This window comes from Theobroma cacao, chromosome 1, assembly GCF_053813885.1.
Source record: "Theobroma cacao isolate CCN51 chromosome 1, ASM5381388v1, whole genome shotgun sequence".
Lineage (NCBI taxonomy): Eukaryota > Viridiplantae > Streptophyta > Magnoliopsida > Malvales > Malvaceae > Theobroma > Theobroma cacao.
Genome location: NC_142639.1, coordinates 31,133,280 through 31,205,368, shown reverse-complemented (window position 1 = coordinate 31,205,368; position 72,089 = coordinate 31,133,280). Strand labels below are relative to the sequence as shown.

Sequence of the window (72,089 nt, the reverse complement as noted above, 5' to 3'; positions counted from 1 at the left end):
GTTTTTCATTGTTCAATACAAAGCATTTACAGCCAAAACTCCTAAGGTGAGAAATATTTGGTTTCCTACCTTTATGAAGTTCATATGGAGTCTTTGAAATCAAGGGTCTTATTGAGACTCTATAAAGAATATAAGCTGTTGTATTTATTGCCTCAGCCCAAAGATATTTAGGTAGGTTGTTCTCACATAGCATGGTTTTAACCATTTCTTTCAAGGTTTCGTTTTTCCTTTCTACAATTCTCTTTTGCTGAGCTGTTCTAGGTGCAGAAAAATTGTGATCCAACCCCTCTCATTGCAAAACTTTTCAAACTCATCATTTTCAAATTCTACTCCATGATCACTCTTTATGCTAACTATAGCTAGTCTTTTTTCATTTTCTACTTTCTTACAATGACTTAAGAATGCTTGTAGAGCATCATTCTTATGAGCAAGAAAATACACCCAAGTATGTTTAGAATAGTCATCAACTATTACAAAGCTATAAGATTTTCCTCTTAAGCTAGTTGTGCTTATTAGACTAAAAAGATCAATGTGTAACAATTCAAGAGGTCTATATGTTGACACAAACTTCTTAGACTTGAAGGATGTCCTAACTTATTTTTCTAGTTGGCAAGCATCACATATCTTATCATTTTCAAATTTTAACTCAGGCAGTCCAGCAACAAGATTTTTCTTAATTAATTTTGACATAGTATGCATGCTCACATGTCTTAATCTCCTAGGCCATAGCCAACTATCATTTTCAGCATTTGCAACAAGATATACTTCACTATTTGCTTCAAGATCTTCAAGAAAAATTACATACATATTTTTCAATCTATTTCCTATAAATGAGATTTTATTTGTACTCATATCTATCACTTCACACTTAGTTGAATCAAAGGACACTATAAATCCTTTATCACATAATTGACTAATACTTAGTAAATTATGCTTTAAGTCTTTAACCAACAACACATGACTAATTTGAGTTTGGGAATTCTTACCAACCGTACCTATACCATGGATTCTTCTTTTTGAATCATCTCCAAAGGATACGGTTCCTCCCCTTCTCTTATCTAGATAAGCAAACAGCATTTCATGTCTTGTCATGTGCCATGAACAGCCACTGTCCAAGTACCAAGGCTGTTTCTTCTTGAGTTGAGCTTTTGAACATGTCTCTTTTAAGTCCAGCTCAACCTACAAAATAGAATTTCAGTTTTTCTTTATAGGTACCCATACTTTGATGGGTCCTTGAGTGTTAGTTGCAATAAAAGATCCCTTAGGAACCCATATTTTCTTAACTTTCTGCACTTTTCTTTTCTTAAAACAGTCATATGATAAATAACCATGTTTACCACAATTATAACATTTAGGTAATACTTTAGCTGAATTTTTATTGTGGTATGCATCTCCTTTTAAAGATTCATTTTTTAAACATTTAAGAGCTGTATTTTCATCAAGAGTTATTTGCAAAGCTTCAGACTTGTTTTTCAGCTCTTGTTTTAAAACCTCAAAGTCTGTTTTTGAGTGTTCTAACTAAATTTGCAAAATATTTCTTTGCTCAAAAACAAAAGTGAATTCTTGTTTGATTTGTTCCAAATCATTTTCAAGTAATGCAGCCTTTTTCTTTAATGATTTGTATTTTGAAAAAAAAAAATTCAAATTCATCATACAGGCACTCATACTCATCTTGTAAATCATCATAAGAATTAATGTAGGGGGATGAGGATACCTCTGTTCCATCCTCTTGTGCCATTAAACAGATATTTACTTTTTCTTTAGATTTTTCACCATCAGTTTCAGAGCCTGAAGTGTCACTATCCGACCATGCAGCAGCCACCATTGCTTTCTTGGATTTCTTATTTTTCTTGTGAGTTTAAACTTTCAGTAATGGACATTCAGACTTGAAGTGACCAGGTTACTTGCACTCGTAGCAGATGAGCTCTTCCTTTTTGTTAGAGTCAAATTTGGTTCTGTTTTTCCATGAGGCACTTTGGTCTTTCCTGAAACCTCTTCTATTAGCCTTCGATTTCTTCTGCTCATTAGCTTTCTAAATTTTCTTGCAACTAGAGCTAATTCTTCATCATCATCACAAGAAAGCTCTTCTAACTCTTCTTCAATGATGCTGGCTTTGAGTGCAATACTCTTTTTCTTTCTTTTGCTTCCTTTCAATCTTCTTCTTCTTCTTCCTTAAGCTCCAGCTCATGAGTAAGAAGAGATCTACAAATCGCATCAAGTGTGATGATGTTCAGATCTTTAGCTTCTCTAATGGTAGTCAATTTTGGCTACCAAGATTTTGGTATGCTTCTAAGTAGTCTCTTTACTAATTCATGTTCAAGGATAGGCTTGCCTAGCTGACTCAATTTATATGTGATGTTTGTAAACCTATCAAACATGCTGGTTATGTCTTCACTAGGCTCCATTTTGAATATTTCATAACTATGTGTTAAGAGAGCAATTTTGGACTCCTTGATATTCTAAGTTTCTCCCACATTTGTTTAGCTGTTGTACAGCTTGAGACTTTGTTAAATTCAATGGGGGTCAAGGCACAATGTAATGTGTTGATGGCCTTAAAATTTATTTGAACTTTCTTAGTTTCAGCCTCAGTCTATTCAGACCTTGGCTTGGGCATCAACTCATTTGTCACTACATTCACGATTGAGGGCATAAAGGGTCCATCAATTATGACGTCCCACATTTCATAATCTATAGCCCTAATATAAATTGACATTCTAATGCTCCAGTAAAGGTAATTAGAGCCATCAAACATAGGTGGTCTGTTTGCTGATTGTCTCTCAGCCACTACTGATTTTTGTTAATCCATTTGGATCCTTCCAAAGAATGTTAAGCCTTAATAACAGGGAACTAGCTCTAATACCAATTGTTGGTCCTTATAATATATGCTAGAGGGGGGTGAATAACACAATTTGGCCCTTAACAATATTAGAAACTAATTTCCAAAACTTAAGAAAATAAAAACAGAGTATAAAATACACAGCAATTTAAAGTGGTTCAGTCCAAGACCTACATCCACTACCTTGATTATCCAACCAAGGATTTTCTCACAAATTCACTAAACACAAGTGAAATTCACAAGCTTTCACCAAGCTTTACAATGGCTTTTACCAAGCTAAGCCAAAACCTTTTATACTAGTTTTTCACGGGCTAAACTAAAACCCAAAGTGGTTTTCCAATGCTCAACCACAACCTACAACAATCAAGCTATCCCAAGCTTGCATAACCCCTTAGAGTGACTTTTTCACTCTAAATACAAGAAATGTAGTAAAAGAAGGTACCTATGATCACTGGTTGATCTGATTGGTACAAGATTGAGAGCAAAATACAAATGCAAAGAGTAGGCATTTAAGTGCAGACAAGTGCAGTGAAGTTTTTCTAGTTTTTCTACTTTCTATAGCTCAAATCTTAGTCAAGGCTTCAAAAAACTTCTTTCTAATTGTTGGAAGACCCTTTTATACTTGGAGATGCAACTCTGATGGCAGTTTGGCAGTTTATATCCATTGAAAACAGTTGAGGATGAGTTTTAGACGTTAATCTATCTTGTAGTGCTCTGGTTCAAATTATAGATAGAGAGCTCTTAGTCGACTGACTTGGTCAACTAAGTTGATTCTGTTTCTGATTTGTAAATCTTGGCAGAGAGCACTTAGTCGACTAACTTGGTCGACTAAATTTGTTTTGTTTCTCAAACTCTTCACCTCGCCATTTCTCCAATTTGAAATTTTGTCAACCAATGTTCTTCCTTGTTTCACCAACAAGCTTCTTCCTTGTTATTCAATTACATCTTGTTGATTTTATCCCTTTTTTTCTTTCAAAAATACTCTTTGAAGAGTTAATAAATTAATTTCATATATTAATTTCCTGCACACTCAAATGAAGGTATTAGACACAAATAAATGAAAATATTTTATTATCATCAAAAGCTAATGGAGCCAACACAAACAACAAAAACGGCCATTTGTTTTCCAAAGAAAACAATTTTCGGTCAAATTATCTTATAGTATGACAATAAATAAAAGTCAAGAATAAACTCTTGGTATTGTTGGTTTGTATTTACCAAAACTTGTCTTCACACATGGTCAATTGTACGTAGCTTTGTCTAAAGTTGAATCACGACAAAGTTTGAACATCTTAATTTTGAATTAAGACAAAGAACAATTAAATAAAACAAAAAATGTAGTGTATAAAGAAATCTTCCAAAATTTACATTAAGGTTGACTTTCTTTTCTCTTACTTAATAAAATTGTACATTCTCAATTAGTATCCATTTGCTTACAGATCCTTTTCTCTCTTGCTTACAGTTTTCTTTAGTGAATGTTAACTTATAAATTTTTTGTCTACATAATAAGTACATTCTGAGTTGAAGAAATGGCTTCAAGCAAATGTCAATCTTAAAGTTGCTGCATCAATCTAGATAAGTTATGGAGGTATATAACACATCATCCCTCTACTCTTGCCTCTTGATCTCATCTTTAAGTTACTTTTACAATCCAGAATCAAAGTTCAATAGGTTGTCCCTTAAAACCTTCATGTTCTAAAGGTATATGATAATATATGTTATTAGCATCTATAATGTAATTAGTTTGAATGAGTTGATCAAATTAAAATGAATACTAAAAGGAAAGAAATATACTTGTATAAAATTTATAAGTCAATGAACCTTCCAAAATTAGAAACGTTGTCTTATAGCTGACATTTCATGCAATAGTGTTCAGACACTAAAGAGAAGCTTCTACAATGTAAAATATACCCTTAATATTATTTAATCAATTATTGATTATTGATGTAATTGATCATTTCATTTGTTTTCTACCTACATTTGCTTTTCCATTGTAGTGTAAAGCTTTTTCTATATGTTGTAAAAGGGTCCTCATGTGCATCATGTTAAGCTTGATGGTATATCTTCCAAGTAATAATTGTATTTGTCAAAGGTATATTATTTCATTTCCATTTGATTTTTAGAATAATTTATATTTCTTTGGATTACAAAGGAAAGAATATTCCATGATCATCTTGTTGCCCTCTATAAAACTGATGCAAACATTATGGTTAAGTATATTGGAACACCTTCAAAAAGGAAAACTTTTAAAGTAGTAGCATTGCTTCTTCTTTATCACTTATTTGAACAAAACTGAAATTGTGTGATGTAAATGATGTTTAACATTTTGTAATATATTCTACAGCAGCAACTTGCAGGTATTACATTAATTTATAAACATGACTATAAGATCCAAACCCATGTGGTGGGCCACGTGTTAGCTTTGGTTAACTAAGGAATTAGGTTTTTGAACCTGGGCCAATTACACCTTGGTAATATATGATAGCTCTTTTGCTATTCCTCCTGACTATAGTCTCCGGTCTGGAGTTAGGTATTGAATCTCAGGTATTTCATTTTCGTAAAAACACTTAGACATTGTTGCATTGAACTATAGAAGATGGAGGAAGTTATATTTTTTACATTTTTCTGGCTATACCATCTTTCTCACTCTAATATCAAATATTAATAGTGTGTAATCTCCTTGAAAGATAAATTGACTTCTTCCAAAGATTGTGAAATACTTTACAGATCCAAATGCTATTAAACCACTATATATTGAACTCTTATACCCATTTGCGGTGTTAACATTGCCCCTACCATATGATGATAACAAACATGAGAAATTGGGTAATAAGCAATTTTTGACTTAACTTAGCAAATGGATTCTCCATAAAATAGGTCATCTTAAGGTAAATCATAATATGTAAGATGAAACTTCTTTTATTGTTCATTACCCTAAGATTTATTACAAATTGTGTGTAGAATTAAAAAATGAATACAATTCACAAAGTTTGGCAAGAAATGGATTGTAAGAAAAGATACCAACTAACAATGTTCAATAACTTCAGACAAATCAAATATATAAAAAAAAAACAACAAGATTGATAGTTGATTTGTATACCTAAGAAACAAAAATTATGAAATGTCATCATTAAATGTTTCAAAATTCTTTGGTTTACTTTTATTTATTTCAATAATAAATACTTGAAAACAAAAATTTTTAACTTTTAATACCTGTAGGATAGATTCATTTAATATTTATTAATTATAATTTAATATTATTTTTTTCTACATCTTTTTATTTTGCATGAACATGAATCTATAGTATTTTGACATCTCTTTTATACATGAATGTCTAAACTCCAATAAATATCCATCCAATTTATTGAACAAAATAAAAAAGTCGAGAATGTCTACTCATTTCTCAATATACATAACGCACAGTCATCATTAAATAAACAAATCCACTAAATTTGACAACCTTTAACCATTCATTTTATATATAAAAGACAAATACTACTAAATGTTGGTCCCGATAATATGTGCTAGAGGGGAGTTGAATAGCACAAATCGGCTCTTGACAAAATGAAGAACTCATTTTCAGAACAAAGAAAATAAAAATAGAGTATACAATGCACAACAATTTATAGTGGTTCGATCCAAGACCTACATCCACTACCTTCATTGTTCAATCAAGGATTTTTCAAACCAAATCACTAAAAACAACGGAATTCACAAGCTTTCACAAGCTTTCACTAAGCTTTTACAATGGCTTTTCGTAGGCTCAACCACAACCTTTAGCAATGGTTTTTCACGGGATTAACCAAAACTCAAAGTGGTTTTTCAAAGGCTCAACCACAACCTTTTATACTAGTTTTTCACTAGCTAAACTAAAACCCAAAGTGGTTTTTCCAAGGCTCAACCACAACCTACAACAATCAAGCTATCTCAAGCTTGAATAACCCCTTAGAGTGACTCTCTTACTCCACGAATACAAGATAAGTAGTAAAAGAAGGTACCTATAATCACTGGTTGATCTGAGTGGTACAAGATTGAGTGCTAAATACAAATGCAAAGAGTAGGAGTTTAGGTGCAAGCAAGTGCAGTGAAGCTTTTCTGGTTTTTTAACTTTCTATAGCTCAAATCTCATTCAAAGCTTCTAAAAAACTTGTTTCTAATTATTGGAAGACCCTTTTTATACTTGAAGATGCAACTCTGATGGCAGTTTGACAGTTTATGGTTGTTGGAAACAGTTGAGGATGAGTTCTAGCAGTTAATCTGTCTTGTACTGCTCTAGTTCAAATTGCAGATAGAGAGCTCTTAGTCAACTGACTTAGTCGACTAAGTTGGTTCTATTTCAGGTTTCAAATTCTGGCAGAGAGCAGTTAGTCGACTAACTTGGTCAACCAAGTTGGTTTTGTTTCTTAAACTCTTCAGCTTGCCATTCCTTCAATTTTGAAACTTGGTCAACCAACATTCTTTCTTGTTTCACTAATAAGCTTCCTCCTTGTTAGATAGTTGCATCTTGTTATTTTTATCCCTCTTTTTCTTTTGATATACTCTTTGAAGAGTAAATTAATTAATTTCATGTATTAATTTTCCTACACACTTAAGTAAAGGTATTAGACACAAATAAATGGGAATGTTTTATTATCATCAAAAACTAATGGAGCCAACAATTCACCCATTTTTTATGATGACAAAACATTCCTTAATTAACAGCATAGTGCCTTTTTACTCTTTTTAATTTTCTGCAAAAAATGAGGATTGTTCCCCCTACGTATATGCTCCCCCTTAATATGTGCATATTTTGCTTACTTTTATTCTAGAAAATTTTATTCTTGTCATATAGAGAGAATGACATTGTACACTTAGATTATATATGTGTATATACATGTGCAGAAATCTAGAATGATTTACAGTAATGAATGTTGATAGATTTTCATAAAGAATTCAGCAAAGTTCTGTCAACAGCATGCAGTCATTAGATTTTATCTATTCCCTTCATGATTCAAATGAAATTCTATGCACAACATCTATATCTGTTTATTTATAAACAGAAGTTATTCTCAATGTCATATTGAAAATCATTTATCAGCTTGTAAATCAATATCAGCATAGCATCAGCAGATTTTGTTCATGATAGTAAAAATATCAAGATAGCAAAATATCAACAAACTTCAATTTGTAGCAGTTAAATAACATAGACATTTTAGCATTCACTTTTCACACACAACCATATAAACAACAGAATTAAACTTAAGTGTTCAAGTGCCACCATGGCACAAATAGCAGTTAACTAAAAAGTATTTCGTAATTGCCCCTGGATAATTTTGCTTCCTATCTCCTATTTTTCTAAGTTCTTGCTCTTGATTTTGTTTTCTTTTCTTTCCTAGGTTCTTTGTTCCTCCACCCTAACATTTTGTTTTTAATTTTTACACCCATTCTCTGGTTCTTGCACCCATTCTACTCCCCCTTTTTGTCAACATCAAAGAAAGGGGCTTCTATTCATCTGATGTGTCAGAGGGTGAGGATTCAGTGTCATAGAAAGGGTTTAGAGGAAAATGAGAGGGCTCTCGAAAAAGTGATGACTTTCTAGGAGAAGGTTTTGGTGAGGACTTGTCAGAGACAGGGATTAAACTTTGAGGAGAAGAGGTTGAAACTAGTCTGAATCTCACTGCCAACCTAGAAGACTTTCTTCTTTTGAGAAAAACTATCTTGGTTGACATAGTCTTCTTGCCTTTGGTTGGTGGTTTTACCTCAATTGGTGGTACTGCAGTGGCTTTGGCTTTTCCTGCTTTTGCCTTTACTCTGGTAGCTGATGCAAGTTTCTTTCCTTTTCCTACATCTTCACCATCCTTTTGAGTTTCTATCCTAGCAGTGTCTTTTTCAGCTTGTCCCTTCTTAACCATTTGGTGGAAGATATCTATAATAGAAACTTTCTTTGAATTTGGAGGAGAGGTCTACTGTTTCTCTGTCTCTAGACCAACTACTTCTGTCCCTTGTTCTAAATCATTTTTGCTTTGAGGTTTAGGAGAGGATGTCTTGGCTGGCTGATCAACCCCTTGAAAAGAGTCCTTAGTTTGCAAAACAGGACTGGTAGACTTGTAGGTGGAACCTTCAGCTTGAAAGCCAAAACTTTCAACATAAGGGGTAGATATTTCTACTGGCTCAACTGAACCTTCAGCACCTTGCTGTGCTGGGCAGTGCTAGATGTTGCAGAGTTGTCTGTAGCCACAAGTTCAGGTGGAATGTTTTCCTTCTCCCTCAACTTGTTTTCCAACTCAGTGATTTTCTTTTCAATTTTTTGTATCTTTTCTCCTTGGTTAGTCAGTTTTCCATCAATTCTCATGAGCAAATTAAAAATTACTTCATTTGAGAATCTGGAAGGGGCTTCTTCAGGTTGAGCAGGTAGGCTGTGTGCTTTTCTTGTACCAGTCTTGGGGGTTTTATTGAATCTTTCCCCATCGAGTATATACCCCATTTTAACCCAGCTCCCATAATAAATAGCTTAATCTTTGGTTTTTACTAGGTCCATATCATACCTCTTTGCCCATATTCCCTTTTTCTGCATAAGGGATGTAATTACATTCCCATACGGTAGATTAACCTTATCAAGTCTGCAAGCACTTCTCATTTTTTCAATCATATATCTTCCCAGATTCAGAGGTACCTCGTTGAAGGCATGCTCCATCAGCTAGAGGTCCTTGAGGCTAATGTAGCTAAGGCTTCCACTTCTACCTTGAATGTTGGCTGTTGTAAAATAGTGTAAATCCTAATCTAAGGATTGATTATCAAACCTGAATTTCTTTTTGAAGAATATTTTTCTTTCCTTCTGGTAATGATCTCCCACAATGAGGATGGATCATATTTTTCAAGGAGCTCATACTCTCCTTTTTTGCATTCTATTTCCAGCAGGTTTCCTAAATCTTTAGCAGTCATAAAAAATTTTTTTCCATTCAGATAAACATTCAAACCATCTTCATCATAGTCATCAGAATCTATTAATTCCTTTTCTTTCAAAGCAATACCAGAATAGAATTCTTTAACCAAACTTCGACTATAAGACCTATTCTTAAAGGTGTTGTAACCTTTTAGTTTCAGTTCATCAAAGTACTTAGATAAACTACTCTGGATTTCTATATTTTCCTCAAAACTCTTCCAATCAATAAATTTTCCACAAGAGATTGGTGCATTCTCGATATTTTTGAACCTATATTCATGCAACTTATTCCTAAACTTTGAAGAAAAAGAACTGGTACCTTTGTAGAGTGAGGGTTCTGTTTCTTTCTTCTTATCAGTTTTCTGCTTCTTTTCTCTTGGTTTTTCAAATATTTCTTTGACTGAAGCAGGCATAATTTTCTGTTTCTTCTTCAGACTTTCTGTTACTGTTCCTTCCTCTATTGGCCTTTTCCATTCTTCTTTTCCGATATCTCTTTACTCTGAGATGTTTTAGCCATTTTGGTTCCAAAAATTTCTGAGGGTTTGAGTTGGTTTCAGAGGCAAACAGAAAGATTTAGGTTTTTGTTTTTAGAGCAAAGGGTTCTAAGGGAGAGAGAAGGAGAGGTAATCATCAGTTACTACTCAGAAAAACTACTCACCTTCCCTTTAGCACTGCCCTACTTTTATTTCTTCATAATTTTAAAATTCCCTCTAAATTTTGGTTATTTTCCTTTGGCAATTTTTCTTCATTCTTTTTACACCTGGTAAACCCAATTTTTACCACATTTTACTCCTCTTTCTCTAAACTCACTGAGTCTTATTATTTAATGCTGTCAGACCACTCTTAGTTGACTAAGATTTCCTTAGTCGACTGAATGCATTCTGTTTTCTATGTGAGAGCCAAAGGTTTTCCTATAATTCCTTCGCACTAATCATCCCTAAATTTCTTCTAATCTCACAAAATCTATCTTCACTCAGAGGTTTGGTAAAAATGTCTGCTAATTGATGTAAAGTATTAACAAATTCTATCTTAATATCATTTTTCACTACATGGTCTCTAATAAAATGGTGACTAATTTCAATGTGTTTTGTCCTAGAGTGCTGCACAAGGTTTTTTGATATATTGATTGCACTCGTGTTATCACAATATACTAGTACATTATGCATAATTATTCCATAGTCTTTTAATTATTGCTTGATCCAAAGGATTTATGCACAGCAACTACCTAATGATACATATTCAACCTCTGCCGCAGATAGTGCCATTGAGTTTTACTTTTTGTTGGACCAAGACACAAGCATCCTTCCTAAAAATTCGCATGTTCCACTAGTGCTTTTCCTATCTGTTCTGCTGCCAACAAAGTCAACATCTGAATAATCAACTAAGCTAAAGGCTGAGTCTCTAGAGTACCATATTCCTAACCTTTGAGTGTCTATTAGGTATCTAAAAATTCTCTTAACAACTGTTAGGTGTGATTCTTTAGGTTGTGATTGAAATCTTGCACACAAGCACACACTAAACTGAATATCTGGTCTACTTGCTATTAAGTAGAGAAGAGAGCCGATCATACCTCTATGGAGCTTTTGATCTACATCCTTACCTTTTTCATCTAAGTCAAGTTTGGTGGATGTACTCATTGGTGTGGAAATTGGTTTCAGCTTCAGCATATCGAATTTCTTGAGCATATCTTGAGTATATCTTTCTTGGTTGATGAAGATTCTTTCCTCACTTTGTTTAATTTGAAGACCAAGAAAGTACTTCAACTCTCCCATCATGCTCATCTCAAATTCACCCTGCATTTCCTTATCAAAGTTCTTGCATAAAGCCTCATTAGTTGCACCAAATACAATGTCATCCACATATATTTGCACAACAATTAAACCATTTAGATATCTTTTTATGAAGAATGCAGTATTGATGCTGCCTCTATCATACCTTTTTTTAACTAGAAATTTTGAAAGCCTTTCATACTAAGCTCTAGAAGCTTGTTTCAATCCATACAAGGCTTTATGAAGTTTGAAAACATGATCAGATTTTTCAAAGTCTTCAAAACCAAGTGGTTGTTCTACATATACTTCCTCTTGAATTAATCCATTTAAAAATGCACTTTTTACATCCATTTGGAACAGTTTAAAATTCATGAAACATGCAAAAGCTAGCAACAACCTTATGGCTTCAATCCCAGCAACGGGAGCAAAGGTTTCATCATAATTTATTGCTTCCTCTTGGTTGTATCCTTTTGCTACTAGCCTAACTTTATTTCTAACTACATTTCCTTGCTCATCTACCTTATTTCTAAATACCCATTTTGTACCAACAATAGGGTGATTTAAAAGTCTAAGTACTAATGACCATACACAATTCCTTGTGAATTGATCAAGTTCTTCTTACATGGCCATTGTCCAACTTTCCTCTTTTTCAGCTTCTTCAAAGTTTTTAGGTTCAATTTGAGATATAAAAGCTGAAAACTCACAAGTTTCTCTTGTTGCTTTTCTAGTTCTAACTCTTTGTGAAATGTCACCTATTATTTGGTCTTGTGGGTGGTCTCTTACAAATCTCCAACTCCTTGGAAGATCATCATGCTAATTTTTTGCTCTTTGCAGATTTTCTAAAGGTGGAGTTTCATTTTCTCTTCTAGGTGAGCTTTCTTCATTATGTTTGTTGTTTTCTAAACTCATTTCCTCCATTTGTGTTTCTAGGACTTCTACATCATCATCATCATCATGAACTTCTTTTTGTAAAGCATTTGACTCATCAAAAACTACATGAATTGATTCTTCAACGGTGAAGGTCCTTTTGTTAAAAACTCTATAGGCCTTTGAGTTTAATGCATATCCTAAAAAATTACTTCATCACTCTTTACATCAAACTTCCCTAGGGGCTGTTTTCCATTGTTCAATACAAAGCACTTGCAACCAAAACTCCTAAGGTGAGAAATATTTGGTTTCCTACCTTTATAAAGTTCATATGGAGTCTTTGAAATCAAGGGTCTTATTGAGACTCTATTAAGAATATAAGCCTATGTATTTACTGCCTCAACCCAAAGATATTTAGGTAGGTTGTTCTCACATAGCATGGTCCTAGCCATTTCTTTTAAGGTTCGATTTTTCCTTTCTACAACTCCATTTTGCTGGGGTGTTCTAGGTGTAGAAAAATTATGATCCAATCTCTTTTCATTGCAAAACTTTTCAACTCATCATTTTCAAATTCTCTTCCATGATCACTCCTTATACTAACTATAGCTAGTCCTTTTTCATTTTTTACTTTCTTACAACGACTTAAGAATGCTTGTAGAGCATCATTCTTATGAGCAAGAAAATACACCCAAGTATATCTAGAATAGTTATCAACTATTACAAAGCCATAAGATTTTTCTCATAAGCTAGTTGTGCTTATTGGACCAAATAGATCAATGTGTAGCAATTCAAGAGGTCTAGATGTTGACACTATCTTCTTGGTCTTAAAGGATGTTCTAACTTGTTTTCCTAGTTGACAAGCATCACATATTTTGTCATTTTCAAATTGTAAATCCGACAACCCAACTACTAAATTCTTTCTAATCAATTTTGACATAGTATGCAAACTTACATGTCCTAATCTTTTATGCCACAACCAGCTATCATTTTCAGCATTTGCAACAAGACATACCTCACTATTTACTTCAAGATATTCAAGAAAAACTACATACATATTTTTCAATCTTTTTCCTATAAATGAGATTTTATTTGTACTCATATCTATTACTCCACACTTAGTTGAATCAAAACATACTTTAAATCTTTTATCACATAATTGACTAATACTTAGTAAATTATGCTTTAAGCCTTTAACCAACAACACATGACTAATTTGAGTTTGGGCATTCTTACCAACCGTACCTATACCATGGATTCTTCCTTTTGAATCATCTCCAAAGGATACTGTTCCTCCATTTCTCTTATCCAGCTGAGCAAACCGTATTTCATGTCTTGTCATGTGCCATGAACAGCCACTGTCCATGTACCAAGGCTGTTTCTTCTTGAGTTGAGCTCTTGAACATGTCTCCTTTAAGTCCAGCTCAACCTACAAAACAAAATTTCAGTTTTTCTTTATAGGTACCCATACTTTGATGGGTCCTTGAGTGTTAGTTGCAACAAAAAATCCTTTAGGAATCCAGATTTTCTTAACTTTCTGCACTTTTCTTTTCTTAAAATAATCATATGATAAATGACCATGTTTACCACAATCATAACATCTAGGTAATGCCTTAGCTGAATTTTTATTATTGTATACATCTCTTTTTGAAGATTCATTTTTCAAACATTTAAGAGTTGTGTTTTCATCAAGAATTATTTGCAAAGCTTCAGACTTGTTTTCCAGCTCTTGTTTTAAAACCTCAAAGTCTATTTTTTAGTGTTCTAACTTAACTTGCAAAATATTTCTTTGCTCAAAAACAGAAGTAAATTCTTGTTTGATTTGTTCCAAATCATTTTCAAGTGATGAAGCCTTTTTCTTTAATGATTTGTATTTTGAAAAAAGTTTTTCAAATTCATCATAAAGGCACTCATACTCATCTTGTAAATCATCAGAAGAATTAATGCAGGGGGATGAGGATACCTCTGTTTCATCCTCTTGTGCCATTAAACAGATGTTTGCTCTTTCCTCAGATTTTTCATCATCAGTTTCAGAGCTTGATGTGTCACTGTCCAACCATGCAACTGCCACCATTGCTTTCTTAGATTTCTTATTTTTCTTGGGAGTTTCATCTTTCAGCAATGGACACTCGGACTTGAAGTGACTAGGTTTCGTGCACTCGTAGTAGATGAGCTCTTTCTTTTTGTTGGAGTTAATTTTGTTTCTATTTTTCCATGAGGCACCTTGGTCTTTCTTGAAACCTCTTCTAGCTAGCCTTCGATTTCTTCTACTCATTAGCTTTCTAAATTTTTTTGCAACCAAAGCTAATTCTTCATCATCATCAAAGGAAAGCTCTTCCAACTCTTCTTTAAAGATGCTGGCTTTAAGTGCAATACTCTTTTTCTTTTCCTTTACTTCCCTTCGGTCTTCTTCTTCTTCTTCCTTAAGCTCCAGCTCATGAGTAAGAAGAGAACCACAAATTTCATCAAGTGTGATGATGTTCAGATCTTTAGCCTATCTAATGGCAGTCACTTTAGGCTTCCAGTTTTTTAGTAGACTCCTAAGCAGTCTTTTTGCTAATTCATGTTCAGGAATAAGCTTGCCTAACTGACTTAATTTATTTGTGATGTTTGTAAATCTATCAAACATGTTGGTGATGTCTTCACCAGGCTCCATTTTGAACATTTCATAATTATGTGTTAAGAGGGCAATTTTGGACTCCTTGACTTGAGAAGTCCCTTCATGAATTATTCTAAGTTTCTCCCACACTTGTTTAGCTGTTGTACAGCTTGAGACTTTGTTAAATTCAGTGGGGGTCAAGGCACAATGTAATGTGTTGATGGCCTTAAAATTTATTTAAACTTTCTTAGTTTCAGCCTCAGTCCATTCAGACCTTGGCTTGGGCATCAACTCATTTGTCACTACATTCACGGTTGAGGGCACAAAGGGTCCATCAGTTATGACGTCCCAGATTTCATAGTCTATCGCTCTAATGTAAATTGACATTCTAGTGCTCCAATAAGGGTAATTAGAGCCATCAAATAGAGATGGTCTGTTTGTTGATAGTCCCTCAGCCACTACTGACTTTTGGAGAGCCATATGGATCCTCCCTAAGGATGGTAAGCCTTAATAACAAGAAATTAGCTCTTATACCAATTGTTGGTCCTGATAATATGTGTTGACGGGGGGTGAATAGCACATATTATTGGGACCAACACTAAAAATTAGTAACCATTTTATATTGATAGGATCTTTACATTATACTATTACCCTACGTTCTACAACTATTTATCTTAATTTGCCAATAATACAGGTTATATACTCTCTAATTTCTTAGTATTTTACTATACATCTAACAATCTTTGTATAATCAACTTATTGTAAAAATAATTTACATCATGCTTTCAAAATTTAACTTCTGTGCATTACATCATTTGTTCTGATTGTATTTATATTATGCACTAGTAGATTAATCTCATTAACGTCTATTACAATAAGTAGAAACAGACCAACAATATGACTTAGAATTGTACAAACCACCAAAACTAGTGAAAGTGAGGGTCATACGAATCTGGTAGAAAACAAAACTAGATAATCCACAAACACTTCTAAGCTTTGATTTCATAGTTACTGATATCAAGGTAACTTATTAAAAATCAAAACCTTTACTTAAATGTTTCTGACTAAATACTTTTTAAAAAATACTAAAATACAACTTTATTGTATTCATCTTTGATATGCAAACGTAATACAAGTAACGATTAAAAGTTTCAATGCACAACAATTCAAATCTATACTGGAAAAAGGCTCTCTATACTTGATTGACAAATTTCAAGTCTTAAAAAGAAAAAACAACTACAATGCTTTGCCTAGTGATTTGGTGATCGTATATTCAAAAGCAACAGAAGTGAAGCAAGTTCATGAAGATGGAATTGCATATCCTACGCATCATTTTAACTTTATAGAGTACACCATACTTCATAATAGGATACACCAGAAGAACGTCTTGACAAGTATTAAAAGAAAATATCCTACATAATCAAACTGCATTTAATCATTTAACTTCTAACTTTTATACTATATTGTTTCAATGCTAAAAATTGTAGATGTCATTTAAGTGTTAACAATAATAACTTATGTAAATAAAGTCCATTTAAATCACAGAAGCACTTTTGTTCTTAAAAGGGACATCTATCCACAAAATCTCAAGTAATTACTATGATGAATATATAGTTCATATTTACATCAATATTTTTACAGGTAGAGATAGATATTTTAATATAAATACATTGCTTAACATACCATATTTCTTTTGTTAAAAACTTTTCACAATAACAATACAATCAAAGTTGTGTTGTATAGAGAGTTGGCATTGGAAATAATGAAGACAAAATATGTCGAAACAGGCCAAATACTATTCTTGCTAGTGTTGGATTGATGATCAAGACCTACATGCGTAAGTTGATCATTGTAAGTGTTTTTAACAGTAACAACAACTATCTACCATAAAAAACCATAATTATTTAACTAATTACATTTTGTAGGATCATTGTACGCATCTTCCTATTTTGCAACCAAAGTTTATATTGATCTTGTTATTCCTCAAGTAAAAGAACTAAAGGCTAGGTAATGTCGTACAAACTAAACAATTACATTATCTAATTTAAAATAACCTTAAAAGCATCCTACTTATCGCTAACAAAAAAAAATTACAAGTACCAACATGAACCAATTGAAGCCCAACTACAAAAAATGGAAAAGAGAAATCTCCTACAAATTACTCAACCAACTTCAATCCAAAAAGCAACAGTTGAAGACCAACTGGCAATAAAACCAAGGGAAACAATGGTAAAAATCTAACTACCTATACTACTATATTTTTAGCAACAAAGATTACTTTACTTATAATCATTTATGAAAAAAATACAACTCTTAACTAGAAAAACATGAATTCCTAACTATGACATCAAATTAAATCAATTCATCATACTATCAAAATTAACAATAACATTTACATCCTCTTATAGAATAAAAAGTTTGAGGTCACAACAACGATAGTCAATATAGAAGCACCAAATGAATGGTACTACAATGCATGCAACAAATGTGCAAAAGGATTGAAATATTTATCTGAAAAATTTTGGTGCAAAACCCATGATGAAAAAGTACTAATACTGATGTAAGAAAACTAAAATTTCATCATCAAATTTACAACAAAATATTATTCTACAATATAGCAATAATGATATTTTTGTCCATTTCTAATAGGATGATTTTGGAGCTAATAATACAAGATACAAGTGGTGAAATTCAACTACTGGTTTTTGGTCAGCGAGTAGAAAATTTGATTAGAGCAACCATAGCAAAGCTTGCTGCCATCAAGGAAATTAACAAAATGGTTCTTCTAGCTTTTGTCAAAGCCTTGATAAACATAAAGAGAACATTCAAGGTAGGATTGACAGCAAAAACTATTGATCAAAAATTATTAAAATTCAAGGTTCTTGATTGCAACACTATCAAAGAAACTTTGCCTGACCATTGGGAAGTAGAAAAAGGTACAACCATAAATACTACTCTTGCCTTAACAACTAAAAACCCACAACTCGTAATTGAAAAGTTTGAAATTGAAGTGTTGCCATCACTAATATATTTACAATTCACAAAGGAATTAAGCCTAGAAGAATCATCAGCGAAAAAATAAAAAATCATATATGTTAATTAAATTACTTTACAAATCTTTTATTAATTCAATTTAAAAGCCTATAAAAAATTAGACGTTAAACAAATTTTATCTTTTTATGTGTACAACATGTCCAACGGAAGAAGCACAATAACAGAAACTAAAGAAATGGGAAGAAATGTGTATGGCAACATAAACAGAAAACTATCACTGCAGTTAGACATATCTAATAGTCGTGTAACAGTTTGATCATTTTGTTTGACCAAAATAAGAGCCTCTTTCTTGAGCATTCAATATGCTTATGGGGTTCTCTTTCGATTATTTTATTAGCTCTTTTACTGAAGGAAATGTTGCTGTTATATATACTTAGGGGTAGCTTAATAACCTCAAAGGCTTAAAGTTAAATATTTATTGAAATTAAGAAAAAGATTTTATTAAAAATTTTCACTAAATTTCTAGTTCAATAAATCAACTATTATATAAAATAGAGACAATATAATAATATAATATAAACTCTAAATTAAAGTAAAAAAGTTTGCAAAGATTAGGATAAAAGTACCTAATTGTTGAATGTTTATTGTAAATAGCAAATGAGGCTCACGACTTTATGACAATAATAGTATATCAGACTTCCTATGTATTGTTTAGAGGAAAATTAAAGTTAAAAGAAGAAAGAGCAAATGAGAAAAGAAAAATTCAAAAGTGGATATTATAAATTGAAAAAGAAAATAATTGATTTTATATGTAAATAATAACTATCGGAGAAAATTAAATACGTTAATTGATTGAAAATAGAAGAAATAGTTGAAAAAAAAAAAGCTGTTAGAGATCATTAAATATATATTAATGTTAGTTGATTGAAAATAACAAAAATAATTGAAAATTAATAGTATTGTAGGAATTGAGAAGTGATAAAAAATTTAGATATATTAAGCACATAATTAGAGAAGTGAGAGAATATGTTATTTTATTAATTATCTTGACTTTTATATAATAAATATATATTTATTAGGTCTAACAATGTCATGACCCGGTATTCCCCTAAAGCCCGTGACAACCGCCGCGGTGTCCCGATAGATACTCTTTACCCGGAATGCCAACCGGAACCTCGCAAGGCTTTAATATCAGTTTTCTCACCTCTCTTCCGAGCAACAATTGCTAATATCATATTTTAAAAGATTATAAGCTATTTCCAAGCCAAAACAATAAAAAAAAAATAATTTTTGTCTCCCGGGGGTATTTTGGTTATTTTTCCTCGAAAATTTTGAAACCAGAAAAAAATATAGTATGCGAGTACAAAAACACATAATTCATAATCAAAAATAAGTTTAAACGTCCAAAACCTTCATTTAAAATGAAATTATAATTATTTGGATATAATAATAAAGAATAAAAATATTTAATAAAATATTCTATTTTCTTATAAAACAATATTTTTAGAGTTATACGTAAATAATTTTTATAGCATAAAAACAAAATAAATTCATACATACTATAATACAGTAAGTTAGAGTATTTTATTTAATTTACAATAACCAGTGGGCCCCTGAATAACCAAAAGTAAGGAGGACTATGAACCTACAATTTGGAGGATGCAAATCCAATGGTAGCCTCGATGAAACCAGCTATCTACAGCCTATTCGGAGCCTGAAATGGGTGGAAAGGAGGGTGGTGAGATCATATAATCCCAGTGAGTAAACAAACATCATTCCAAATATCTAAAGTCGAGTAAAAGGAAACGATTAAAATATTCTATCTAAATATGTATTTCATAACATAAACATTCATTTCATTTAAATAGTCAACATGGCTTATGAGTATCTTAAAAGCTTGGCTCCTGCCAAAATAATTCTCGGGAATACCTTGGCCAAGGCATTTAACCGAGTCCGTCAAGGTTGTTAAAAATTTATGTACGCATAAATCATGTTTTTATTTTGAAAACAAAGCCGTTCCTTGGCGTTAGCGGAGTTCATCATCACGAGGTGGTTCGACGTGACATGAACTCTAACCATACCTCAAGAGATACCCTACGCGCCTCTCCGACCGAGGTACATATGTAATCGGATTCTGTGCCCCTCTAATAGGTTGGTCCACAGAACCCGCCCACTGCAGCAAGCTAAACCCACCATACAATAAAATTTTGACAGCATGACATGACTAATATTATACTACCCAGCTTGTAAATGTAAAACAAAACAATTCATACAGTTCACAAACCACAATTCCAGCCAGTCATGCCAACACATTATCATAAGCCATCAATTAGAACCATAAATTTACAACACATCAAGTGGTCTCCAGTTACTCTATTTTCAAAGCCATCATTCAATTTCAAGACAATTTATAAGATCTTTTCATTTAAACACATTTTGTTTATAAAACCTAAAAATTTACCATTTAAACTCATTTTCCATAAAATTCACAAAATCGAATAAAACGACCACTTTAGATAATTAAAATGATGATAAGGTTACTCACTATTTCGAGAGTCAAATTTCTAGAGTACTCTGACTACCGATCCTCAAGTACAATTTATTTGCCTTTAGCGGAGGATTCACCACCTAGACATGATGCAAAATCAAGCAATTTACCACATTGGTGCTAAACCGTTATAAAACTATATGGATGCATGAAATGGCATGCAAATTATTCGGATTATCGTCTAAACGCAGTGTTCTACACAAATTCAATTGTGTACCTAAATAAAAAGATATTGGCCCAATTCGATCTATCACCCGATTAATTGGCCAATATGTCCGATTCAACTCCAATTAACTCCATTTTTCTTTCAATTCTCCAAACCATCAAACACAAGTCAAATAGTATAAAATTTAGCAAAATTATCTTCACATTTTTTCTTGGCAATTTCGGCCATGGTAGGTGCATCAACACTATGATTTTTCCTACTCGATTTTCTCACCATAATTCATCATTTCCTCATCAATTCACTTGAAATAAAAATCAAAATCATCATCAATATTCCACATGGAGAATTCGGCCAATGATGGGTAATGGGAGAAAATGAATTTTTCTTGTTGGTTTTTCATGCTACACATCACTAACTAACTAAAAACACTAAAATACTTTGAAATCTAGCCAAATCAAGCATCAAAACTCCTCCCCCCATGTTCGGCCAACAAGAGACCCATCATGAAACCATGTGATTCAACCATGGAAAATGCTAAAGAATGCATGGGAAAGGTAGATCTCAAGCTTTATTGAAAAAATCTTACCTTTTTCACTTGTTTCCTTGAATTTTCACACTTTTCCTTTGAATTTTTCCATCTAGGGTTCTTGTTCTTTCTTTTCTTCCTTTGTTCTTCTTTGGCCGGCCTTAAGAATGAGAAATAGGCTGATTTTGTGCTGATTTTAAAGCTAAATAATAAATGGATATAAACTTGACACATGTCACCATTCCATTGGTCTATATGTTATACTTACCCATTAAGCAATCTCTCTCCACCACTTAAATTTCTTCAATTATCTATGATAATATTGGGTAAAATTCATGTGCTGGACAAGTGTTGGGTGGTGTAAAATTACAATTTTGCCCTTGGGGTGGCAAAATGACTATTTTACCCCTATGCTTGAAAAAATGTCAGAATTAAAATTTTTCACTTCTTAAACTCAAATTATATTCTAAATAGTCAATCTTAATCAAAAACTTCTTCCAACATTCACATCTTAACCTCAAGTGGCAAAATGACCATTTTGCCCTTGGATCATGAAAATTCCAATTTGACTCCAAATCGATCTTTGAACTCCGAATCACCATTTTAAGTCATTCTAGGACTTTAAAATTTTCAATTTCATCTTAAAATCTCTCTTTGATCTAAATCGAGACTTAATTCAACTTAGTTGCATATATAGGTACACTATCGACTTTTGTCGATTTTTCGAGGCTTTCAAAGTATGCAATCACTCTGTCAATCATATGAATGTCATGGCAAGTATTTTATAAGGTCAGGCTTGACAAAGAGAATATATAGATATTTTATTAAATATTTTAATTTTTTATATATTCTTAATATAATTAATTATATTAATATTATAAAATTAAAGGCCTATAAAACTTTGGGGCCTAAAGCCACCACTTTGGTGGCTTTACCCTTGAGCCAACACTATATACTATTGACATAAATATGGTAGTTTCTTTCCTCATATAAGTATAAACAAGAAATATGATTTTACTTAAAATTTGTGAGTCAAGGCATATCTTACAAGCAACATACAAACAATGAAAACTTGCAAATGACAAAAATTGATCATTTTGTTTGAATAATATAATTTTAATGGAAAAAGAAATTACTAGATGTTTGAGAAGGTTATTGTCTTCTTTGAATAAATATTGTTTTATAACCATATATGTAGGTGCAGGTTTTTTATGATTGAAACTAGAGCAAAAAATATCTTTAATTAATACTAGTTTATCTTTTCCTCTATCAGCAAAAACCAAGCATCCATGCAGTTGACTAATATAATATATTCATGCAATTGACTAACAAAATATAGCACAACAACAGAAATAAAAAAAAATGGGAACAAATGTATATGGCAAAAGGAAGAGCAAACTTCCAAATCACAAATGTTATTCATTTTGTCTGAACAATATATTTTTAATGGAAAAAGAATTACTACAGTACTGTTTTAAAATCATATATTTAGGAGTAGCTTTTTAGTGATTGAAATAAAACCAAATAACTATCTTCAATTAATATCAGTTTATCTTTTTCTCTATATAGCAAAAATCATACATTTATGCAGTTAAATAATACAATATAACTTTTCCTACAAACTCTTTTTAAGATATCAAATTGAAGTCCACTACAACATAATCTATATATTTCCCAGGTAAAAAGACCTATTCAGTCCTTGTACTCTTCAATTTTGTTCAATTTAGTCCTTATATTAAAAATCGAAGCAATTTAGTCCCTTGATTTTGGGAATTGCGTCAATTTAGTCCCTCCCCTTAATGGCATCCAATTTTATCGTTAAAAGATGACGTCAGCACTAATGTGTCACATTTTTATGACATGGTATCGAGTGATGACATGGTGATACCACATGACACTATACGATGACGTGACAGTGTTGACGTGGCACTAACATGTTGACATGTCAAAGCCACATAACAGATCAAAAAAATTAAAAAAAAAAGTTCTATTACATCATAGGGATTAAATTGAACAAAAATATATAGCATAGGGACTAAATTGATCAAAATTGAGATGTTGAGAGACTAAATTGAAAAAAAATTGAAAATACAAATCTTTAAGTAGATTATTAATATGCTTATTAATAAGCTAAATATTTAAGTGTAAAATATTTATGGTGTTAAAAATATATAAAAATATTTTCTTACTTGATTATTTGATTTTAGAATATGTAAATTAATTTATCTTTTTCACAAAAATTAAGTTTGAATTCTCCTTTTATAAAAAAAAATTATGAAAAAATTTCATACCTAAAGTCAAATTTAGATGAATAACTTGCATTACGTTAAAATAAAATAATATAAAGTAACTAAATATGTTGATTTAGTTACACCTTTTACAATTTACAAATACACATTTTTTTAAAATTATTCAACTCTTACCCAATTTACCTTTGATTTAAATTTACTCAAATTAGCAAAATATGTTTATTTAGTTACAACTTTCACAATTTACAAATACACATTGGTATGAAATTATTCAACTCTTACCCAATTTACCTTTTATTTAAATTTATGTAAAATTTCTTATAAAAGGATTTTATTTAAATTTAAATACCATAATTAAATTCTGCTAAATTTAAATTTAAATCATTAATTTGGATTTATAAAAATTTTATTAATAAAATAAAATGGTACAAATATTTACAATTATATTTAACTTCATCAACTATAAATACAGTCTTTAATCTAGGAAATTTCAACTTAAAAAATATAACTTAAAATATTAAACAAAATAAAAATATGAAAATAGATAAATAATTAGAATGGTGGAGCTCAGATTCTATGGTTGTAATAAGAGGTTAGTCATGTTTAAATTAATCAAGTCAGAACGAGAAATTATTTATATAATCATCGCTAACTCTATATATTAGTTCTTCATTTTTTTAAAAGGAAAAACTAAATTAACATATTTTGCTAATTTGACTTTAACTCAAGTTAAAAACTAAGTTAAATAAATTTTAAATTCTTATAATATTATAAATAGAAGAAAAAAGAATTTATTTAGTCATTTTATATTATTTTATTTTAACATAATACAAGTTATTCATCTAAATTTGACTTCAAGTATGAAATTTTTTTAAAATATTTTTTATAGAAGAAGAATGCAAACTTAATTTTTGTAAAAAAGATAAATTAATTTACATATTCTAGAATCAAATAATCAAGAAAATATTTATTTATATTTTTAACATCATAAATCTTTTACACTTAAATATTTAGCTTATTAATAAGCATACAACAACCTACTTAAAGATTTATATTTGTCAAATATTTTTTTCAATTTAGTCCTTTAACATCTCAATTTTGTTCAATTTAATCCCTGTATTATATATTTTTGTTCAATTTAATGCCTGTATTATATATTTTTGTTCAATTTAGTCCATATGACATAGCAAAGTTTAGTCTATGTACTCAAAATCGAAGCAATTTAGTCTCTTAATTTTGAAAATTACGTTAATTTAGTCCTTTTCCCTAACGACATCTAATTTTATCGTTAAAGAATGATGTCAATAATGACATCAGTACTGCCACATCATCGTATAGTACCACATGGTATTGTCACGTCATCATTTGATGCCACGTGACATGCCATGTCATTAAAAATGTGATAGATCAGCATTGACGTCATCTTTTAACAGTAAAATTAAATGTCATTAAGAGAAGAGATTAAATTAATGTAATTTTTAAAATTAAAAAATTAAATTGTTTCAATTTTGACTGTAAAGACTAAATCGAACAAAATTAAAAAAATATATGAACTAAATAAATCTTTTTACCATATTTCCTGTGATCTATACAGTAACGTAGCTCCGGGCACCACTCAGTAATTAAGAAGCTAGGGTAAGGGCAGGGTAGAGTTTGGAGAGGGTTTTAACGATTAAAATTGGAGGGAAGGGGCTTAGGGACATGAAAACTTTTTTAGAAGTGGTAATTTCTCTAGTTTTGTTCTTTCATCTTCTCTCGTCCGACTCGACGATAGTCTCTCCATTTATCTGTATATCTCCACTTCTCCCTGCCTTTCCTTCCAGCAAACATCGAATAAAATGGCGTTATGGATGGAAAGAGGCTCAGAACCCAAAACAGAAAGCGAGATCGCTGACCTAGAAGCCATTTCTGCCCTCAAAGAATCAGCTGCTCTTGAACTAAAGGTTTTTCTTTTTTGGTTCCTTCTCTTTATCCTTTTAAAATTCTTTATTTCAGAAAACTCTTTTAACTTTCACCTTATTCTTTTGTTGAAAATTCATTCTTTGAAAATTGGGTCTTTCAGGAGAAAGGAAACGAGTTTGTCAAAAAGGGGAAAAAGCATTACCAAGAAGCCATCGACTGTTACAGCAGAGCTATCAACCAGAAAGTTCTAAACGACCAAGACACCTCCGTTTTGTTCTCAAATAAAGCTCATGTAAATTTACTCCTTGGGAATTACCGCCGTGCCGTCACCGAGGCTCAGGATGCCATTAAGCTCTCCCCTGCAAACGTTAAGGTACTACATTCAGTTAATGCTGTTTCTTATGCTTCAGAAAATGGACTTTTTTTTTATAGATATATATATAAGGATTTGTTCATTCTTGGAATATCTTTGTTTAGGCGTATTATCGAGCTGCCAAAGCGTGTCTGTCGTTAAATTTGTTATCGGAGGCGAAATCTTATTGTGAAAGTGGAATAGGAAAAGACCCAAGTAATGAGGAGTTAAAGAAACTGGCAAAGCAGATTGATTTGAAGAAGATGGTACAGGAGCAGCGTGAAGCTCAAGTTTCTAAGGCCCTTGTACAGGCTAAGGTTTTATAATTGGACTCCCAACAGCTCCTTTTCTTAATTAAAATAAAAAAAAGGAAGTGCCTCGGGTCTTATTTGCTTTTTGCTTGATTAGGACCTTGTTTCTGCTATTGAAGGTAGAAGTTTGAAGATTGGGAAGGCAATGTACAGAGAACTTACTGGATTAAGGAAGCCGGAATTGGATAAAAATGGAATTCTTCATTGGCCTGTTTTGCTACTCTATGCAGAGGTTATGTCCAGTGATTTTATAGAGGATTTCTGTGAAACTGAAATGTTTTCAGCTCATCTTGATATCATATCCTTTTTGTTTTCTCTTTTAAATATCAAAATGCTTATTGGTTTCACCATATATTTTGTAATATTTTCAGTTTTCTGTGCCTTATCTAAAGTCCTTAACTCTCAAACATGTTTTCAGAAAGTTGTCCCCCTTTACCGTGGGATAAAGAAAACCATTATACCCGTGAAGCTATTGAACTTTACTATGAGGTATGCCCCTATTGATAATGAATTAATGATTATGATGCACTCAAGTCTCAAGTTATTGAATTGGACAAATTCCAGCATAGCATGCTTGGCATTGATATCTTACCATGTGTGTTATTAGCACATATATGGTAGTTTAGAAAACCAACAGGTTGCCTACTTGTAGCAACTTTCTTTGTAAGAGAGATAGTATCATGAAGCTTTCTTAATATACAGCTACTAGTCCATGTTAAAATGATATGCTTGTAATGACAGTATGCTAAAGGAGCTTTAAAATCACTGTCATTTGCTGGAGGCTAAAGACATTGAAGCTGTTTTCGTAGCTAAGCAGTCTTTGATGCTCATTTTCGTCATCCTTGACTATGTCAGGCTGGTTCTGGTGTGCATCTGTCTAAGACCAAAATTATCCATCATCTTCTAGAAGGAACTGCAGCTTCTAATGTGGAAAGTGTTGGAGAGGAAGAAAAGGATGCAGTTGATTGTTCTACGTATGGTGATTCTGCAGGTGGTATGTTTTCTAATCTACCTTTCACATCAATATTTTCTTTGTTAGTCACTATATGTTTGAGACTGGGAGTGCTTTTCTGTTGCTAGAGTTAAATTACTGAAGCATAGGGCCAATATTTTTCTTTTTGAAATTATGTTAAAAGTTACCTTGCTGTAATTTACTTCTAGTTAGCAGCCTCTTATTAGCATTACCTTTTTATGCAACTATTGGTGCAGTTTCTCTTTCAATCCAAAGACTAAAAGCTTTTTATCCAGGTTTTTTCCCTCTATTTTCTTAAAATCCTATTACTTACCTGGAGGATTGACAATTATACAAGAGAAAAGCTCTTTGGTTATCATACATATTAGCATATATTTATGTTGATGAGTTAGTTTCTTTTTTTTCCTTTTTATAGCGATTTTTTCAAAGATGATTTGTTGAGAAAGGTTTAATAGTTTAGTATAAAAGAGTGGCATCTCTTTGACTATACCGTCAGTGCCAGTTTGGTACAGGTAGAGTGATACACTTCGTTTGCTTGTATGTATAATTTATGTTGCATTCTTTAGCTCAATGCAAAAATATGTGCCTTTCTTCTTTGAAATATGACCATGCAAATACTTGGTTGTATATCATTGCACTTGTTTTCTCTGGACCTGGATTGGTAATTTTAAATACCCATGCTTTCAACCAGCTGTGCTTACAAAGATGAATATGCTCAATATATTAATTCCTATTAAAAGGAATCAACCTCGTTTCCTCATTAATTTTGGTTACACTTCACAATGCCATGTTATTTTTATCTGAATTTCCTATGATTAATGTTCCAGGTTCATCCAAATGGGTCAAAGTAAATGAAAAAGGAACACTTCATGATGTGTTGAAAGAACCAAACTTCATTATCCCAATGATACCAGGTGTGTCTTTATATTCTCAAGAAAGCATTCCATGCATAATTTATCGAGCAACTATGCATAACCTTTCTGTGACTAAGTACAACATGCACGTTTCCTGTCACTAGTGGGAGGTATTTCCATTTAATTTCATTTTTAAATCCTTATCTTGTGTTATTTCCTTGGTGCAGTCTTTTATGTTGTTTCAAAAAGATCCTGCTTTTATAAGGACTTCAGAGCTGGAAAATGGGCACCTCCAATGTAAATGGATTGTACATGTTAGACAACTAGTGTGTGGTTTGGTTGTTATTGTACCTTGACCGAGTCAAGGCAAGCAGTTTTTATGTACTCCAAAATTATGTACTCCAAGACAGCTAGTGTCTGCTCATGATGTTCAATGCAAAAGGTGTTGCTTGAACTCAAAAAATTATGAAGCAGCTTTGAGTTTGCAAAGCCATTTAAGTTTGTAGAATTTTTTTCCAGGGTTTTTCATGCACTTTCATAGTTGTTATACTAAAACACAAACCGGAAGAAACTACAAGGAGTTTCTTTTACAGCTTTAACTTGAATGGTGAAGTCTATTTACTTTCGCAGTTGTGAAATCTCTGCGACTTTTAAGTTGAACTACGGAAATTGCATCAGTGGTTTACCTATTAAGCATATGAAGGGCATTGACACCTGCCTTTGGAGCTTAAATTGTGACTCTATGCGGAAAGGGTGTGGTTTTATAGCTTGAGCACAATCTTCAATTATTGCTAAGGTTATTCAATGGATAGATACCAAAATACCAAATTCGTCAGAGTCGGTAGCCCGAATAGTGTGTTAAACTTCATCTATTTGTTGATTATGCAGGGGTCTTGTACCCCTGCCTTGTGTATAACCCGAGGCAGTTCGTTCCTGTCAAAGCTAAAGCCAAAAATAAGGTGAACAAAAACGACACCAAGTTTGCTGGAAAACAAAGGTGAGGTTATAATCTACTAGACTTGGCATGAATCTCAACATGACAGAAGGAGGAAAAAAGAAACTCTTCATTTGCAATTTACTTTTCATTGAAATGCCTAACAAAGCTCTGAACGCTCTTACTCTAGTTACCTTTGTTCTTCCATGAAAGATGAAAGAGGAGGGACACTTTGTTCATTTTTAAAGAAGTTTTCAAAATCAACCATAGTCTTTACATGTATCAATCTATTGAAGTTATTCTTAAAATATTTAAGACTCCAAATGCTGGCTTGTGCATAACTTGTGTAGCCGATGTTATTAGTTCTAATATCTAAATCTCTGTAGTTAAAATATGCTTCTCTTGGAGATTTTGAAATGTAAATGGCCATATTACTGTAAAGTCTCCTTATCCAACTTATGTATTTATGAGATTCTGCATTTTCTTCTTTTGACCAACCCACAAGGTACGAGGCTTGGTACAAGTTACCAGATCTATGCGGATAAGGAAGTTGAGTGTCTGGAATTACATCCATTTTCCCTCCTAATGCTACCATCATCATAAGAGCGAATTCGGCCTCTTCCTCCAAAAACTTTGACCATATCCCCTCAAATCCACTTTCAGGAATTGGTTCCTTCGCGTTGTTCGATTTTCCTTTGAAAATTGATTTCGGAAGAGCATTGTCAAGCAAAATATCCAAACGTTTTCTTGAAACTCCACCAAAGTAGAGAACTGACTCAACCCAACTCATGTAATGCAGTCTTCTTTTACTAATCCCAGCTCAGGAAACCTATCTTGTATCAATGGAATTAGCTCATCAATCCCACCAACATGCAACGCTTTGAAAGGAGCTTGAATTGTTTTCTTCCCTACCTGACTGGAATTTACCTTTGTAATCGTGGCATCCGTGAATATATCATCAGGAAGCTTAATGGCCCAAAATAAATCCTCAGCCATGGATTTTCGGTCCAGAATTCTTCCAGTATCATCAATTAAGTGACCATCAATAATATGATCAGCAGCAAGTCCATATTTCCGTATCAATATGCCATAACCTCGCCCACTAAAATGCCCACCAGAACCCACGGTGTGGCATCTACTGGCTGGGAAGGCAAGTGTTTTACTTTTTTTTCAGCAATTCTCTCATATAGTTCACCGATAATTGCACCAGATTCAACCCATGCTACTCATTTTTTTATTAACATCAACCAATTGAAAATTAACCAAATCAATAATAACAAATGAAATTTGAAAAATATTAAAAAAGGTTCAAAATTATGACTAGCACTTCGAATTTTAATTTGAAAGTTATATTTTTTTAAACAATAAATTGTTGCTTGGATATGGGATATTTGCAGTGGTGTTACAACGACAGACGGTTTAGGGATAGCTGGAGTGGAGAACCTAAAATTTTGAATAGAAACATCCAAAATAGATAAATATGAGGAATTATTTTGTGTGTAAATGACCTTAGACATAGAAGCAGAGTCTGCTGAATGAAGAGAAAAGCAATGAAGGAAATCATCATGAGAATGAGCTAAAGTTTGGTCGCATAATGTGAAGAGTACAACTAAAAGAAAAGGAAGCATTGAGAAGTGAGGAGACTTCATTTCTTAAGCTGGTTGTTTGCACAGGAATGTGTAAAGGGTAACCTTGTTTATAGCAGCCACGGGAATGCTTGGTCAGGTCAGGATACAAAAATAAGGTGTAGCAATTTGCTTAGCAGCGAGCATCTTTTTTGACCATTCAGCACTCAAAAAGTTGAGCACAATTTTTTTTTTTTTTTTGAAAAGCTCAATTATTTGTTTTTATGGATTTATCTTTCACCACAGCGTCGATTGATGCATGTTCTAAATCATAATAAAGTTTTGTCGGTTGGTCCGGACGTAAGATCGCACTTCTACTGACCTGTCTTTATAGACCCTACTCATCTACAAGTATGTCATGTCAAATCATTTTAAGCCATTGAAATCTACACATATCCCAGAAAATATCAAACTAGTTACCGATTTGCATATTACTTTTAGCAGTTGAATAATTTTATAATAATATTTCATTCATAGAATAATAAAGTAATTACTTGCAAGCTACCTGCGTTATCTCTGTGAGATTTATGATTAATACAAGTATCATAATTATCAATTAATTCTTAAATGAAAAGAATAATATAAACGCACATAATTAAAAAAATTTCATTATCCATCAACTATAATTTATAAATTCACATAGTATCCAATTTCAATATCAAAATTAAGATAAGATCTTAGGAATGATATCAAATTTTAAGAGAAAATAATATCATTTTCATACTTAAAAAGATAAGTTGCATAAATTTAGAATCCATAATTCTTAATTAAACATAATCATCCAAAATATTAAATATCAACAAACAACACCATTCATTGAATGATAAAAAAGTATAGTAAAAAAAAAAAAGAACCAACATGAAACCATGAGGAACAAAAGAACAACAGAAAAAAAAAGTCAAAAAAGGTGAACAAAGATAGGAAACAAACTAAAGTAAAGAAGAGAAAGAAGAAGACCAAAACGGAATAAAACAATAGGTAAGGAAGCTAAACAAATGAGATGGAAAAGAAATGTCATAGAATATTAGTCGAGTTGAAACGACCATAAAAATAATTGAATTAAGCAAATGACCTAAAATATCCTCCAAATAAAAAGCACATTTACAATCAAAAGATAATAAAGACCTTAAAAATGTAAAAAAAAAAAAACACTGACCAAATCATGAAAAAATCTCTAGCATGGCAGCATGCCCTCAAATAAAAATAAAATTGGTAAAATTATGGAAAAATATCTAACATGAAAGCTGAGTACAGCAATTGAGAATCATTAACATTGAGCCAAATAACAGGCCCCACGAGCCAACAAATATTGCTTAAAAACAGCTCATGGCATAAGCCAACTGCTCGGGCGGGCCAAGATTAACCCGATGAAGACCCGCATGAAATGAAAATAAATACAACCACTCCAATTGTACGCCATATGTCATGTAATTGACAAATTCATATGACATTCAATTGAAGCCCTTAGGAAAAAGTTTTAGTGTCCGTTTAGTTTATCTTATTTTTAACTTATTTATTGTTTAAAAATAGAAATTGGGTCAAACAGAATTTCATAAAAAAATTTACAAAAAAAATAATTTTTTTAAAAAAATAAAATTTAAAAAAAAACTCCAATTAGGAGCTTTCTCTTTAATTTTTTTTTTTAAAAAAAACACATCAGCTTATCAGGAGAGTTATTTTTTTTCAAAAAAATCCTCTCAAAAAATACTCTCTCTCTCCCTATTGATCTCCCTCCCCTCTCTCCCTTTCTACAAATCAGGGTTTTTTTTTTGTTCTTACAAAAATTAAGAATAACGAAAACCAAAAAATCATAACTGCATTAAGGTATTAATTTTTTTTCAAATTTTTTTTTTATTTTTTTATTTTTTTTAGTTTTGGAAACTTTTTTTTTATTTGATATTTTTTAATTTATTATTTGATATGACAATTATGTGATATTCATTTGTTATTAACTTTTTTTTGGTGTATATAATATTTACTTATTATGATTGAAATAATTCAAATAGGTCCATAATTGTTGAAATAAATTAAATAAAAATTAACTTCCAAACCCTGGATAATATATTTTTTTCATTCCTTTCTGTAACGAAGTTGATACTGTAAAATATGATCATATAACTTCATCCAAATCTCTAATCTCTTTCAAATTATTTTATATTTATTCTTTTTTATTTTAGTTCTAAACCAGGTTTTGATATTTCATAAAAAATTATTACAGAATCAATATCCAGAAAATAGATTATTATGATTAAATTGTTTTCAATTATTCTCTATAGTAAAAGATATAAAAAGGATAAATTTTAGTATATCAATGATTTAGGTTGAATGTAATTGGCATTGGGACATTGTCCTTGTAAGTTTCCACTATGTGACATCAAACCAATCTAATCAAATGATGTGATTAGCTTTTTTCTCCAAGCTCCTCAGTCCTTGGAATCTCAAGGGTCCAAATTCCCTGCCCCAATGGCCTCTGGTCTTGTTAACACATTTTAGAATGTTAAAATATCCATGGTCTCATTTATAATTACAACGGTGAGTAATTAATTCTTTCTAACGTTACTTTCATGGCTTGATCAAGAAGTTCTGATGGCATTGCTGAAGGCATCATGCTACTGATTTTTCCTAATTGATTTCTTGACAAAGCAAATGATGACTTGAAAGAATTTACACCCTTACGAAGTAATATAAGACAGTAGCAGATAGCTACTAGTCTCTCAATAAATGTAGAAGCTAACCTATAATAGGTACTCAATTATACAGATCTAAGTTGTGTCCATTAGAGGAGCAACCCTTTTGTAACAGCTACATAGCCTATCTGTAACTTGTCAGTATTGAGAACCAACCTATAAAACTTCAATCGCCAGTGTTATTTTCTAATTCAAACCCAATGTGGTATTATAGGTGAGGAATTTGACAAATATGATCGTAATTTTAATTATTTTTTTGAAAGTCAAGAAGAAAGAAGTAACAATGAAGAAATATATTCATATATTTTTAGAAGAGTATTAGATGATAGTTACATGGGTAGAGTTCGTAATCAAATAGTTATTACATTGATGGAAAATAGAAATTGTTAATTTATGAGTTATTTATAAATTATGTGTTACTTGTGAATTATTTGTGAAACTTTTTGTTTATGATTTATTATTAATTATAAATTTTATGTTATATAAAAATACTTTTTATATTTTCAAAAATTTATTTTAAATAGATAAAAAATAAAGTTAATTTTATATATTTTCAACAAAGAAATTCTTATAAAAAGTTATTTATTAAATACCCTTTATGGTAATTTTGATCGAAATTAAAATTTATATAAATTGTTTTGCCAACCAGTTTATCTATAAAAAAGAGTTTATAAAATGTAAATTTACCAAACAGTTTTAACTTAATTTTAAAAGATATTATTTTTCATAAGAGATTTATAATAGCTTTAAAATTAAAAAAAAATCAGGTCAAACATGCTCTTAATATAGAGTTATAGATTAACCACAAGTACAAATAAATGTTGCTATTGATGTTAACAACATTTTGTGAAAAATAAGATTAATTGTAAATAATGTTGATGCCCATTTCTTTTATTTAGAATTTAAATTTAAAAATTATTAATAAATTTAAATAAAATTTTAATCAAGAAAAAAAAATTGCTTCGAAAAGATTGAAAAATAAAATAAGAAATTGGGCATAAAATTTGAACAGGAAGTGCTGAAATTGCATTTTGCAAGTGAACATGAAGTTTATACAAAGTTAACAAAAATTATTAAATGTTGTTTAAGTGTTCATATCGTTCATGCAACATTTTGTGCACTATTTTTTTTTTTTTGCATTTGTAGACCATTTTGTCCAAAAAATTGTACTTGTAATTGGTGGGAGGAATACACAATATATGATCCTTGATGCTTGAGACACTGATACGTAATAATTTTTTAATCTAGATAAGAGAATAAGTAAAATTCGTCAGAAATCAAATGTTAAAAATATTATTTCCCACTAAGAGTTCTGTCCAAATTCTCAAAATCATCAATATTCATAACATTTTGAAGATCGTCTTTTGATAAGCATTACTCATTGCATTTAAACATTTGGATAAAAAACTAACAAAATAACATTTATCAAAACATTCAATAAGAAAAATTAAGCTAAATCCCTGCAGTTAGAGCAATAGAAATATCATAAGAACGCACTTTCACAGTTTCACTATAACGGTCAAAACACGATCAGATGAACCTCATAAGCCCAACACACTCGTCTCGCCCTTAAAATGTTTTAAATAAATAAAAAAAAACACATATCTAAGTGATTTGAAATTTTAAAAGATGATTTGTTTTAATTTAAACTTTTAGCATATTCTTTAATAATATAAAATTTTAAATAAAAAATATATATTTTATATTAATTTATTAATTAAAAATTAAAAAATATTTATCATGTTAAAATTAAAAAGGAATTCCATTTTTTAGTTATTTTATTTAAAATTTTAAGATTGAAACTCAAAATATAATTTTTCATGTTTTAATTCAAAATAATAATAATAATAATTTTTTTAATAATTAATTAAAATTAAGTTTATAAAAAATGTAATGATTGTATCACACTATACGTAATTGTAAGATATGTATCACGTATTGTAAAATATGTATCACGTATCATACGATATATTTTTAATATTTGATTAAAAAAGATATAATTATAAATATGTGTCGTTTTTTATTAATATCATCTTATATCGTACGATATGTATTACGTATTATATAATAATACGTCGACAATCAAATTTTTTTTAAAAAAAATACTACTAGACTCGGCCAGCTAAAACCAAATCCGACCCTCTCATGGTCGGAAACGACCTTAAATAAACTATATTTGACCAGATTTACAATCAAAATTTTTTTAAAAAATGGATTTCTTTTTGACCAAATTTCTCTCTCTTAATTAGACTTTTCTTTCAAACTTTCCTTTGTCGCTGCTCACCCTGTTTCCCTGATTCCATCCCTATTCTTATACGCCACTTTCTTACTATCAATTTTTTCGCATAACATTATTACTGGCAGACACTCCCGCGAGATCGAGGATAGAAGATTTTCGAGGTATTATTTTAATACTAACATTTTTCCTGTCTTAGGCTTTAATTCAAGTGATAACATTAAGAGGATTATTATCCTAATATTAAATTAATATGCAAAGGGACAGTTGTTTTATTTTTTTTGAAAGGCAGGTAAAGGGACAGCTATTAAACCATGTTAGTCCTTTCTTTTCAATTTTTTTAGTTTTAGGGTAGAACCGGTGTTAGTCGTGATCCATAGTATAACAAGTGCAAATGCCAACTGAATCTAATATTTTTTGGCTCACATTTAATGAGCTCCACCTTCTTTGCATCAATTCATTTGGGTAGGATTGTTAAAGCTTGATACTACTTTATTAAAGTCATATTAATATAGTATATCTCATCATGCTTCTGCGTCGCTTTAAATTAGCCAGGTCAACCAACTTGTATATGCTTTACCATTTTTAGTGAAGCAAAATCACTTCCTTTTATTTTTATGATGATTCAGTATCTCCTATTTTTAGTATTTCATTATTATTACTTGATTGCATTGTAATACAGTATATATAAAAGGTTAAGATTTAATTTGGTTGATATTTTACTATTTATTTCTTAGGTTTCTTTTTTTTTTTTTTGTAAAAAATGAATGAAAGAACCACAAAGACTTAAACTTTAAAAAAGCATGTGATATACCCATTTATTTAACTTATTCTCTTACCTTTCATTACATCTAAAGGAGCTGCTAGACCTTTATTTTAAACCAAACAAATCCTTAATCTTAATAAAAAACTAACTCCACCAAAGCCAAATTTCAATTGATAATTTTTGTCCCCTTTAACTTATGACGCGGCTTGATGGCCATGTGACAGTTCATACAAGTCATCCCATTTTCTTCTGCCTCTTCCTCTCTCTGTCTCTTCCCCCCTTTCCCCTCTCTCTCTAGGATCTACCCAGAATCTGGCCATCATTGTCGCCTGTTGTCAGCACAGAGCACCGTTCACCTATGGTTGTCCACCCAACGCCAATTGATTTTCACCAAATCTCCAACAAAGTTTAAGATAAGTGTAGAGAAAGTGAGGCAACAGTGCAAAATGTAGAATCGGGTGTAAAGAGCATAGTAAGAGAGAAAGTACTTAGAAGAGTTTAGAGAGGAATCTATTTAGTTTTCAGTATCCTTGACGAATTGTCACACTCACAGCTCTATTTATAAATTAGGAATAAGTCATTACTCAAGAGCAATATGCATAAACTAGGGAGTAATTGTTGAGAGCAATATGCATGTAATCAGAGAAACATGTTACCCCATTATGTATAGTGGAGTTATGGGTTTTCTAGATATTCAGGTCACTAATGACATAGTGGGCTTCATGACAAAATGTGTCACTTCCCAAAGAAAAGGCAAAAGCTCGTGCTTTTGAAAAAGATTATAAAGAAAATCTTTTAATTACTTTTTAATATGAACCATTAAGTTAAATTTTTAAAAAATTTCAAAGGTGTAAATTAATTCATAAACCTTACCACCAAGGGCGGCGTTAGAGTATTTTCAAAAAGAAAGCCAAATAGAAAGAAATGTTAAACAATTAAAGAGAACTTTATATATAATTCAATTATAACTTATTTAAAAAATTAAATAAAATTCAAAAGATATTAGACATAAAAAAATACACATTAATAGTAATAATGGTATTATTTCTATATATAATTGAATAAAACTATAAAAAGAGTTTCTCTCACTCTTTACGTATAAGAATGGAAGAGAAAATAATTTTTCAAATTAAAATAAATTACCTCTTTACTGTTGGTTTCGAGTAAATGTGCTAGAGGGGGGGTGAATAGAACAATTTGACTTTTTCAAAAATTGGCTCTAAGTGGGAACAAATGCAAGTGAAAAAAAGGAATGAAAATAAGAACAAAAACAGAGTAGACAACATAACAAAATTTAGAGTGGTTCAGTCAACGATCTACATCCATTACCTTGATTGTTCAACCAAGGATTTTCAAATCAATCCACTAAGAACGGTGAAATTTACAAGCTTTCACCAAACTTTTACAATGGCTTTTACCAAACTTAGCCAAAACCTTTCACAATAATTTTTATCGAGATCAATTAAAACCCAACACCTAACTTTTCAAGGCTAAGTTAGAACCTATGCTCAATCAAGCAATCCTATCTTGAATCAGTCACTTAGAGTGATCTGTTCACTCTAAGAATGCAAGGAGAAAAGTGATAAGAGTGTACCTATGATCACAAGGTTGATCTAAGTGGTACAAAGTGAAGCGCAGATCACAATTACAAAGATAGGAGTTGAGTGCAGTAAATGAGCAGGGAGTGTTGGCTGGTTTTTTGAGCTCTTTTTGTACTTGGAAGCCTTCAATGTCCTTTTCTAGCCGTTGGAAGTCCTTTCTTAGACAGTTTTTGACCGTTGGAAACAGTTTGGTAGCAGTTTTGGCCGTTAATCTGTCTTCTAGTGCACAATTCAAATTTTCTAGCAGAATGCTCTTAGTCGAGTAACTTATGTCTTAGTCGACTAAGTTGTCTCTGTTTTTTGTTTCCAGTTTCTGGCAGTGAGCACTTAGTCGACTAACTTACTTCTTGGTTGACTAAGTCAGTTTTGTTTTGAAGTCCAGATTTTTGGCAGTAGCTTCTTAGTCAACTAACCCACTTCTTGGTCGATTAAGTCTTTTTTGTTTCTCAATATTCTTGAGCCCGTCAACTTTTGATTTGAATTTTAGCTGACTAAGCCTTCATTATTCAACTAAGGTGCTTCTATTTTGTTGATTAGTTGTGGCTTCTTATTCATATGCCTTTTTGATATGTCTCATGAAATAATTTATTTATCATTAGCATATAATTCTTGTCCTGCACACTCAAGTAAAAATATTATACATAAATGAATGTGAATGTTTTATTATCATCAAAAACTAATGGAGCCAACAATCTCTCCCTTTTTGATGTTGACAAAACATTCCTTGATTAACTGTACAATGTCCATTTAATCTTTTTAGTTTTGCATAGAAATGAGGATTTCTCCCCCTAAGTGTGTGCTTCCCCTAAGTGTGTGCATATTTTACTTATTCATTTCATACATACAATAACATTCTACATTCAGAATATATATATATATGCAGATATATAGAGTAACTGACAATGGGTGACTGTTGACAGATTATCATCAATGTTTCAGTAGTATCTGTCAAAAGTGTATTGTTACCAGATTTTATGTATGCCATTAATTATTCAACAAATATAGTATAATTAGCATCCATATACATCCACAACCATTTTCCATTCACATTATCATATTAAAGATCATGACAGCCCAATATCAGCACCAAAGTAATAGCAGAAACTCAGTGGTAGCAACTTCAATAACAAATTTAAATATTCAACCATTAACTTGTAAACATCCAAAAACATAAACAGCAATGTCTATAAGCATTCAAAAACATCTATCAGCAAAGTCAAATTTAATTGTTCAACTATCAAGGCAAAAACAGTAGAAAAATAAAAATAACAATCAATATTCCTAAATTACCCTTAATTACCCCTAGTTCTCCCTTAGACTCTGTACCCTAATTATACCCTAATTCTCCCTCTTTTTGTCATCATCAAATCTTAAAGATGATTAAGCATCTTCTGAAGAGGATGAGGGAGAGGATTCATCAGTAAAATACTATACATTAAGGGGTTCAAGAGATGGTTCTGGAGGTGATTTCTATGGTGAGGGTTCAGGGGATGATTTATTAGGAATTTTAAAAGGATATTGAGGAGAAGAGATGGTTGATGGTCTAGCCTTTTCAGCTATTCTGGAGGATTTGCATCTTTTGAGGAATTTGGTCTTGGTTGCCATTGTCTTCATGCCTTTACTAGATGGTTTAGACTTGGCTTGTGAAGCAGCAACAACTTTTTCTTTTCCTTTACCCCCTTGCTCTTCTGTTGTGGGAGCTGGTTCAATGGATGCTGACTTTTGTGCTTGTGCTTTAGCTACTTCCTTTTCTACTTGCTCTTCCCTAACCATCTGATGGAAAATGTCCATAATTGATACTTCCTCAGAATGAGGAGGAGAAAGCTACTCTTTTTGAGGTTTTGGAGGAGATGGTGGATTTTTATCTAGTGAGCCAAGTACCTTAGTTCCTTGTTCTGATTCAACTTTTTTTTGTGGTTCAGGTGAGGAGGTTTTCTTTGGTTGATCTACTTCAGGTTCATGACCCTCAACCTGGAAGGTAGAGCCTTCAGCATCTTGTCCTACTGGTGCAGGGCTTGGAGTGATAGAGGTGTCTGCAGCTACAGGTTCAGTAGGCATTTTTCCTTTTTCCTTCAACACCTTTTCTAGTTCTGCCAATTTCTCTTCAATTTTCAGCATTCTTACTCCTTGGTTAGTCAGCTTTCCATCCATCCTCATGAGTAGGTTGAAAAGTATGTCATTAAAGAACTGTGAGGGAGCTGTTTCTAGTTGAGCAGGGAGTGAACACTCTTTTCCAAAAGTGGCCTTGGGGGGTTTAACATATTTCTCTCTATCAAGCTTATACCCCATTTTAGGCAAACTCCCAAGGTAAATAGCTTGATCCCTTTCACTAAATCCATTTGATACCTTAAGCTCCATATTCCCTTTTTCTGAACCAAGTAAGTAATGACATTTCCATAAGGCAAATTTATTTTGTCACTTTTATAGGCTCCTCTTGTCACAGCCCAATTTTTGGGCCATGACCGGCGGAAGGACCAATGGGTTCAGCCCACCAAGCCCAAGCAAGCCTACTTACATGATCTTATATGTTAATCCATATTCCTTTAGAATCCAAAATTCATAATGCTCAATTACAATTCCTTTGAAAACAACTCATAAAACCCAGTCATGTATTCATAATGGCATCATCAACCATTATATACATACATATAATTTGACAAGTGAATCTCAGCATTTCACAACAAGTAGTCATATACACGTAATTAGAACTCGACCGTTAACGGAGTGATTCTGGGCACGATTGATAACACTTAGTGTCACGCTAAACCTACTGAGCAATGTATAGGGTGGAGCACCTCTTCCTAGGATCCAATCACCTTTAACTTAAGAAACCTAAAACATGAATTTTAAAAACATGAGTATAAACTCAATGAGTGAACATAGGAAGGGAACAAGCAACGTTAAGGAAGGTTTAGAAAGCATGATGCACTTAAGTTCAAAACAATGCAATTTAATTTATCTCTATTTAAAAACTCCTCATTCAAACCCTTGGTCATTTAGTTACTTGATGACAAAATACTCATGAACAACAACGAAGTTGAGAAGTGAAAACTTTAGTAGATTTCAAGCAAGTCAAGCATAATAGATTGACTCTCACAGCAACGAAAAGGCATTCTCGTTGCAACGAAATTCTGGCTAGATAAAAATCTAAGGGGCTTTCACTACCACTAAAAAAATCCACTCATGCCACATTGCACATTAAATTGAACACATTGACAATACTCAAGTTTTCAACAGTCAATGCAATCACATTTTAAATCCAAACATTTTTATATAGTAAATATGTATATATATAAGCACTTACACCACCATCACATCACCTGGCTGATGTGCATCATTACCGACATGTGCACTGCCCACTCCACACATGCACGGTTGGGCTCCACTCATAGGGGACTACCCTTGCTACAAGCAGCCCTTTCCTTCTTCAGCGACAACTCCACTTGTGAGGGACAACCCTCTTTACAAGCAGCCCTTTCCTCTTTCAGTGGTGGCAACAAACGGTACCTATCAGAGTACTTGTAGGGGACAACCCTCTCTACAAGCCCTTGGGCGGAAAGTCACGCTTTGCCATTGTTCACATGCGAGAGTTCCCAGGGATCGGGTTAAACCCTTTGCTCTGATACCAACATTGTCACTCAACTAGCATGTGCACTGCCCACTCCGTACATGCATGGTTACATCAATTATACAAAATTACTTAACAATATATATATATATATATATATATATATCATATATCTTTATATACATATCAGCGTCATATAAAAGTACATAGATTCATCACAATCATGTTTCACATCACAAAAATATTTCACTAAAGGCTTGTTCCCATGCATTTTGAAGAAAAGATAATTTAAACAGTTCAAGTGGTTCGCTCAAACGTATGTACATCTACCCAAAACATTTTAGTGCAGGTTCATTCACCGATATTTGTTGAATCTTTACTCGACTCCAACCTCCACTAATGGTCCAAATGGAATTGTGGGGCCTCGTTGGGACCTATCATCACAACAACATCACAACCAATCCGATTTGCATAATTATAGTTCTAAAAGCTATCCACTAAATCATGTTCTGCTAGTTATTTTTAACTAGCTTTCATCTACCATTAAGTGACTATATATTTTCACTATTCTAGTCACACTACAATGAATAACCCACCTCAACTACACAACACTCACCGATCTAGCCACTAGCCATTCTCAACAACTAAAAAGAAATCAACTCTATTTCATTACTCACCTTGGTAGCTTTACAATTGAATTTCTTTTTCAAAAGCTTTCAAACTATCATGAAAATCTCACTTTCTCTTTCTAGAACGTCCAGCTAGTGAGATAGTGCAATAAGAAAAGGTTTTTGAGGGTTTTATGGTGAAAAAATAGAAGAGCACAAAGAACTCTGTGAAAGGGTACACAAAAACATGAAAAATCGAGGTTAATTCAAGGAAATATATGGAAATTCAAGGCAAGCTTCCATGGGGGGAGGGGGGTGAGAGAACGTGGGAGAGGAAGGAGAAGAAGAAGAAGTGCTGGAAATTTGAAAAAAATCCTAGAAACTTGGATTTTTATGGCTTAAGTTTATCCATTTCTAGCAAAATTACCAAAATACCCTTAACTATGTCATTTTGTTTTTCCATTGCCTTTATACAATCTTTTTACTTCTTTGACATTGAGACAAGGTCCATAAGGGTCTAAAAATGCTCAGGTTCATGAAAACTTAAAAATTTTAACTCGAGATGCAAAATGACCGTTTTACCCTTTTTGTTTCCTTCCATTTTAATTTAGTCCTCCCAACATTCATTTAACTCCAATTTCCTTCTATTACTTTCTTTTACACATGTACAAACAAAGTATGAAGTTTGTACTCCAATGCAGTGTCCCCATAATATTTAAAATATTTATTTACCCGCGTTATCTTTACTTAATAAAGACAAACGACCCCATTAACGTCATTTTTCTCCAAAATTCTCTCATTCTTCTTCTCCCCTACTTAGATTGACCATATACTCCTTCTTCATGAAAAATTTTGACACTGAATAAAATATTAATATTTTAATATTATTTTATTAATAAAATATTATTTTATTCTAAAAATTTCCTCTTGTCTCCTCTTGTCCCCTTGGTACCCAAAATACCTTATTAGGCCTCAATTGACTTCTGAATCACTTTTTATCTCACAAATTTTTCTTCGATAAAAATATCATTATTTTATTATTATTTCCTTGTGTGCGGAATATTTTATCTCAAACTATTTCTTTCATATTTCATCATTTCTAAACATCATAATTAACCTCAATTGGCATCCAGTAAGTTTTTATTAGTCACTATATCAAAGTACGGGGTATTATAGTCTCCTCCACTTAAATAGAATTCATCCTCGAATTCTCTTTAACATCGGGTTGTTAACCTCACTCAATGATCATATTCCATTTACTTCTTCATAAGGAATTTTGATTTATGCGCCTCATTATCTTCAATTTGACTAGAACACTTTACGAGGTCAGGGTACGTAACTTATATCTATTATCACCCTTGAGTAAAAACCATGGTACCCTTCTCAATTATTCTTTCTTATCACTAAGATCCCAAGTATGCCTTTAATTCCGTCACTAACCTCAAACATATCTTTATTTCGATTCTTGTCAAACCTCTAATCATTCATTCACCTCGTTTACCTCCAATTCGACTAGAATGCCTCACTTATGTCTGTTATCATCATTTAGAATCAAATCGATGGTAGCCTTCACGATCATTATCTCTTATTTTAAGATGTTGAGTACGCCTTTATCACTATCATTAAATTTGAACCATAACTCTATTTCAATCATACTGATTTCAATCACATATTATACTTACTATGTATACCAATCACCATCTTATTACTTTATTCCTTATCAAACTTCTCAACATTCATTCATCCTATCCTCATACACCATTATATGACTTATGGCATCATAAAATGCCCTATTTATTCCTATACATATTTCCAACATTCTGGGGAGTTGAATCTTTCAATCGTTCTGTCACGACCCAATTTTTCGGGCCATGACCGACGCATGAGCTCAATGAGCGTAGCTCACTAAGCCTAAGAAAGCCTATCCATTTACCTTTGCTTAACAAATTTATCATATCATGCATACACACACACACACCTTTTCCCGGGGTGTAAACATAGCCAAAACATAATGGCATTATCGATAATAATATACATGCATTATACCAGTCATGTATTTAGCAATTTACATTGCATACACATATTTACATTGTTAGATTGTATTCATAATACAAAAGGACCCATGACTTCCAACGGAGACATTTACAATAAAAGGGATTACTATCGAATGCCAGACACATACCCAGGAGATGTACTACGGGGACTCCTCAATCTAGGGTTCAACAGTCACCTAATCTGAAAACATGAATTTTTATAAAACGTGAGTACAATACTTAGTGAGTGAACAAGAAGGGAACAAGCAATCCAACCAGAAAATTTGACAATCATGATGCATCGGTTGAAAATAAAGCCATTTTCATCTAACTACTATTCCAAACCCTTTTTCCCTTACCTAGAAATTTATTACGCATTCAAGGATTAAACATCATTGAATTTACACCGATCCTTCTAGCAAAGTAGTAAAATTGACGGTTATTTACAAATCGTCACACAATAAGGGTTTCACAACCCGTACGATTCATACATGCATATGTATCACGTACAGTTTCATTCACCAATTGTTCTATCAAGCAAGATAGCAAAATTAACGGTTTATCACAAACTGTCACAAACAAGGGTTTCACATACCACACAATCAAACATATATACACAAAGATATGAGCAATTATATACACCGCCAAGTCTTCACTATTCTTGATGGTACAAAGAAATAACTATCGGAGTACTTGGTAAGGGGTATCACCCAGTATCCCTCTTTGCACACCTCTGAATTTTTAAGAAATTGTGGGCGTTACGTATCGCAGTCCCCACAACCTTTATCATTAAACCGGCATTGCACTTCCCACTCCGCACATGCACGGTCGTAATTATCACATCCTTTGTCATTCAACTGGCATTGCATTTCCCACTTCGCACATGCACGGTCATAATTATCACATCCTTTGTCATTCAACTGGCATTGCACTTCCCACTCCGCACATGCACGGTTGTAATTATCACATCCTTTGTCATTCAACTGGCATTGCACTTCCCACTCCACACATGCACGGTTGCATCAATTTCACCATAATTTATTCATAATGCATATCAACATAATACAAGGGTACACAGATTCAGTACACTGAATTTCACAAAATTTCTCAATAATACATGTAGGCATCATACAGATATACACAGATGCATCGTAATCATATTTAACATCACTGAAATATTTTCACTAAGGGCTTATTCCCAAAATTCATTTTTAAATGGGAATTAGATATAATCCTTCACGCATTTCATTTCAACTTAATTAGAATTCCCAAATAAATTTTGAATTGCAAATTCACTCACAAGTGTCGAAAATTCAGATTCCGAGTGCACTCGGACTAATAGTCCTCAAGCGCAATTCCTTTGCCTTTTTCGGACGTCTCACTACCTTGTCAAATAACAAAGTTGAGGAATTTACTATATTGTCCCTAAATTGATATAAACTAATTTAAATTACTAATGCTTGATATGTAAATGCAAAAATACGTCTGATTACCGCTTAATCGCACTATCGATTAAATTCGACCGATCACCCGATTAATTGGTGATTGTGTCCAAATCACCTCCAAATTAATCCATTTCTCCTCTAATACCTTAATTTACCACATACCATTTAAATAAAGCCAAATTCAACATTAGAACCCTCACAGTTCCTTATAGAAAAATTCGGTCATTTGGTGCATTAGAACAGAATTTTTTTCTACATAACCGTTTCACCTTAATTCATCATTTTCCAAGCCATTTTCCTTGAAATAAAAACAATCCCCCATTGATATTCAGCCCTCATGGTTCGACCAACAAGGAACCCTAGAGAAATTGAATATTTCTTTTGTATTTTTGTTCATAACCATGCTTAACTATCTCTAAACACTAACATAGTCTAAAATCAAATTATTCCAACAAAAATTCCTCTTCCATACCCATTTTTCAGAATTGAATTCATCATAATAACTCAATATTCAACCATGGAAATCAAGAACAAAAGCATGGGTAAGCTAGGTATCAAGGAGAATTAAAGAAATTCTAACTTACCTAGCTTGTTTCCTTGATTTTTTCACTTTTTTTTTGAATTTTCACCTAGGTTTTCTTGTTTTTCCCTTTGTTCTTCCTTTGTTCTTGTTGCTGGTTGCCTAGGCAGAATATGGTGAGAGAATTGGGGATTTAATGGGCTGATTTCTATAGAAAATATAAAATAATCAAGCATGCCACGTGTCACATGCTTATTAACCCAAATTTTTAACTTTTTGACTTTTTCTTCTTAATTTTTCACCACAAATATTCTGATATTTATCCAATCCTACCACAATTAAAATCCCTTGGTCTTGATAAGTGCTGGGAAAAAAAATTTACCGATTTGCCCCTAGGATGGAAAAATTATGATTTTACCCCTATACTCTGAAATGTACCGAAATCACATTATTTCTACTTTTCAACCTCAAATAACACTAATATTGATCAATATTAACCAAATGGGGCAAAAATCGTTTTATAAAAATTCTCATTTAGTCATTTAGTGGCCAAATTACCATTTTGCCCTTGTGCTCCAAAAATACCGAGAATCACAAATTTTCACTGCTAAACATCATTTTATACTCCAATAATCATAATTATATTTCATATAATTATTCTTGGTCAAATGTGATCAAATCTTAGCTAGAAATCTCAATTTTATCATCAAATGGTAAAATGATCGTTTTGTCCTTAATCGGTCAATTTTCCTAATGGACTCCGAACTGGACCTTGAACTCCGAATCACTATTCTAAGCCATTTTGTGGGTTTCAATATTTTCAAATTCCTCTTATAAACTTCTATTTGAACTATTTCAAGGCTCGATTTAACTTAGTTGTACCACTCGATACAATATCGTCTTTTAATCGAGCTTGACAAGGTCTCACACGTTCCCTCATACTTCATGTCTCTTTTTTTTTTTCCATATTTATACAACTTAAATCTTCGTAATCATATCAGTCCATCTTGCATGGCTTAATCACCCCATAGATTACATTTTCTTGATATCATTTCCTTGGATATTTCTCCAAAGTTTCTTATATCAATATAGTTATACTTTTGATGGGATTTCTTATCATTGTATTATCCATACAACTCATCAAATATATCGAGTTCAAATCTCGAATCTCTAAGGACAGTGCTTCATTTTAGTTGGCCATGTCATCAATCCCACACATACACATGTACACGCAATTCTAATGTCAATATTCTTCATTGTGTGTAGGGATCTTTGTGTTCAAGTGTTTTTGGACTAAGTTTCCCTTTATTTTTTCTCCTCCATAACCAAGATTCGCTATAATAATTCTCATATTTAATCTATAAACATTAGGGTATAATCAATTTCATATTACCCTTTTTATATGTTTAAATCACTATTCCACTTGCGTTTACCACAAGTTATCTCTTACATAATACATACAAATTCTAGTTATGCCTACACAAAACTTCACATCATTTACATGCTTATACTCCCTTCTTATCATTTCCAATTATTTACTTAAGTTTCATTGTACTACATATCCTTGCACCATAATGTCATTAGTCACATTTCACTTACTAATTATCATTTTCATTATCTTGCAATCCAGTATGTGTATATGCTTTATAACCTCATTGATCCTTTAAAGACTCATTTTTTACTTGATCATTGCATCTTATGCAATACCACAATCCCTCCAAGTTACCCCTGTTTCTCAATTATCTTTCATGCCTCTAACATGTATATTATATCCTTTTTGCAATTCGTGACTAATTAGTCACTTAAGACTTAGACTTATTCAATCATGCATAGCTTATGCGTTTCTGAATTCCAATTCCCATAATACATTAGGAGGTTTTCATTATCCGACTTCACTATCGAGATTACCTTTAACCATTCTTTATACTGATATAACATCATTCTCCCTTAGTCAATTCACAATTTGTACTTGGAATTGCAAGACTGGAAACAAGGTTCTCCTCAAGTACTTTTCAATGTCAATACGAATATCACTTTCAGTTTACAGCTTCCTCTTTATAACCATATAACTTAATGCTTGCTTTCACAAAATCCCTAGTAGAACTCCTCTTGAGTATTTCCTTGGGGATACCTATCTTAAACTTATGTCTCACCACATGTGATCACTTAACCCGTGACTTAGCCATTAAGCTCCTCAGCAAGGTTTTAAAAATCCCACATTTTATACTTACCTTGTACGATTGGTAATTCCTTTTCAAAGATGTTTGAGCATTCCTGCAACACTTAGTCTCTTATTTGCTCCTTGACATCCCAAGCATATCGTTTTATAAATATGCAATTATTCTTAAAGATATATAAATACATACTCATCCATTCAATCCCCAATTCATCTTCATAGGTTTCTAGTGTGCCATACGATTGGCCTTGTGTTGTTACTAACCCTTTTCATTTAGCTAAGTCAAGACAAGAATTGCAAATTCTCATAACGATGTTCTGGATAAACCCATTTGGTATACCACCCTTGTAATCCTTCATTCACACTTCCATCACTTGGTATTGACATCCCTTACCCATCTTTCATATATTCATCTAACTCTTCAATCCCTTTTTCCTTAGCCTTTAATAAGGCTTAATCCCTCGTCTCCCTTATTTCTTAGGATTTGACTTTAGTCAACATATTATCCATCCTAATATTTCACATGGTGTTTTATCTCAATGTAGCCATCTCAAGAATCTTTCAACTTCTCTTTCAATTATATGTCCATATACAAGGCAATAAAGAAACTTTTCAATTCATTCATGTAAACATTCTCTGGAACATTTAAAACTCTCATCTTGCTCATGCATCCTAGACATGAGGTATCCCTAGCGCTGCGTCGCTGGACAGTCAGTGCTGCAACGTCGCGACTACTGGACATGGAACAGTTTGAACACTGCAATGCTAAAGAGTTAGTGTTGTAGCGCTGTGGCTACTGGAAATTTCTTCCACGAATAAGGTCTTCCATCTTTAAAGTTACTACAGGGATCATGCTCAACCATTTGGCTCTCTTCTAGGCCTATCCCACAATTCTCATGACCAGGTGTATCTTCTCTTTTGTTTATCATATGCACCAAGTCGAGTCGATATTTTCAAACTCATTTTATCCTTTAACATTTTTCTTCAACTAATAAGACTCACTTTAGGACAATTTTTCCATATTATGCATCAAACTCTCAAAATATAATACCGCACACAAAATTATTCATCATTTATGACATTCCATAATTCCTTAACATTCACAATTAATTGTCTTTCTTATCTTGTAACCCAAATAGTTTTGTTGACTTTCAGTATAAATGGCTATGAAAATAATTCACCTTTCTCCTCGCTTTATTCTCACAATCCTTATTAAATAAAAAATTCATCTTTCCCAAACTCCATAATTTAACTCTATTGGGCTATATTTGTGCCTAATTATTACCTCATATGTCATGGCATCATTTTGCAATCCTCTCCATGCTTAAATTACAATCGTCGACTTAATCACATCATCCATTCCAAATGTCACCTATAGCCTCATTGAATTCTCCCATATCCTTCGGAATTGTAACTACAACTGGGATTTCAATTTCCACATTTCCATGATTAACCGGTAATCATTTATCAGGTTTCGTAGTTGTTCGTACCATTAATAACTTTCTACATCGATCCTTAATAATTATCTAAGGCAACCAATCACGCCACTAAGGTGAATATCCTTCCTTAGCAATTATATTGCTAGTCTACCTCTGTCATACCGAAAGATTCCCATACACATCCTTTCATTTAAACAGCTACTTTATAATCCGTTTGAGTCATACAAAATAAAAGCCAACTCTTAACTCCTTTGTACAGATAACTACTACTATTTCCCTTACACCATACCTGCCTAGACTTAAAGTGATATGAACTTCAATGAAGGTATTAAGTGTCTTTAGGATCCTCGTCGCCTTGATCTGAGCATATAGACAGATCCTTTACCGAGTCCTCTTCCAACTCCTGGGATTTTTTTTTCCATTTTATCCTTAATTCGAGCTTGTTGCTGCCTCTCAAATTCCTCCTTACTAACAGGTGCAGCACCTCTCTAACAACCAAGAGGGAAGTGTCAGACACAGATACAGATACCTTTCTAGAACGATAATTATTGGTAGTCCTTTTTCCCATCTTGTTCGTGTTCTTTAACCTCGGATTGATTTCATTACGCATTAGTCTTGCGAGACTCCTCAAGCTCTTAAATAGTGGTTTACCTCTCGGGAAAACCAATCCACTCGGAAGTCAGGTCGGGTTACTTGTTACACTTTTGTCATGACCCAAATTTCGGGCCATGATCGGTGCATGGGCCCAATGGACGTAGTCCACTAAGTCCAAGCAAGCCTATCAATCTGACATGTTCATCATTCCATCATAAACTGCTAAGTCACATTTCATACTTGAATCAAAATAATATTAAACATTGCCACCTCATATTGGCATACCAAACAAGTGTATATACATTGTCTACAACATATATGTATTAATAATTTATATTAGGTTTGTCTATACACAACAAAAAGAGACTCGATGTCCAGCAGAGAAACTTGACGAATGTACATTTACTGAATGTCGAGGCACCTACCAAAAGATGGATACAAGTCTACAAGGACACCTCGTGCTAGTTACCGACTGCCTTGTGATCTGAAAACATGAAGTTGAAAATGGTGAGTATAAACCCAGTGAGTGAACGAGAAAGGGAACAAGCATACCATAAGGAATGTTTAACGAAATCATGATGCATTCTTTTTCAAAACAATGCAATTTGTTTTTATTCTTATTAAAAACCCCTCATCAAGCCCTTAAATGATTAATCATTTGAAAATCATGAACCCATACATAATGAACCATTTGAAGAATGAAAGCTTCAATGATACGCAAGCAAGTCAAATACGACAACGAATCTTCGTTGCAGCGGAAAGGCATTCTAGCTGCAGCGAGAATAAATTTCACTGCAGCGAAATTGTAACCCAGAAATAGAAAGTTTCTCGTTGCAGCGACAATGAATTTTGCTGCAGCGAGAAGCTACAGTGTCATTCTCGCTGCAGCGAAAATGCATTCTCGCTGCAGCGAAAATGCATTCTCGTTGCAGCGAGTTTTCGGCCAATCTATCCCTCCAAACCCGAGAGTTTCTCGCTGCAGTGAAAATGATTCTCGCTGCAGCGAGAAATAGGGCACCAATGAAAAAATTTACCTTTCTTCCAAAAAAAAAATCACCCTGCTGAAATGTCCAAACCAACATGAAATGCATAACAATTTTCCACAGTTTAACATGTCAAGTTTCACATGCATTACAACCATATGCCATTACTCATTAATTTCCTATAACACACATATTTACATATGTATATATGTATACGTATACCCATCATCATCGTCACCAGCTCATGCGCACTCCCTACTCGCACATGGCTGGGTCATCACCGAGTTATACGTACTCCCTACTTACACATAACCGGATCATCCTCGGCTTATGCGCACTCCCTACTCGCACATAGCCAAGTCAATGTCATTACACAACAATATATTTATATATATATATATATATATATCAACACAATGTGGTAGTGCATGAATCAATAATAGTCTCATGTCACAACATAAACCATTTCTCAATAGCTTGTTCCCAAGGATCTCATTTTTAAGAAAAGTTGTATAAAATCATTTAAACACTTTGTACAAAACAGTCACATTCTCAAAATAGTTTTGATAGGCAGTCCACTCACCAGTATATTGTTGAGCCTTTCACTAACTCTAATTTCCCCTAATTGTCCAAATGGGATGATGGGGCTTCCTTAGAACCTACCATCACATTAACATCACCATTATGTTAATTCATATACTATAAACCCTAAAAGCTATCTCTTAATTAGCTTTCAATTGTCACTTTAAATGGCTATCTATGTTCACTATCTTAATCACTATAAAATGAATGAACATACTCAACAATAAAACAGCTCATAATCCCAATTACTAGCCATTATTCATAGCTAAAAATCAAGCTTAGTTCATCACTCACCCTAGGGCTCCTTTGTAGTTGAATTCTCTTCCAATAGCTTCCACACAAATGGGGTAATTCTTTCTTTCTCTCTCTAAAATGACCAGTTAGTGAGAGAAAGTACGAAAATAAGATTTTTCAAGGGTTTTAAGGAGAGAGAGTGGAAGAATACAAGGGTTCTAGTCAGAAGGGCATAAAGGTATGAAAACTAAAGCTAGAGAGAGAAAATCATGCAAGCTCCATATCAAGCTTCCATGGAGGTTTTAAAGAAACGTGAGAGGGAAAAAGGAAAAAGAAGACAAGTTGCTACAAAATGGGAGAAGAAGCTGCTAGAAGAAGGATATTTATAGGCCAAACTTATCCATTCCCTTAAAATTATGAAAATGCCCTTGACTAGTTAGCTTGTTCTCATGCAACCTTTTGTGCAATCTTTTTACTCCTTTGACACTGGGACAAGGTCCATAATGGTCTAGACATACTCGAGTTCATGAAAACTTAAAATTTTAACTCGAGGTGAAAAATGATCATTTTACCCCTACCGTGAAAATCACCAAAATTTTTGTTTCCTTTTCATTTTACCCCTAATTTTATCATCCATTTATGCCTTAGGCCTACTTAGGCCATAATATTGTTTAAAATCTTACTTTTATGGGCTTACTAAGGAAATGACGAAATTATTTCTGATCAGGGATATTATGTATACTTCCCTTTACGAGTCTATAAAGGTCAAGGTCTCACAACTTTCACCCTCAGGAATATATCGACCCCGAACAGTGGAATCCAACGATCCCTCACTAGTACTATGAGGGGTGTCGGGACTACCGTCCTTTTTAGACATGGTGCGTGCAATAGGCGCACATTCGAAACTATACGCAACCAAGCATCAGTTGCTTAACTATTTATATATCATAGGAATAGGTAGGTTTTCTAAAGAATTAGGGGCCTATGTAGCCTATCGTCCTTAGCTTGTGTTAAGCACCCACAATCCAAGGATGAGACTCTACATAAACTCCCACAACTCCGCTGACAACACAAGAATCCCTAGGATTCAACTAAACCTAGAGCTCTGATACCAAGTTTATCACAGCCTAATTTTCAGACCATGATCGGCTCAAGGGACCAATGGGTTTAGCCCACCAAGCCCAAGCAAGCTTACTTACATGATTTTATACGTTAATCCATATTCCTTTAGAATCCGAAATTCATAATGCTCAATTACAATTCCTTTAAAATCAACTCATAAAACCCAGTCATGTATTTATAATGGCATCATCAACTATTATATACATACATATAATTTGACAAGTGAATCATAAATCTGCCAAAATTAAGTGGAGTGCCACTAAAGGCATGCTCCATTAGCCATAAGTCCTGAAGGCTAATGTAGCTAAAACTATCACTTTTGTCATGAATATTTGCTGCAATAAAGTAATGCAAAATTCTAATTTGAGGACTTGTAATTAGACCGGTATTATTTTTGGAGGAGTATTTTTCCTTCTTCCCTGTGATTATTTCTCACAAGGATGAAGGGTCATAATTTTCAGGGAATTCAAGCTCACCCTCCTCACACTCGATTTTGAGTAAACTCCCTAAATAAGCAGCAGTTACAACAAATTCCTTTCCATTCAAAAGAACATTCAATCCATCATCAATATAATCATCAGAATCCTCAAGTTCATCCTTATCTAGTGTTATACTTGCATAAAATTCTTTTATCAAAGTAGCACTGTAGGATCGATTTTTAAAAGTACTAAACTCCTTCAGTTTTAATTTCTCAAAATAATCAGATAGGCTCGTCTGAATCTCTAGGATTTCATTGAAGCTATCCCAATCAATAAATTTACCATAGGTGATTGGGGCATTTTCTATTTTCTTGTATCTATCCTCATGCGCTTTATTCCTAAATTTGGAGGATGGAATATTACCTTTCTTGGATGACTTGCCCTTATCTTTCTTCTTTTCTATTTTGTGACTCTTCTTGGTTAGTGTTTTTCCAAATTTTTCGATCCCAGAGTTGGACATAATCTTTTTCTTCTTCTTTTGGATTTCAACTTGTGAACTTTCTTCCAATGGCAGCTTCCCTTTTTTTTTTTCAAAGTTTCTTGAGATTGTCCTGATTTTGCCATTTGGTTTTGTGAGATTTTTGACTTAGGGTTTTAGGAATGTGAGAGAAGAGAGGGTTTCAGTTTTAGGTGAGTCGGTTTCAGAAGAGGGAAAATGTAGAAAAGAGAGTTAAGAACAGTTTAATTTTCTCAAAAATCGTCTGTCTCCCCCTTAAATATTGTTAATTTTTCTTCTGTTCAAAATTTGAATCTTGCCTCTCATTTTTATTTTTCAGTTGGGCAGTATTTTCTACCCATTTTTTTCACCCTGTATACTATTCCTTTTTACTATTTTATTCATTCTCCTCTAACTGATTGAGTATTATTATTTAAAGTGACAAAACACTCTAGTTGATTAAGATTCTCTTTAATCGACTAAGTGCCTTCTTTTTATGTGTAAAAACTAAAAAATTTTCTACAGCTTCTGCATATTAATCATTCCTAAATTTCTTCTAATCTCAAAAAATCTATCCTCATTAAAGGGTTTGGTGAAGATGTCTACTAATTGATGTAAAATATTTACAAACTCAATTTTAATGTCACCTTTCACTATATGATCTCTAACAAAGTGATGTCTAATCTCAATATGCTTAGTCTTAGAATGCTGTACAGGATTTTGGAAATGTAGATTGCACTTTTATTGTGATAATATATTGGTATGTTATGCATTGATATTCCATAGTTTTTTAGTTGTTGTTTAATCCATAAGATTTGAGCACAACAGCTACCTAGAGATACATATTCGACTTCAACTGTAGACAGAGCAACTGATATTTGCTTTTTGCTTGACCATGACACAAGCATACTACCGAGAAACTGACAGATTCTGCTAGTGCTCTTTCTATCCGTTTTGTTGCCAACAAAATCTGCATCTGAATATCCAACTAGACTAAAGGATGATTCCTTAGGATACTATATGCCTAAAGTTTATGTGTCTATGAGGTATCTAAAAATTCTTTTAACAACAGTCAGGTGTGATTCCTTGGGTTGAGATTGAAAACGAGCACACAGACCTTTTCTTTTTCATCCTGAATTGGATATCAAGCCTGCTGGCTGTTAAATAGAGTAGTGATCCAATCATTCCTCTATAGAGCTTTTGATCAACATCCTTTTCTTTTTCATCTATGTCAAGTCTGGTGGATGGACTCATTGGTGTGCACATTGATTTCAGCTTCAGCATATCAAACCTTTTGAGCATGTCTTGAATATATCTTTCTTGGTTAATGAAGATTCCTTTCTCACTTTGTTTGATTTGAAGCCCAAGAAAGAATTTCAGCTCTCCCATCATGCTCATCTCAAATTCACCCTTCATTTCTTCAGCAAATTTCTTGCATAAAGCCTCATTAGTTGCACTAAAGACAATATCATCCACATAGATTTGAATAACAATTAAATCATTTAACTATCTTTTAATAAACAATGTTGTATCAATACTGCCTCTGACATAACCTTTCTCAACCATAAATTTTGAAAGCCTCTCATACCAAGCTTGAGGAGCTTGTTTCAATCCATACAAGGCTTTATGTAGTTTCAAAACATGATCAGGTTTTTCAAAGTCTTCAAATCTCGGTGGTTGTTCAACGTATACTTCCTTTTGAATGAAATCATTTAAAAATGCACTCTTTACATCCATTTGGAACAATTTAAAATTCATAAAGCATGCAAATGCAAGCAACAACCTTATGGCTTCTATCCTAGCAACCGGTGCAAAGGTTTCATCATAGTCAATTCCTTCATCTTGGTTGTATCCTTGTGCTACCAACCTAGCTTTATTTCTAACTACATTTCCTTGCTCATCTACTTTATTTCTAAACACTCATTTTGTGTTGACAATAGGGTGATTTAAAGGCCAAGAAACTAATGTCCATACATGGTTTCTTTTGAACTGATCAAGTTCCTCTTGCATGGTTATTATCCAGCTTTCCTCTTTTTCTACCTCCTCAAAGTTTTTAGGCTCAATTTGAGAGATAAAAGCTGAAAACTCATATGTCTCTCTAGTTGCTCTTAGTTTTAACTCCATGAGAAATGTCACCTATGATTTGCTCTTATGGATGATCCTTGATATGCCTCCAGCTCTTTGGAAGATTATGATGTTGATTTTCAGTCCTTTACAAAGTTTCTAAGGGTGGAGGTTCTGTTTCTCTTCCTAGAGTATTTTCTTCACTATTTTTCTTATCATATAAACTCATCTCTTCCATTTGTCTTTCAAAGACATCTGTATCATTTTCATCATCAGAAATTTCCTTTTGTAAGGTATTAGATTCATCAAAAACTACATGGATGGATTCTTCAACTATTAAAGATCTTTTGTTGAAGATTTTATAGGCTTTTGAATTTAATGCATATCGTAGAAATATAGCTTCATCACTATTTACATCAAACTTTTCTAAAGGCTGTTTTCGATTGTTCAACACAAAGCATTTACAGCCAAAGCTCCTAAGGTGAGAGATATTTGGTTTTCTACCTTTGTACAGCTCATATGGAGTATTTGATATCATGGCTCTTATAAACACTCTATTAAGGATATATGCTGTTGTGTTAACAGCTTCTGCCAAAAAATATTAAGGTAGATTATTCTCACATAGCATAGTTCGAGCCATTTCTTTCAAGGTTCAGTTTTTTCTCTCTATATCTATAGCTTTCTGTAAATTATTCTCACATGACTTTGATGCTATTTTTAAACAAAAAAACTTTCTGCAAATTGAATTGGAACATTCAAAAACAAATTTTGAAACTCTAAAATTGGAATTCGAAAGAAAAACATAAGCCTTACAAAAAGTAAGTGAAGAAAATACTGCACTCAAAAGTTTGAAAAATGAAACTCCAAAATGAAATGTTTACTATAGGAAAAATTCTGCTAATGCATCATCTAGGTGTTATATTTGTGATAAAATTCGCCATTTATCCTATGATTGCAATAGAAAAAGAAATGTGCAGAAAATAAAAAAAATATGGGTTCCAAAAGGATCTTATGTTGCTGCTAACAATCAAGGACCCATCAAGGTATTGGTACCTATAAAGAAAAATTGAATATTTGTTTTGTAGGTTGAGCTACACTCAAAAGATATATGTTCAATAGCTCAACTCAATAAGAAGCAGCCTTGGTATATGGACAGTGGCTGCTCAAGGCACATGACAAGAAATGAAATGCTATTTTCATAGCTAGATAAGGAAAATGGAGGAATCGCATCCTTTGGTGATGATTCAAAAGGTAGAATTCATGGCATAGGAACGGTTGGTAAGAACTCTCGAACTCAAATTAGTCATGTGTTGTTAGTTAAAGGTTTAAAACATAATTTATTGAGCATTAGTCAATTGTGTGATAAAGGATTTAAGGTATGTTTTGACTCAACCAAATGTGAAGTGATAGACATAAGCATTAATAAAGTCTCATTTATAGGAAGAATATTAAAGAATATATATGTTTTATTTCTTTAGGATCTTGAAATGGATTGTGAAATATGTCTTGTAGCAAATGCTGAAAATGATAGTTGGTTATGGCATAGGAGATTAGGACATGTGAGCATGCATACCATGTCAAAGTTGATTAGAAAAAATTTAGTTGTTGGACTGCCGAATCTTAAGTTTGAAAATGATAAGATATGTGATGCTTGCCAACTAGGAAAACAAGTTAGAACATCCTTTAAAACCAAGAAAGTTGTTTCCACATCTAGACCTTTTGAATTGCTGCACATTGATCTATTTGGCCCAATAAGTACAACTAGTCTGGGAGGAAAATCTTATGGCTTTGTAATAGTTGATGACTGCTATAGGTATACTTAGGTTTACTTCCTTACTGATAAGAATGATGCTCTACCAGCATTCATAAGTCATTGTAGGAAGGTTGAAAATGAAAAAGGACTAGTTATAGTTAGTATTAGGAGTGATCATGGAGGTGAGTTTGAAGGAGATGAATTTGAGAATTTTTGTAATGAAAAAGGGTTGGATCATAATTTTTCTGCACTTAGAACACCCCAGCAAAATGGAGTTGTAGAGAGGAAAAATCGAACCTTGAAAGAAATGGCTCGAACTATGCTATGTGAGAATAATCTACCTAAATACTTTTGGGCAGAAGCTGTTAACACAACAGCTTATATCTTTAATAGAGTGTCTATAAGAGCCATGATATCAAAGACCTCATATGAGCTTTACAAAGGTAGAAAACTAAATATCTCATCGTAGGAGCTTTGGTTGTAAGTGTTTTGTATTGAACAATGGTAAACAGCCTTTAGGAAAGTTTGATGTAAAGAGTGATGAAGCTATATTTTTAGGATATGCAATAAACTCAAAAGCCTATAAATTCTTTAACAAAAGATCCTTAACAGTTGAAGAATCCATCCATGTAGTTTTTGATGAATCCAATACCTTGCAAAAGGAAATTTCTGATGATGAGCATGATATGGATGATCTTGAAAAACAAATGGAAGAAATGAGTTTAAATGACAAGAAAAACAATGAAGAAAATTCCCTAAGAAGAGAAATAGAACCTCCACCCATAGAAACCCTGCAAAGAACTGAAAATCAGAAATGACCTTCCAAGGAGTTGGAGATATACAAAAGACCACTCACAAGAACTAATCATAGATGATATTTCACAAGGTGTCAAAACTAGGAGAGCAACAAAAGAGACTTGTGAGTTTTCAGCTTTCATATATCAAATTGAGCCTAAGACACTTGAGAAAGTAGAAAAAGAAGAAAGCTGGATATTGGCCATGCAAGAGGAACTTGATCAATTCAAAAGAAACCATGTATGGTCATTAGTCTCTAGGCCTATAAACCACCCCATTGTTGGAACAAAATGGGTGTTTAGAAATAAGGTAGATCAGCAAGGGAATGTAGTTCGAAATAAAGCTAGGTTGGTAGCCAAAAATATAACCAAGAGGAAGGAATTGACTATGAAGAAACCTTTGCATCGGTGGCTAGGATAGAAGCTATAAGATTGTTGCTTGCATTTGCTTGATTTACAGACTTCAAGTTATTCCAAATGGATGTAAATAGTGCATTCTTAAATGGTTTCATCCAATAAGAAGTTTATGTTGAGCAACCCCCCGATTTTGAGGACTTTGAAAAAGTAGATCATGTTTTCAAACTTCATAAAGCCTTGTATGGATTGAAACAAGCTCCTAAAGCTTGGTATGAGAGGCTTTGAAAATTTCTAGTTGAAAAGGTTCTGTTAGAAGTAGTATTGACACAACATTGTTTATCAAAAGATACTTAAATGATTTAATTATTGTTCAAATTTATGTGGATGACATTGTGTTTAGAGCAACTAATGAGGCTTTATGCAAAAACTTTGCTAAAGAGATGCAGGGTGAATTTGAGATGAGCATGATGGGTGAGTTGAAGTACTTTCTTGGCATTCAAATCAAACAAAGTGAAAGAGGAATCTTCATCAACCAAGAAAGATACATTCAAGACATGCTTAAAAAAATTTGATATGCTGAAGTTGAAGTCAATCAGCTCACCAATGAGTTCATCCACCAGACTTGATGTAGATGAAAAAAGAAAGGATGTTGATGAAAAGCTATATAGAGGTATGATCGGATCATTACTCTATTTAACAGCTAGCAGGCCTGACATCTAATTAAGTGTATGTCTATGTGCTCATTTTCAATCTAAACCTAAGGAATTACACCTGATTGCTATTAAAAGAATTTTTAGATACCTCATAGACACATAAACTTTAGGCATATGGTATCCTAGAGAATCATCCTTTAATCTTGTTGGATACTCAGATGCAGATTTTGCTGGCAGCAAAACAAATAGGAAGAGCACTAGTGGAACCTGTTAGTTTCTAGGTAGTATGATTGTGTCATGGTCAAGCAAAAAATAGAATTCAGTAGCTCTGTCTACAACTGAAGCAGAATATGTATCTTTAGGCCACTGTTGTGCTCAAATCTTGTGGATTAAACAACAACTAAAAGATTATGGAATGTTAATGAATAACATACCAACATATTGTGACAATACAAGTGCAATCAACATTTCAAAAAATCCTGCGCAGCATTCTAGGACTAAGCATATTGAAATTAGGCACCACTTTGTTAGAGATCATGTAGTTAAAGGTGACATTAAAATTGAGTTTGTGAATACTCTACAACAATTAGCTGACATCTTCACCAAACCCTTAAATGAGGAACAATTCTGTGAGATTAGAAGAAATTTAGGAATGGTTAGTATGCAGGAGCTTTAGGAAAAATTATGAAATTTTCTTAAAGGACAGTAGGCACTTAGTCGACTAAAAGAAGCACTTAGTCAACTAAGAGCATTCTGTCACTTTAAATAATAAGACTCAGTCAATTAAGAGAGAAAAAGAATAAAATAGTTAACAGGAGCAGTATATCGTGTGAAGAGAATGGGTAGAAAATACTGCCTAGATGAAAAATAAAATAGGAGGCAAAGTTTGAATTTTGAACAGGAGATAAACTGACAGTATTTAAGAGGGAGACGATTTTTGGGAAAATCAAACTGCTCTCAAATCATCTTCTCTACATTTTCTCTCTTCTGAAATCGACACACCTAAAACTGAAACCCTCTCTTTTAAAACTTCTAAAACCCTAAAGTCAAAAATTCCTCAAATCAAATGGCAAAATCGGGGAAATCTAAAGAAATTCTGGAAAAGAAAAAGGGGAAGTGGCCATTTGAGGAAAGCTAACAAATCGGAATGTAGAAGAAGAAGAAGAAAAAGATTTTGTATGCCTCGAGAATAAAAAAATTTAGAAAAATGCTGATCATGAAGGATCACAAAACAGAGAAGAAGAAAAAGAAGGGAAAATCATATAAGAAAGCTAACACCTCATCCTCCAAGTTTAGGAATAAAGCCCAAGAGGATAGATACAAGAAAATAGAAAATGACCCAATCTCTTGTGGTAAATTCATAGACTGGGATAGTTTCAATGAAACTCCAGAAATCCAAACAAGTTTATCTGATTATTTTGAGGAATTAAAACTGAAAAAGTTTAATACTTTTAAGAATCGATCCTACAGTGCCAGTTTGGTAAAAGAGTTTTATGCAAGTATTGCATTACAGTGTCTGTTTTATGCTAGATTAATACTTTTATGCAAGATTGTGATGATTATATTGATCATGGTCTGAATGTTTGTTTGAATGGTAAGGAATTTGTTGTAATTGCTGCTGATCTAGGAAGTTTACTTAAAATCGAATATGAGGAAGGTGAGTTTGAATTCCTTGAAAATTATGACCCATCCTCCCTGTGGGAAATAATTATAGGGAAAAAGAAAAAATACTCCTCCAAAAGTAATGCCGATCTTATTACAAGTCCTCAAGTTAGAATTTTGCATTACTTTGTTGCTGCGAACATTCATGGCAGGAGTGGAAGTTTTAGCTACATTAGCCTCCAAGATCTATGGCTAATAGAGCATGCATTTAATGGTGTTTCACTTAACTTGGGCAGATTTATGATTGAAAGGAGCATGTAGATTGGAGAAAATAAATTTGCCTTATGGAAATATCATCACATCTCTAATGCAGAAGAAGGGAATTTTGGCTAAATGGTATGAAATGGATCTAGTAAGAATAGAGACCAAGCTATCTACTTAGGTAGTCTGCCAAAGATGGGTTACAAGATAGATGAAGAGAAATTTATTAAAACACCCAAGGTCTCTGCAATACCAGCACAAACAGAGGCAACACCCTCACCATTTTCCAGTGAAATGATTTTCAATCTGTTGATGAGAATGGATGGGAAGCTTATAGAGTAATCTTCAAAAATGGTGAAAATGGAAGAAAGACTTGCAGAGCTTGAAAATATGATGAAGAAAAAAAAAGAAATGTACTGTTGAGCCTGCAGCTGAGGACATTTTAGCAACTCCAAGCCCAACACCAGTAGGGAAGGCTGCTGAAGGCCCTACCTCCCAAGCTAAGAGTTTTGCAGGCCTTGTTCCTCAAGATAAAGATGTTGAACCAATGATTGACCTTGAAGCTAAGCTTGAGAAGGAAAAAGGATCAAATAAGGGAACTGAAGTTCTTAGATCGCTTGATGGCAACTTTCCACTTCTTCAAGAATCACAGCCAGAATAGTCTTCACCTCCCAATTCTAAAGAAGTATCGATCATGGATCTTTTCCAACAAATGGTCAGAGAAAAGCTAGTTGAAAAAGAAGTAGCTAAAGTAAAAACACAGCAAGCCATATCTGCACCAACTCATACTATAGAAGGGAAATCTGGGAAAGGAAAAGAAAAAGCCACGACTGCTCCACAAACCAAATCTGAACCACCAGGAAAAGGGATAAAAACCATGGCCGCTAAAACAAAATTTCCAAAAAGAAGATCCTCACGGCTAGCTAAAAAAGTCAAAACTAGCAGACATTTCGTCTCCTCAAAATCCACTAGAAGTTTCTGAAAAATCCTCACCTGAACCCTCCCCACCAAAATCACCACTTGCAACCTCTCCTCAACCCCTTGCTGTCGACCTTGGAACTCTTGAATCCAACCCCTCTGCCTCTTCAAAAGAATGAGGACCCTTTGGTTTGATGATGCCAAAAAGGGGGAGAAATGGAAAGCTAAGGGAAAAGGAAAATAAATTTAAAAAAATGTTAGGGCAGAGGTACCAGAAATCTAGAAGAAACTTAGGGTGTTGAATCTGACTAAGTTGTCTATGGTAGTTGGTCTATGTTAGGTTGTTGAAAATTAATCATTGTGCTGAGACATTGTTTATTTATTCTGTTCTTCTGTTGATGATTGATGTTGAAAATATGTTGAGAAATTATTCTGATAATGTACTAAAAACTTATTCTCATGATATTTTGGTTGGATTGTGAATGAATGCAATGTTGATAAGCTGATGATTGAATATTTAAAGCTATTATTGAGCTTCCACTTCTGCTTTGGTGCTGATGTTGAGCTGTTGTGCTGATCATTAATAGTTGATATGATATTGTGAGTGAGATTTGGATGAAAATAAATATGAATGCTGATATTTTTGACTAGATGGTTTATGAAATTTAGCTTTGGAATGAATTAAGTCTGGAAACAATATGACAGACAGCAAGCTAAAATAGTAATAATGTTCTGTTATCCTGTCACTTACTGCTTATCATTCCATAAGCTTGTATAAATATATTATGTCATCAATTTGAACCCTTACATGTCATTTTCAGTATGACGAGATTAAAAACATGCTGAAATGAATAAAAAAACTATGCACACACTAAGGGGGAGCACACACTTAGGGGGAGGAAAACTTCCATTTTGTGCAGAACTAAAAAGAATAAAAGGATATTGTGTTGTTAATCAAGGAAAATTTTGTCATCATCAAAAAAGGGGGAGATTGTTGGCTGCATTAGTTTTTTATGATAATAAAACATTCTCATTCATTTGTGTCTAATATTTTTACTTGAGTGTGCAAGACAAAAATTTTATGCAGATAATTAATCAATCATTCAAATGCACATATCAAAGAGTATAAGAATAAGGAAGTCACAATTGATCAACAAGACAGAAGCCCCTTAGTTGATTAATGAAGAGTTAGTCAGCTAAGATTTAAATCAGAAGTTGGCAGACTGAAGAGTATTGAGAGACAGAAAAGACTTAGTCGACCAAGAAAATGGTTAGTCGATTAAGAAGCTACTACTAGAAATCTAGACTTCAAGATAGAACCAATTTAATTGACCAAGAAATTAGTTAGTCGACTAAGTGCTTACTGCCAGAAATTGGAAATAGAAAACAGAGACAACTTAGTCGACTAAGACATAAGTTAGTCGAGTAAGAGCATTTTCCCAGAAAAATTGAATTGTACACTAGAAGATAGATTAACGGCCATAACTGTATCAAAATTGTTTTCAACAGTCAAAAACTATCTAACTCACTTCAGAGCTGATTTTTCAAGTATAAAAGGGACTTCCAACGGCTAGAAATATAATGAAGGCTTTCAAGAACACAAAAGAGCTGAAAAACCTGGAAATACTCTCTGCTCATTTATTACACTCAACTCATATCTTTGTAATTGTGAACTGCACTTCACTTGGTACCACTTTGATCAACCTTGTGATCATAAGTACACTCTTATCACTTTTTTCCTTGTATTCTTAGAGTGAGCAAGTCACTCTAAGGGATTGATTCAAGCTAGGATTGCTTGATTGAGTATAAGTTCTAACTTAGCCTTGAAAGGTTAGGTGTTGGGTTTTAGTTGATCCCGGTAAAAACTATTGTGAAAGGTTTTGACTAAGCCTGGTAAAGCCATTGTAAAAGCTTGGTGAAAGCTTATGGATTTCACCGTTCATAGTGAATTAGTTTGAAAAATCCTTGGTTGAATAATCAAGGTAGTGGATGTAGGTCTTGGACCAAACTATTATAAATTTCTGTGCATTGTCTACTCTGTTTTTATTTTCATTGCTTTTCAAATTAGTTTCTCACCTTGCCAAGAGCCAAAAAGTGTTATTCATTCCCCTCTAGCACATTTACTCGGGACCAACAATAGCTGCTCTATTCATATTGTTACTCTCATTATTCTCTATTTAGTCATATACTTAGTGTGAAACAATTTTATATAATATCAAAGAAAATTCATTAATAGTTAAAATTAATCATTTACACTAATTTATCATATTTACAGTTTCCATCACCTTAAGCCTTTAATATTGAGAATGAGTCTTTTCTCTTTTTTGATTAATCTCTATATGAAGATTATATCCTTGGTTATGTAAATTGTTGCCAAGGTAATAAATAAAGTAATGATTGTCAAATTTATTTTATGGTTAAACACCTAAATAAATCCTTAAATTATGTAAAAAAAATCAATTCAGTCCTAATCTTTTTGTTGCATTCAAATAAATCCATGAACTTTTATTTCAGGTCAAATAAGCCCTTCTTTTTAACCATTGATTAACAAAAACATATGGCATTTATATACCATGTCATCTGCCACGTGGCAGGTTGATATGGTATTAAATGTTGTTGATTAAGATTTGTATGCTTATCTTTTTACCCATACACATATCCAAAAATGATTTATTAATGATTTAAAAAAAACTAATTACTTTCTTCTTAATTTGTTAAACAAATATTATCTTCTTAAACAAACTAAATCATTTAATTTAGAGTTTAAGAAAAAAAAAACAAATTAAATTCAAAATAATTTAGAGTTTTCAACTTTGACTTCTCGAAATTACATGTCTTTCAATCACCGTCAAATGCTACTTTGAAGTTAATGAGCATATAAAAAGTGAAGATGAAGAGAAAAAGCCATATTAAAAGAGAGGACTAGGTTGCCATTGGAAATCAAGGTCTGATGCTTTGAGAGATTGCACTTGCCAATGGCTAAATATTGTTAAGCCCTCAAGGAAAAGAGAACTATCTAAAGTGGTGTTAATAATGTTCTTGTTTCCAATGCTTGGTTTTCCGATTGTAAGCATATCAAAAATCAAGTTTCTTCATAATTTTGTTTGTTGTGGGAATGATAAAAGAAGTTTTAAGTTTGATTTCTTTTGTCCGTTGAGTGCTGCAAAGTGTACCATGGCTACCATGATGGCAATAAGACATAGGAAGGTTTCAAGAAAGATTTTTGATTTTGTTGATATTTTCGTAGTGTAACATTCATTACAAAAATTCTCTTATTCATGTTAGTTTTATCATGTAACTTGGATTTAAATCTTTAAAATTAATTGATTAGTTCATATTGGGATCAAACTAACTCATCTCTTATAATTTTTTTGTCAAGTTTTATGATTTTTTTTATTTGGGATCAATCTTAAATTTGATGATTTATTTTGTTAAATACATAAAGTTTGTCTTCTATTAGATTATGGAAAAAAGGAATTTGTTATGAATATTTTTGTGAATATCCATTTATGTTATCTATATCTAGTTTTGGATTTAAATTAGATTAGATCAACCTTAGGATTTAATCCATCCATCTAATCCCTTAATATTATCTTCATCTTGTAAATTCAATCTAGATAAAAGGGTTATTAAATAAGCCATTTCACTTCATTTGTAAATACACACTTGAATAAGATCTTTTTACTCCTTTTAAATACTTTCTTTCCTTTAAATACTTGTTTTTATATTTCTCTTATGGTTGTTCTTTCATATTTATTTCATAACACGTTATCAACACGATTCTTTAATCTCTCAAGTTTTAGAATTATTATGTTTTTATCATCTTTAAGTTTCAAAAGGATTTCAATGATTGGGTTTTGATTTTTGTTTTTAGAAAATCAGGTAAATGACTTGATATTTCTTTAGTATTTCCATTCCCTAAAAATCAACCTTAATATGAATTTTACTATCACGTTGTATATATTATATGTTGTTCCTTGATTGGAAAGTGAATTTACTATTATATAGCTATTAATGAAAAATTATAAATGTTCATTCCCTGAAATGAATGCGACAAATGAAAAACTAATAAAAAATTATAAATCTATCCAATCCTTGAAGTGAATGCGACATCATTTAATAATTATGATCATAATCATGAATCCATCCATTCCTTGAAGTGAATGCAACATCATTTAATAATTATGATGACCATAATAATTTACTCTATCACTATTTTAATTATAATTTTACCACCAAAAAAGAATGGATAATTTTATCATCAAAATCTAAGAATAATTTTGTCACCAAAAGTGGATAGATAATTTTGCCACCAAAAGTGAATGGATAATTTTACCATCAAAAGTTGATAGACACCTTAACTCACTAACTCACGAGAAACGGATCACTTACCAAAAGTGGATTGATACTTGTAACCTACCAAAAGTAAATTAATACTTTCAACCCATCAGAAAGTGGATGAATAATGAAAAGACAAAAATGAAAAAAAAAGAATATAGAAAACATGTTGTCATTAATGTGGCATGAAAGACCATTGGTAACATACCTGTTGTACATCTTGAATTTTCTCAAGCATCACTGAAAACTACAACATCTTGTGATGATTTTAATCATAGCCAAACTGATATAGCACATCAAGATGTGTGTCCATCTTGAAAGAGTTATTAATTATATGATTGGTAATGCAAATATCCATTATTGATTTTCTTATCCTAAAAAAAAGGAATTAATCATTTGATTGGTAACAGAAATATCTGAGAATGAATATAATGGTAATTAATATATTTTAGTATAACTATATTATGAAGATGCTTTAATATGTTTTCATTATATTTAAATGATATGTTCTTATTATGTGTTTTAATTATGTATTTAATGTTATTTCATGTTAACTTGTAAATTTCTTATTATATATATCTTATTTTATTGAAAAAAATACGGATATTCATATTATTGGATCCAAGATTTATGATGTAAATATATGTCTAGCAGATATTGCTATAATACACACTATATTTAAAGACAATCAATATTTTTCCTACTTGACAACGAAAAAAAACCAATGTTAATTCAATATCTTGTAGTACAAGATTAATTGAAAGCTCCAAAAGAGCTAATATTTTACTATCTTGAGGAATAAAGTAATAGAGAGTGTATTATTTTTTATTAAGTCTTAAAGAAGTTTATTAAGGTTTAAAGATATTTGTCTAATAGATATCATATTGAGATAACGAATGAAAGAGACACTTAATACCTCTATATTACATTTATTATCTCAAGTGGAAAGTGTGTGTTGAAAAAAATTACTCGCTCTGTTCTTTGAATTAAACTACACAAATATTAGAACAATTGAAACTCATAGTAAACTAAAAGTTTACTAATGATTTTAATGTTTGGCATGACCGTTGGAACATCCCGGATCAATAATGATGCAAAAAAATGATTAAAAAATTAGAAGATTTTTCAATCTATAGAATTTTTGTGTTGCTTGCTCTGAAGGCAAATAAATTATAAGGCTATCACTTGCTAAAGTTATGACTGAATTCTTTACGTTTTTTAAATAATATTCAGGGTTATATGTGAATTCATACATCCACCATATGAACCATTTAGATATTTTACGGTTTTAATCGATGAATCAACTAAATGGTCACACGTATGCTTATTATCAGCTTGCAAATTGGCATTTGCAATCATTTGTTCACAAGCACATTGTCCTTGTTATGTAATCAAGATTATTTGTCTTAACAATACTGGTGAATTTACATCTTAAGCCTTTAATATTGCATATTAGTTGGAATAACTTTGAACAACCTGTTGCTTATGTTCACACACAAAACGGTCTAACAAAATCATTTATTTAACACTTCCAACTAATTGCAAGGCCATTACTTAAAAGAATTCAAACTCTTAATGTCTGTTTGGGGGCATGCCTTTTTGGATGTAGCAGCATTTGTATGCATCAAGCGAAATGAGTTATTATAAATTTTCTCAATACAATTGGTTTACGGTTAGGAACCTAATATTTCTCATCTAAGAATTTTTGGGTGTGCGGTATATGTTTCAATTACTCCACCACAACGCACAAAGATAGGTCCTCAAAAAAGGTTAGGAATATATGTTGGATACGAATCTCTATTTATAATTAAATATTTAGAATTATCAATAGGAGATTTATTTATGACAAAATTTGTCAATTATCATATTGATAAACCAATTTTTCCAACATTAGGGGAAGAAAAATAAGTAGCTGTAAAAGAAAATTTCTAAAAATGAATTATCATTATCTAGTTTTGATTCTTGCATAAATCAATATGAACTTGAAGCTCAAAAGATAATTCTTTTATAAAATATAGTAAATCAGTTGCCAAAAGTATTTATTGATCTAAAGAGAATAACTAAATCTTATATAATAGCTGCAAATGCTCCTATTAATAGTAATGTCCCTATAGGACAAGGCACGCTAGAAGTGTGGAGACTAATCGGTTCTAAAGATAAAATCTTCGAAAAGAAAATAAGCAAATATTCAAGATGATCAGAAAGAAGAAGTAACAACTCCAAAAGAGACCCCTGACATATTTGATAAAATTCCAAAAAAAATTCAAGTACCAGAAATAAGTGAAAATAAAGAGATCTCAATAAATTATGTCATGATGGGACAAGATGGAACCGGTAAATAAACGTCGATGATATTTTGTATATAATATAGGGCTCAATATTATGAAAGAAAAACGAGGATCTTGAATTTATATTTATTGAAGAATGTAGATAAAGAAATGATTGGCTAATGTGGAAAGACGTAATCAAAGTGAAATTGAATTCAATTGCAAAACATGAAGTTTTTGGACATGTAGTCCATACACCAAATAGTGTTAAACCAATGGAATACAAATGAGTATTTGTGCAAATATGAAATGAGAAATTTGAGATTATGAGATATAAAGCACGGCTTGTTGCATAAGGTTTACTCAAATATTTGGTAATAAATATGAAGTGATATATTCTCTATGGTGAATGCAGTTACAATTATATATTAACTAGTTTGACAATATATGAGAAGATTGAAATGCGTCTAATCAATGTAGCTATAGCCTATTATATGTCTCACTTGATAATGATATCTATATGAAAATCCCTAAAGGATTTATGTTGCTTGAAGCACAAAAATTGAATTCTCAAAAAACTTATTTGATCAAATTAAATAAATCTTTATATGGATTAAAGTAATCCGGACACATATGGTATAATCGCCTTAGTGAATATTTGTTGAAAAAGGCTATAGAAATAATTCTATATGCCCATATATTTTATAAAAGGATTTAAATTTGAATTTATTATTGTTTATGTTGATGACTTAAGCATTATTAAAACTCTTGAAGAAAGAAATTAAGATGAAAGACCTTGAAAAAATAAAATTTTGTTTGGGTCTTTAGATTGAACACTTGACAAATGGAATTTTTATCCATCAATCTAATTATATAGCAAAAGTACTAAAGTGATTTTATACGGAGAAAGCATATCTATTGAGTTCACTAATTGTTGTAAGGTCATTAGATGTGAAAAAAGACTTTTTTCCGAGCTCGTGAAAATAATAACGAACTTCTTGGTCTTGAAGTATCGTATCTTATTGAAATCGGAGCATTAATGTATCTTGCTAGAAATATATGACCTGATAAATCAATTGCTGTGAATTTATTAGCAAGATATAGTTTTTCTCCAACTCTAAGATTGTGAGACCCTGTCAAGCTCGATTAAGAGACGGTATTATACCGAGTGGTACAACTAAGTTAAATCGAGTCTTGAACTAATTCAAATAGAAATTCTAAGAGGAAATTGAAAATTTTGAAACCCACAGAATGGCTTAAAATAATGATTCGGAGTTCAAGGTCCAGTTTGGAGTCCATCAAGAAAATTGACCGATTAGGGACAAAACGGTTATTTTACCATTTGATGATAAAATGGAGATTTTTAGCCAAGATTTGATCACATTTAACCAAGAATAATTATATGAAATATAATTATGATTATTGGAGTATAAAATGATGTTTAGCAGTGAAAAAATTATGATTCCTGGTATTTTTGGAGCACAATGGCAAAATGGTAATTTTGCCACTAGAAGACTAAATGAAAATTTTTATAAAACGAGTTTTTTGCCCCATTTGGTTAATATTGATCAATGTTAGTGTTATTTGAGGTTGAAAAGTAGAAATAATGTGATTTCGGTACATTTCGGAGTATAGGGGCAAAATCGTAATTTTTTCGCTCCGAGGGCAAATCGGTAAATTTTTTGCCCCAGCACTTGTCAAGGCCAATGGATTTTATTCATCCTGAAAATGGATAAACATGAGAAATGTGTGATGGAGAGAGATTGCTTAATGGCTAAGTATGACACATGGATCAATGGAATGATGACATGTGTCAAAATCTCATCCATTCATTATTTTCTTTATAAAAGGCATAAAAATCAGCCCATTTCTCCCATAGTGATCAGCCAAATCAGAAGAGAAGAGAAACCAAGGAAGAACAATTCCTAGTTGGGAAAAATCAAAGAGAAAGTGTTGGAATTCAAGGAAACAAGCTAAGTAAGTTAAAATTTCTTTAATGCTCCTTGATACCTAGCTTACCCATGCCTTTGTTCTTGATTTCCATGGTTGAATATTGAGTTATCATGATGAATTCAATTCTGAAAAATGGGTATGGAAGAGGAATTATTGTTGGAATAATTTGATTTTAGACTATGTTAGTGTTTAGAGATAGTTAAGCATGGTTATGAACAAAAACACAAAAGAAATATTCAATTTCTCTAGGGTTCCTTGTTGGTCGAACCATGAGGGCTGAATATCAATGGGGGATTATTTTTATTTCAAGGAAAATTGCTTGGAAAATGATGAATTAAGGTGAAACGGTTATGTAGAAAAATTTTCGATGCTAGTGCACCAAATGACTGAATTTTTCTATAAGGAACTGTGAGGGTTCTAATGCTGAATTTGGCTTTATTTAAATGGTATGTGGTAAATTAAGGTATTAGAGGAGAAATGGATTAATTTGGAGTGAAATTGGACGCATTGGCCAATTTATCGGATGAAAAATCGACTTAGACTAATACCGGGTCTAGATGGCTACCCGTGCATTTTTCATTTCATATCATATATATATCGAGCCTGAAATAGCTTATGACTATTAGACACAATTTAATTGGAATATGTGTCATGGATTATGGCTAGGTGGTGAGCCATTGGATACGAGTAAAGGACTGTACCAGCGGATTGAAAATAGGAGTATTTCTACTCCTAATACCGGTGAGTGGACTTGCATTTCAAACTTGTTTTGGGGAATATGAAAGATTCTATCCAACTTGTCTTAGAAAATGTACCTTGAAAACAAGCTTTTAGTAAAATGATTTTATATTATGAAAATGTGCTATACAATGGTTTATGTGTTATCACAATATGATAAAATGCATGATATGCATTGGATGCTTCTTTGCATGTTGATTTGGACCTGGCTATGTGCGAGTAGGAGTGCACATAAGCCGTTGTTGACCCGACTATGTGTGAGTGGGAGTGCACATAAGTCGTTGCTGACTCGGCTATATGCGCATAAGCCGTTGCATATGAGATGATGATGATGGGATGGTGTGCATGATGATGATGATGGGATGGTGTGTATGTTGATGATGGGTATATGGTTGTAAATACAAATATGTAAGCATTTGTTTTGTTGGAATTTGGAAGTTTACATGTGTTACATGTTG

The 72,089-nt window shown here is 32.5% G+C and overlaps 1 protein-coding gene, 1 non-coding gene and 1 pseudogene across 3 annotated transcripts; 1 reads left to right on the top strand and 2 right to left on the bottom strand.

Moving 5' to 3' along the window:
* Window positions 1-24,035: 24,035 nt before the first annotated feature.
* On the bottom strand, window positions 24,036-24,128 carry LOC148764728 (small nucleolar RNA snoR8a). Its single transcript, XR_016024344.1, has one exon. It is a non-coding gene; the product is annotated as a small nucleolar RNA snoR8a (small nucleolar RNA).
* A 1,029-nt stretch (window positions 24,129-25,157) lies between these two features.
* LOC18613037 (Tetratricopeptide repeat (TPR)-like superfamily protein) lies at window positions 25,158-28,457 on the top strand. 2 transcript variants are annotated; one of them, XM_088803567.1, is made up of 8 exons: window positions 25,158-25,416; window positions 25,536-25,748; window positions 25,853-26,044; window positions 26,136-26,338; window positions 26,449-26,527; window positions 26,894-27,029; window positions 27,839-27,925; window positions 28,093-28,457. In XM_088803567.1, exons 1-8 carry the CDS (start codon window positions 25,312-25,314, stop codon window positions 28,164-28,166), a joined length of 1,089 nt encoding a protein of 362 aa, XP_088659693.1. In that variant the 5' UTR covers window positions 25,158-25,311; the 3' UTR covers window positions 28,167-28,457. The 2 variants fall into 2 exon arrangements, with proteins under 2 accessions (XP_088659693.1, XP_088659690.1); XM_088803564.1 differs by having other exon boundaries at window positions 25,159-25,416; window positions 26,894-27,032.
* Window positions 28,458-28,985: 528 nt separating this feature from the next.
* On the bottom strand, window positions 28,986-30,448 carry LOC18613036 (tetrahydroberberine oxidase pseudogene; annotated as a pseudogene).
* Window positions 30,449-72,089: the final 41,641 nt, after the last annotated feature.

Excerpts from the sequence above, each read along its gene's own strand:
- LOC18613037 (XM_088803564.1), top strand. The coding sequence starts at position 25,312 with ATGGCGTTATGGATGGAAAGAGGCTCAGAACCCAAAACAGAAAGCGAG. Across the intron at positions 25,417-25,535 it reads CAGCTGCTCTTGAACTAAAG|GAGAAAGGAAACGAGTTTGT; the intron begins GTTTTTCTTTTT and ends TGGGTCTTTCAG. Across the intron at positions 27,033-27,838 it reads GTATGGTGATTCTGCAGGTG|GTTCATCCAAATGGGTCAAA; the intron begins GTATGTTTTCTA and ends TTAATGTTCCAG.